Below are 72,089 nucleotides of genomic sequence, written 5' to 3' on the forward strand. Positions count from 1 at the left end.
TTGAAAAGTAAATAGAACGTGTAACACCCCCACTCCAACCTTTTTTTTATTTTTTTTTTTTTTTTTTTACTGGAAGGCTAGGTGCTATTTACATTATAATAATTGAGAAATTCTGTTCAGGAACCAAAAGTGATTGGGTTTTATCAGTAACACTTAAGAAAAAAATTGAATATTTTGCCTTTATACTTAGCCCTATGGAATATCTTATACTCACAATGAGATGCAGGGGAAAAAAAACCCAACAAAACAACAAACAAAAAAAACCCCCAAAAAACAGAGACTGCAACAGGAAGATTGTATCATTATAATGCAGACTGCTTTTGCATTTGTTTTGTTGTTGTTTGGTTTTTTTTTGTTTGGTTTGGCTTATGTACTACTTTTCTTGTAACTTGTCTTACAGCTTGTCTTACCTGAAAATTGAAAATAGTGTTCTTTCAAACTGGAAGTAAAAAGTATTTCTTGCTTTCCCCTTTATGTTTTTTTAGTTTAACAAGCTGCTGGCTTTATATGTGACATTGACAACTAAAAACTCAATTACAACAAAAAGAAAAATTCATGGCAGAGGAGTGAGAGGTTTTTAGCTATCAAATAATGCAAATTATTTTGCAAAATCAGGTGGCATGATCAACCCAAGTCAAAGCTCTCAAGCCCATTTTCCCTCTGTTTCGATAACATGCAAATAGGAAAGCTCTTGGCCACCACAAGCTGTAAAATGAAGTAGTAACCTGTATGTTATACCATAAAAAGTACAGCAGTTTACTTGTACCGCAACTCCATTTTCTTTAAAAACTGAAGAAAAGACACATTTAATAAAATGAATAGATGTATACTATGTCTCATGGAAAAGAGAAGTAATAGGTGCATTTGCAGTTAATTAACACTCTGGATGATGAGGAGGAAGTGGCATTTATCACCTTTGAGACTCTTGCTTTATGGATAGATTCAACGCCTTACTGGGGAAACCAGCAAGGACGTCAATGTCTAGAGACTACTGCATATTGTAGAGGTGATGGCTCTTTAAGCAAGCTTATGGGTGGTACTTGCCACGTTAATCTCCTGCCAAATCTGTGACACAACCTATGCTATTGAAATAAAAATGACCTTAGCTGATGGGCAATGTAAAAGAGTAAATCAAGACAAACCCCCATTAATAAGGGGTTAAAAGAAGCTTCTACAATTTTTCCAACAGCATATGCATAGAGAAGTCCTTTGCAGTCATGCATGCCTTCCTTAAGGTATTTAATGAGAAATTTAATGTCAGAAACTCAGGTTCATCAAATCACAGAATCATGGAATGGTTTGGGTTGGAAGGGATCTTAAAGATCATCGAGTTCAAACCTCCCTGCCATGGGCAGGGACACCTACCACTAGACTGTGTTGTTTAAAGAGCCATCCAACCTATTCTTGAACACTTCAGGTGGGGTGAGGCATCCACAGCTTCTCTGGGCAACAAGTTCCAGTGTCTCACCCCTCTCACAGAATAGAATTTCTTCCTACTATTTAATATAAATCTACCCTCTTTCAGTTTGAAACTGTTCCTCCTCATCTTGTAAAAAGTCCTTCCCCAGCTTTCTTGCAGGGCCCCTTCGGGTACTGAAAGGCTGATAGAAGATGTCCCCAAAGCCTTCTCTTCTCCAAGATGAACAACCCCACTTCCTTCAGCTGTCTTCATAGGAGAGGTGCTCCAGCCTCTGATCATCTTTGTGGCTCTCCTCTGGATTTGCTCCAGCAAGTCCATGTCCTTCTTGCACTGAGGACTCCAGAATTGAACACAGTCTTCCAGGTGGGGTCTAACAAGAGCAGAGTAAAGAGGAAGAAGCACTGCCCTTTATCTGCTGCTGGCCACACTTCTTTTGATGTAGCCCAGGATGCAGTTGGCTTTCTGGGCTGCAAACAAATATTGCTGACTCCTGTTGAGCTTCTCATCAGCCAGCACCCCCAAGTCCTTTTCATGAGGATTGCTCTCAATCCAATTTTCATCCAGCCTGTATTTGTGCTTGGGATTGCCTCGACCCATGTGCAGGACCTCACACTTGGCCTTGTTGAACTTCTTGAGATTGGCATGGGCCCACCTCTCAAGCCTGTAAAGATCATTCTGGATGGCCTCTCTTCCCTCTAGAGTGTCAGCCACATCACACATTTTGGAGTTGTGAGAAAACTTGCTGAAGGTGCACTCAGTTCTACTGTCCATGTTGCTGACAAAGATGGTAAGCAGCACCAGTCCCAGTTGCAGCCCCTGAGCAACACCACTCAAAACTGATCTCCACTTGGACATTGAGCTGTTGACCACAACTCTGAGTATGACCATCCAGCCAATTCCTCATCCACCAAATTGTGCATCTGCCAAGTCCATGTCTCTCCAAAGTAGAAACAAGGAGTCATGCAGATGCGAGTCAAGTGCTTTGCACAAGTCCCGGTAGATGACATCAGATACTCTTCCCTTATCTACCAATGCTGCAGCCCCATCATGGATAGCCACCAACTTTGTCAGGCATGATTTGCCCTCAGTGAAGTCATGTTGGCTGTCACACTTCTTTATTTTCCATGCACCTTTGCATAATATACAGGATGATCTGCTTCATTATCTTGCCAGGCACTGTAGTGACACTGACTGGCTCTGTCTTCTGACAAGCAGAGGACAGAGTTTTCTGCCAGATGGTTACTCCTCTGAAAGGCTGATCACCAACAATTGAACTCACATCTTAAGCTTGTAGGGTGGCTATGTCCTTCTTGTGTACCCTTCCTGCTTGAAACACCCTGTCATGCCATTCCCTGTTTTCCCACACTGTTCACAGTGCTCCTGGTCACTGGTGTTTCCAAGGCAGCTTTCCAAGGCATGGGGATGGTCACTGTAACCCTGGCAATGCCCAGCCCTTGTTAGCTTCTTCTGTGAGAACTGATGGCTCCTGGAGAGTCTCTCTGCTGCCAGAACCTCTCCTTGTCTGAGTAAAAGAGCCTGCATGCTGAGATTTGCCATTTCACTGTGGATTAGGCTGGCTCCTGAGCAGCTTCCCTCGGCAACTTCCCTTGGTTGACTTCACCAGGCACTGAGTGATGGGAAGGTTCGTCTAAATTGTCCTTTCCTTTAGGTATATTTTGTCTTTATCACCGAAAAGGGATTACTTCAAGGACATCGACTGGCATTGGTTGAAAAAATGTGTATCTTTGTATAGGTACATTGGGAAGCAGATGGTGGAACCAATGGAATAAAGAGCCTTATACGCCATCTACATTTTAAAAATGAGTTAAGGAAATTTCAAGTAAGAGTGGACATTTAAGCTAAAAAATTGCAGTGTAAATTACCAGAAACACTAATCAGTGACAGTCTCTAGGGTACTGTTCTGTAAGTAGTAATTTAATTATGTATAGTCAGTATGTTTCTGGAAAAAGGAATTTATAGCTAGTATTTGATTTATTTTTTCTTATAAGAGGTAAAAAAAGCTAGTGAGAGAAAGTCTTAGAAATAATATGTCCGGGTATTAATTTACAACTGACTTTTAAAAGAACTAGACAGACAGACTGTTAGCTAAGCAATTCCCATTAGAGATGGCAAATGAAACCTTATTTCCTGCTTTCAAACTGTGGGTGCAAGAACGCTTTTTGAAATACACTTACAAAGCTGGTGAATACATTACAATGATGACCAACTGGTTTGAAAATCCAAGAAAGAGGAAATGTTTTAGGTAAATGGGCAGAGGGAGTGATGAGCACTAAAGCAATTCTGTTCACTTTGCAGAGCAGTGACCCAGAGGAGGAGATATGCAGTAGAGATATAAAATTTCCAAATACTAAAAATCAGACAGGCATAGTAGTCATTGACAGAAAAAAGAAAGTACAGTACAAAAGTACTTGGATAGACTAATTGCCTAAAGTGATAAAAAGAAGTTCAATACTCAGAAATTTGAACTACTGTACCTAGAGGGAGTTTCATACTAAAAATAAGAAAACATAATTGAAATGACCAAACATAAGGGAGTTCTGAGAAGTTTCTGAGGACAATATAAAGAACAAATGAACACTTTAATGTTTTCTTCCTATACAGACTCACAGTGCTTCAAAGTGTGGTGTGGACTGCTCTCAGTGTACTGAGAATAAAACTGGCTGGTTTGGTGTCCTGGGAGTCTCACTGGCTGTTCTAACTTCACCTGACAGTTTCAGGGATGGTGGCCTAAAATTCACTGCACTCCCAGTCCCGGCCTGCACATTGCTGTTGCGTCCCTAGGGAGTCTCAGTCTGTCTTGTAGGAAAGAAAGCAATGTAGGACAGAAAGCAAATCTCAATGCCAAACTTTACAAGATAGGGTGGTTTTATTTTTTAAGAAAAAAAAAAATTTCATTCACACTCATGCTTTCTTACCCACATATTTATATGCACCAGGATGCTTGCATGCAGGCTGTCTATCCAGGATTACCTTACTGTACTTCTTTTCTTGGTTTGGGTGTCTGGGCTCTTGGTGACCTGTAAATCTAGTGGACATCAATGCTTGACTGTCTTTGTGGTGAAAAAGTTATTCCCATACAAGGTAGATGATAGATATCGCTGGTTGAGTTTTGTGGGAGCAAATTTCAGATTTTCCTGATCAGAAACCATACGGTCTGATCATGTCATGTGGAAGAGAGATTTGTATGAGCAAGGCAAATGACTGTTTGCTTTCATAGGGTATTCACAGGGGTCTGATCGCATTGCACTAATTTCTTACTCTCACAAAGAATTCCAGTCATGTCAGTAGAGCTGTTGCACAAACATTTCAGATTGGCAGCATGGCTCCTAACATTAAGCCCAGGAAAAATAGACACCTGAATTAAATTTCATTAACTCAACATGGGAATGTTCACTTTCTGTTGGAAAAAGAGGAGTAATTGTTCTACAGGGAAAAGTATAGATGGAGCTCCTCAGCTAATGCTGAGATAGATCTCCAGACTGCATGATGCTATGCCAAGTCATATCCTCAGAAGATCTTCTTAAGATAAATCTAAAGGACATTATTCCAATTTCAAAGGCAAATCTGAAGTCACAATCTGAAATGGGTTTAAGGTGCTAAGAGAGGTAAGAGAATCTGTTTCATGGATATGACTGCACTAAAGGTTGCAGAAACATACATAATGATGCACATCAATGTCAGTAGTAACACTGAACAGTGCCATTAGCCCTGGTAGATTATTATATCTAATTTCAGATAATCAGAGCCCCCATGATTGATTCAATCTCCCTAATTTCACAAAATGTTTAGTAATTTTGTGGGTTCCATGATTTCATAGCATGCAAAGAGCTAACAGTGCACATGGTTGATGAGCTGCGAATTCACAGACATTCCTTTGTATGTCTGGCAGTCCTGCCCCATGTTGTTCTTTCAAAGCTTTCTATTTTTTCAACAACTTTTATAAAGCTCTTTAACTGGGAATGATATATGATGAATAATATCTTCAAAGCTATATAAAAGGTCATATAAAGCTACATGTGACCTTGGTACTTGTTTCATTTTTGCAGGATTGCACATCTGAGAGTTCTGCAGCAGTGACATGGGTGTTTCTTACATGCTCCCGCCTTTAGATGTCTAGAGTGAACCATCTGTGGTTAGGCTAGGAAGGTACATTCCTTTTATAGCCAAACAATAAACATCTTCAAAAGGTGAGTAATTTTAAGGTTGATACTTTAGATAACCAGCTTTGGAGGAGATTAATTCTCTTCTAGAAGTGACTGTCTCTTCATTGTATGTTAGAAGAGACAGATTTTACCTTATTCTAATCCAGATTTAGATTTCTAATTTGGATTAGGGCAGATAAATTCTTCCATAGTACTTTTATTATTATTGCATTTTCATGATACTGCTTTCCCTATAAACATGTCTAGCTTTACAAAGGTGATCTGCATTCCTTGTCCTAATATACAAATGGCCTTGCCAAGATATTCAGGTTTGTTTGCCTAGGGAAATGGATAGATTCAACAGAAGATGACCAGAATGCTAAAGACAATACAGAAACTTGGAACTTCAAGAAGAGAGAAGCTGGGTGTATAATGAACGATAAGTAGCAGTGCTTAGCTCCTGGAAGAAATTGCTGAAGCATTATGTGCAACTAAACCAGGGTGTTTACATCATTACCATTCTGTAAAAGAAGTTAGGAGAATTATTTAATACTGTACATAACAAATTGCTACCCAACAGCAAAGATAATAAACAAATGAAAAGGGCAGATAAGAAAGCAAAGCTGAATTGCAAAGGTGATGCTCTTCACTGATCTTTTCCAGTGCTTAAGAACATTTTCTCTTTCTTGTGTCTGTTTTTTAAAAAACTGAGTAATTCCAGTTTATGACTTTTTAATATGTATTTTTTTAACCTCAGGCCTTATCTGTTGCTTTTTCAGCTCACATCTGTGAGAAAGGAAAGCCAGCACTGAAGAATTTTAATTGAGAGTTAGCTGTAGAAAATATTCCCTAGTCCACAAGGAGGGTTGGTCTGTGTCAGCTGGGTTTCACTCTTGACTCAAAATGTCATTAATACTGACATGCTGGAACTGATGCTATGCAGTATAATGCCTCACATACTGCAGTATTTTCTACAGCAGGAGGTGGACACTATGCTTCTACAGTCTACACGGGCTCCCTAGGGCCAAGATGAAACCCTGACTCCATTTCTACTCTACTCCAATTCCCTTACCATCTGCACAACTCTACTTATGCTGCTGTTTCATTTGCTTCTCTAAGAAGGAAGCCGCAAGATTTTTTCAGCCTTATTGCCTAATGCTTTAAGATCTGTTGTTCAAACACGGCAGCCCTAATTTAGCAAGTCGAATAAAATCCTACCTTGGATTGACTGAGTAGCTGAATGGTAAATGACTGTGCGTGAAGGGAAGGCAAAGTTCAATGCCTTTAAGGGCATTCTTGAACTCTGATGAAGTCACAAAAAGAAAAAGTTGGGTCTGCTAGAGCTGTGATAGTCTGATGACAAGAGGAAAGAAAAGTTTGTAGGTGGAGGTAAGAGGCTTTACTTGACCAGCTAACCAAAACAGAAAAATCAAGCTCTAAGGCATACAGAATCTTCTAAAGTAAGTGTATGCACAGAGGATTTACATTTGAAAGAAAGAAAAAAATCCTCCTTGCTGTTTCAAGGTATTGCTGTGTATAAAAGAATGGAAAATTTTCAGGTGGTTGAGAACTGTGGGCATCAGGAATGTGTTTCAACCTTTATTTTTGGACACTCAACTACTAATATGTTTTAGCTGTTATCACAATTTGCAAAGATTTGTTTCACATGCCTTTCTTTTTGAAAACATAATACACACTGTAAAAATATTTACTATTTCAGCCGTCACTCTGGCAGAAAAACAATGGTCTCTGTTTTAGTTCTCTGTCCCCACCTCTACTCTAACAAAGACTCACAGAGTAAAGTGAATCTCCTTTCTCACTTGTATTACTTTCCTTTTTCTGTGGATGCCTCCAGAATACTATTTTGACAACACAACTGTGTCATCTAGAAGATATATATGTAATTAAATAAAATGCTTCACATTTCAATGCCTATTTTCTTTCTTAGATCTGAAAGAGGACTCTAAATAAGCGCAAATATTCCCCTTGTCATTTTATACATGGAGAAAACAAGACACAACCAGCCAGAACTGAGAGCGAAACTATGCGTTCTTATCACTAGACATGAGATTGTAATTTTAGACCAATTATATTGTCTAGTTTCTGTTTTATGGGGGAAAAAACATATATTTGAGGGTGCAGTGTGCAATGTGTAAAATGGCATGTAGTGATGTGTCTCAGTAAGAGTTTCTTCTTTGCAGAAACAGCCCATCTAAAAACTCTTATTACCCTGTACAGTCTGCTTGGAGAGTTTCTACTCAGTGCTCTTCCTGAATAAATAAGAAAAGAGGTTATTTTCAAGTCTTGGTTTCTGACTAAATTGCTGATAGCAGTCAAAAATCTTTCAGGGGGAAAAAAACAATCTTTGCTGAGAAAAGCATAAAGGAAGTTGCTGTCTCCTAGACTAATTCTATAACCTTTTGGGTGTTGATCTGAATATATTTATGAGTGAAGATGTGATTTATGCTTCAAGTGAAAGGGAAGATAAAGATGAATTAGATCATCCAGTCCATTTGATCATCAAGTAAGCTGCAGTGGCAATTCTTTGATAGAGAGCAAAATAATATTAAACTGGTAAGAACAAAATTAACAGGGAACACAGAAAAAAGAAAAAAATTATAAAGGAGATGGTTTCAGGAGGCTAAATAACAACAAAAATACTTGAATTGTGAATAAAGTATAGCTCATTATGAATTAGACATTCCCAATTTGATTTGGGGAACTTAAATATCAAACAGTGCTTTAGAACTACGTCAGAAACAGGATTTCCATAAGCAGGCAATTAACTACAGTTAGGATCAGGAGCAGATAGTCAGGAGACTGTGTATTAAGCTCTTCCTTGACATGAAATCAGAATTTTCATTTAATTATTTACGCAAGTAGAACTACTGCAGGTCACATAAGTGCTTACAGTTATACACATTGTTGTTTCCTGTTTTCATTGACCTGTTCCATCCCGTGCAGAGTGAGACTGATGCTTTTTCAGGAAGCACTGTGTGTTTTGTCAAAGTCATAAAATGTTCTGGTTTTTGTTTATTACAAATCTGTTGTGGCACTGCTCAGAAATGTTTCCCTCTCAGGAAAAAATGACAAAAAGAAAAACTGAAAAAGTTTTGTGTTTAAGGAACAAAATATTTGAGATCTGAAGTACTTCGATTTGCAAAGGAAGGTTAAAGTGAAAATCACATGGACTTTGGATCTCAAAAATACATATCCAAATGTCTGAATATTAAAAAGGTAGAGAATAATGATTTTTCTTAATTCTCTGGAATTTTAAGAGAGTGGGATTTCAAACACTCTTAATAGATGCAACTGAAACAGTTAATTTAAACTCTTGAACAAATAAACTAGGTTATGTTTATTAGTGAACAAAAGAAAGGCTATGAGGAACACTTATTTTTTAATCCAGCATTATTAAATAAGATCTTCCTAATTTTATAATTCTCAGAAAAACAAAAATCCAAACACTACACATCTCACAGGCTACGACTTTCTCAGAGCAACTAAAAAAAATTAGTTCAGTTTTTGGAAAGCACATTTACCCTTCCAAATTAGTGCTGTGCACTCTTGTCTTATGGTTGCCTGACTGTAAAAGTTCCTCCTGGGCAGACTACCCCTGAATCCCTATTAGAACTTCGCTATTCAGAGAAAAAAGAGTGGTTTATGTTGCTGTGTAAGCTGAAAATGCTGATTTTTAGATACAGTATTTGAGAGTTCACAGTGAGAAGCTATTACTAATTAAACAGCCTTGTTTTATGAAGTTTGTGAACTTCATAAAAAGTTTAGAAAATAGTGTCTACATTTAATGCAAACAATGTTAGAGGCTAGGTACTTGTTTATTCAAAAAGCTTTGGGGCTTTCAGGACCTTTTATCTTCATTTTGTTCCCTGCTTGACTCCTTGAGCCTGTTTAAGATTTATTTTATTTTAAATTTTTTGCATTACAAACTTTAAAATTCTCAAGACAAAATTAGTAATCTCTGCATAGTGTTTTTCTTTTAACTCTTGATGTTGATGCTGTGTGACATGAGTTAATATCAAGTCAATGATAAGTTCAAATGCAGTAAATGTCTTAGAAAGGAAATGACTGAACTGCTTTGATGCAGTCTGTTGGTAAAAACATACAAGGAATACACAAGGAAGACAAGGAAAAGGAGGTCAGTGAAAAAACAAATGAGAAACAGCAGAGAAAAGGAGATGGTAGAAGGAGATCAGAGATGCATTTAATGCAGACAGACATCAAAAAGAAAGCAAAGGCCGAAGAATTCTAACTAAAAAGCCGAGCACCTATGACATGTAGCATTTCCAGCTATTTGTTGCAGGACTATTACCCATTAGCCTAGCTTTAGGCAAATGTCATCTTTGAATACTGTGCTTTTGCAGCACCTGTTGCCTTGGTAAATTCTGCCTTGCAAAATCAGTCCTCTAATTCCTGTCTTAGTTATTGAGTTCCTAGCAAAACTCTATTTTTGTGATGCATTTTTAAACTTTTTTTGTGGGGAGGAGAAGTTCAAGGCAGAATGAGAGGGTGAGCAGTTTCATGTGTATCTGCTTGTCTACTGACTTTTACTGATGTTTATTTTTTTGGTAAAATATTTATTGTGTAGCTCAAAACAAGTTGGAAGAATGGTGAGGCAGAGGAGTCTTCTTGTTGCCATACCTAGCAAGCAGACTGATTCTGTTTTCACTTTGAAATTTATTGTTTGTAACGATGGCAGAATGTGGAATTTTCTTTCCTCTGAAAAAGGGGCTGTATAGCACAGAAATACACTTCTAAAATACATTTTAATGCAACTGGGTAATCTTGTCTCCTGGTCTACAAAGCAGAAATCTGAGAATGTTATTAACTTGCAAGTATTTTCGGATTTTTAGCGTGGGTTCCTCAGTGTTCATTCAGAAGTCCTCAGTCACGTGCACAAGCCAGATTGTTCTCTTCAGCAATTGTTTTTTTTTTCTTTTTTTTTTCCTTTATTTTTTTTTTTCCAAATTCAGTGAAGGTTTCTGTATCAATAATTTGCTTACTCTTTTATTTTTCTTATTCAGTATTTTGTACCCTACAAACATATTCACACCTTTGAAATAATAGATACAAATATTGTTCCCTCAAAAACCTTATTCTTGAATTTGGAAGTCAGAGCAGAGTTCGGTCTTTTGCAAATAAGGCATAAGATTTAATTTATTTCCTACCATGACAAAGGTAGCATTTATGAATGAACATAAAGGAGCAGTTCTTCAGTTTGAAACTATTTCTCCTATATAAAAGCAATCTACGTACAAGGCATGCTCTTCAGCTCTGTTCTAAATATGCTTTCAATGTAGTAACTGCTGCTTTTGTATAAGCAGACTTTGCACAAAGCTTTGATGGATAAAATGAAGTCAACACAGAAACTAATGACATTTTTTCATGTCACTATTTATCTGGATCTTGGTTTGAGTAGAAAAAAGGAAGAGAAATCCAGTCAAGTGAGATCTGGCTTATGGCAATGGCTGCTGGAGTCAAGTATTGGATTACTTGTCTCCCATTGCTACTATGATTTTATGTCTTGAACTATGAAAGCTGAGACACATGTTTCCTCTAGGGCTTGGAAGAACTGAAAAGATAATGCAAATGTTTGGCTGGGATGCACACAAACTCAGTAGGCAGGTCATATATTTTGAAGATATACTTAACAATTCTTAGCACTCTGTCAGACATTCTGGGGAGGAAATCTTATCTCCTGTATCATTTGAAGCATGAGTTAGTCACTTTGCTGTTCAGTTGAGCACAACAAAGAAAAACGAAGGGTCGTTGTCATTCAATTTCTTGGCGCAGGGTACAGGGCATAATTCAGTTTCTTGTGGTAGCCAAATGTGAAGTCAGCTCCAGAGGCAGAGGACCTAATAGATTTTCCTTTTGTTCTTACTCTGTAGAATATGGTAGATAATTTCCAAAGAAAATACATCAGTACAGTTATAATGTTGTTGATAACTTGTCTTTCATCTGTGAAATCACTTTTAGACTTGGTACCTGCCTTGAACACGAACACTACATATTTGCTACACTGCTGGATTCATTTGAAAGATACCCTGCTGCTGCAGCTTGGAAGGAGTGCTGTTGAATTTTAAGGGCTTTTTTTATTTGTGCAATGATCACTGAGGACAGGTATCAGTGATAGGATATTTATATAACAGTTTTCAGAAATAGTATTAGAAAGAAAATGTTGTAAAAGTGAGGATAAAAAGAACTTTCTTAGCACTAGCCTGTTTTAAGTACTATTCAGTATTCAGCTGGCTCTCCTCTAGTGTCTGTTCTAATAATACCTTCCATGACTGCAATATTTTTAATAGAAACTTGCTCAGTTAATATCTACAAAGTAAGCAGATATCCATCCCACTTAATACATTAATTTGCAGAGAGGTAGGTGGCAAAACAAGAATTCAGATCTCTGTGCCCCTTGGGTTCATTCTTACCACTTGAAGTAAAAAGCAAGCTCTGTTTTCTCAAGCCAGAAAACATGCTTTCAGATTTTATGTGCTCTTTTTTTTACACTACTTTAGGGTGATGTTTATCTCTAAAGAACCACACAGTTTTAATTCAGAGGCCTACTTACTGCAGCCTTAAACCTATACTGCAATCTCTAATTGATCAATGTTCTTTCCAAGGTGCAAGTGCTGATTAAGGAATTAAAAAAAAAAGAAGAGAGAAATGTCAATAATAGCATGATGATTTTTAACTGGAATATGGGCATTGTCATATTTACATGAGGGATAATGTGCATTCTATAAGAGCTGCAAAATTTTTTCATATTTACTATTATACATATTGAAAAATATTTAATGAGTAATGTCATTGTCTTTTACTTATTTACCCCCATATCTAATAGGCAAAAATATACATTTAAGTGTATTTTGGTTCTTCCAAAACTGAAGTTCGGGTTCCTTGTATGTCTTGCAGTTGATGAGCTAAAAATATCTGAGCTGTACTACACTTGTTTGCGTGTCCCCAGGTTGTCATCAGAACTCCCTGTAGCATTCTCAGATGCCTGAAAGAGGGAGGAGGCATGGAGAGCAGTAAGATTTTAATTACACAAGCCATATTCTCTATTGAGCAGAGAATGGGCTTCCTTTAAAAAAAAAAAAATCTATCTTTTTGGGCAGATAATTAGTCTGAGCTTGAAATAGCAGGAGGTGTAAGTGCATGCTTATTTTTGCATCTGACTGTTCACTTTACTCATGTAATTGTTTGGAGACATGAGGCAGTCTATCATTTCTGGTTACCTGGACATTAACTCATTATAGTTTAAGGAGGGGAATGAGTTCTACAGTTGCATATATAGGACATACAGCAGTTGTCTTTCTGTTTGGGCATGCAGGGATGTGGATACATAAACTCAGTACCTTCCTTAGCCATTTGAATAGTGTGCTCTTCTCATATGACATTTCCCACTGTTTAGAGAAGCTCTGTTTTCCCTTTGGGAGACACTGTAAGCTAAGATACAAATGACTCTGTCTTTTATTTTGGTCTACCTGCAGTATGCTGTTGGTCTAAAACAGGTTACAATTAGTGTGAATGCATTGTGTTCTCTTACTTTGATACCAGATTTTTGTCTGTTCTTTTAATAAATGAAGAAAGCCGTTCTTTGGTGACCAGGTCATATATTCAGGTGAGCAATAATGTCTCACTTTAATGTTTGTTGGGTGGCATGAAGTCTAGGCTTTACCAGTCCAGTATAGGTCAACCAACCAACCAACCAAAACATGTTCAGATATCAAAATATAAACCTAAAGTGTTCAGAAAAAATGGGCTTTTAAAGTAATGAAAATGGCTGCTATGTAAAGAGACTGAAAATGCAGGCACTGAAATGCATTTTTTTAATTTGCCTTCTTAAAAAATGTGTTTAGTCAATATTTTATTGGACTTTTACACTCTGAAGTCTTCAGACTCACAGTGAAAGAGTAGGAATTGATAATGATGTGGGATGGCACTCACATCACCATACTGAACACTTAACCTGTAACCAAAACATGAATATAATGTTCTAAATAACAACTCCAGTGAGACAAGTCTAACATGACAGTCACTGCATCAGATGCCCTGATACCCACTTTTGGTTTGGTTGTTGCATGACTACTATACAGTTCAGTAAAGTGCAATCATCTTCAGTGTAGCATTTTATATACATTACTCGGGCATGAATTATCGCTAATGCAGCATGCCTTTGTTCTGCATCAGTGCTGTTCTGATTATCCTCAGGACTAGTGGTAGTATACCCTATAAGTTTTCATAATGTGTTTTGTGCACTTTTCCTGGTATAAATGTAAATTTGCAAAATGGTGATCTTTATAGGAGAGCTGAAGAGCTGAAATGATGAAATACACTGGTGTAAATGGCAGAGGGCATGTGTTGCTTTCAGCAATGGGAAAACTAAGTGTTTCTCTGAAATTGCCCAGAACAGACATTCTCATGCTGTTTTCCTTCAATCACTATTGCTCTAAAGAATGTTCTTTTTTTTCATATCCATTGATTATTATTTTATGCTGTCTCTCTTTATTTTTGAATCCTAGCAAACTGCATTTAAAAATGGCTGCATTGAGCACTTCTGTAATACCAGCTTACATACTTGGCCACAGGCATGTTATCTCACATTTAACAGGAGAAATAATTCAAATAATTGAAAATGAGAAGGAAGCTGTCCTGCCAGATGTTCTCTGAAAGGTAGTCTACCTTAGGAGGGTGATTAATCTCATCCATAATTCCCCACTGTCACAGTCTGACTCAGGTTCGACAACAATGCTCTCAATCCCCTCCCCCTCCCACCCAGGTAGGGAAGGAGAGAGAGAAAAAGAGAGAGACTTAGCTGGATTGAAAACTAAACTACACAGCTTTAATTAAACACTAATGATATAAGAAAAAATATACAATCACATACAAATATGTTCAGATCTGTGCAAAAGCCTCTCGCCTCCCCCCACCCCCAGCAACTCCCACCACACTCCCCTTGAGCTGGAGCAGTTCCGAGAAATCCCGGAGCTGCTGCTGGAGAAAGCACAGAGTGAGGAGGGTCAGGAGAGCTCGAGCCTGGGGGTCGATGGTGATGGATGGACGGAGTCCTCTCTGGATGCCGGCCATGGATGGGAGAGAAGGGGAGAAGCAGGAGGAAGGAAGTTGTCTTCTGTGATCTCTGACCTTCCTCTGAGCTTACGTAGATATATGGAATGGAATATCTCTGGCCAATTTTGCTGTCTGTCTAACTCAGCCTCCTACGGGGAGGTCATAGATCTCCTGGTAGTGTCTGAGCCAGCAAAGTAAAAATGTGAACTCAGAGTCCCGGCAATAGCATAAACATTCCAGCATTTGTTATCAGTCCACTAACTGGAGCATTTACTGCTAGCTGAAAGAAAGCTTAGTGAAGGAAAAAAAATCAGTAACAGGAAAATTGGCTTCATCCTGGCTTAAACCAGGACACCCACATATAAGGTATGTGTCTAAGTTAGTTGTTTATGTTGTATTTATAAACAATGAGGAGAGATAAGAATCTCTCAGACATATCTGAAGTTGGGCTCTATCTGCTTCCAGAAGTGCTTCTTGATCTACATTGTCTCCAAAGAGGCCTTGATATCTATTTTATCCTATACACCGATTTTTTAAGCAGTTACAATTAGGTGAAATGAAGTCCATCATCAGGTATTAGAATATGTGCAATGAATGTGGTCTGTTGTGACTGGATGTGGCACTTAGTGCCATGGTCTAGCTGATGTGGTGGTGTTACATCATAGGCTGGACTTGATAATCTCAGGTCTTTTCCAGCTTCAATAATTCTGTAATTCTGAGATTCTGTGACATGAATTCACCTTGCCGGTGTGTTGAGTTTGGCCAAATAAAAAGTTTAGGAAGCAGAAGCCACTAAAAAGTCTACCAAAACTAAGGGAATATTTTCAACACTTCTCCTGTGGAACCGTGACTAAGCTCATTTGCATGGCAAGGTCCCTTACACCTTCAGTATGCTTTATTCGTAGGACAGGGTTCATTGCTTGAATTTGCATCTCTAACTTAGTAGAGGTATTCAGAATATCATTATTTGCGTGCTTTAAAAACCATGCTAAAATCCTTTATTACTAAAAGGAGTTCAAAGCAATGAAACTTCAAATACAAATCCCTTGAGCTATTATGTAAGTGTCATGTATCACACAAAATTTAAATTAATAGTAACACTAAAGTGAAGTTAGGCATGGAAATGTTCTATGCTAATTTAAATTTGTTTTCTTGTGTTTAGAACTGCAAAATATCTCCAGAAAAGCAGTCCGTCTCCTTCTTAGTCCAATGTTGACTTAAGAGCTTTAACTTGACTGTCTATGTAAAATTCAGCTTTATGTTCTGGGCTTTCAACATCTTTATATTTGGTACAAGTAACTGCTTTGTTTCTAAAAGACTGTGTAACACTGTAATGGAAGAATACTTTACTAATTTGACACATAAATCAGAGGAGATTTTGGAGTTTTGTATTTTTTATCTCTCTTGTTTCTTGTCTAACAGCTGTAAATGTTCACAGAAGATACAGATGGCAAACATTTAATAAGACAACCTCTTCCTTTTGTTCTCCCTTCACATAAAGTTGTTTTATTTTTGTATACACATCCATGTTATGCATATATATGCATGCATATTTGTTTTATATATGCATTATATGCTATACATATTCTTTCTTATTATATAAACTTTGATGTATAAAAATACATAAACTATTTATGATATATATGAAAATGTGTTACAGTTAGTTGCTCCTTAAATCAAATTCTGGTGAATCCTAGCTTGATGAATGCCATATACTTCTTTATCTGGTTAAGCTTAGAGTATTTTTCTAAGCTTTCTATGACCATGTTTAAAAATTGCTTGATGACATCATTTTGCATAAGTTAGATTTTTAAAGGTTACGAATCTACAGGCAAATCACCATGTACCCTCTTTATGGCCAATGGAGAAGAAATAGATTAAATTAACTGGCTTGTGAATGTACATATTTTATTAAATGTAAAAGATTCTGGTGTTACTAAATGAACTGCATGCCAAATAACTGGGTTGTAGAACCAAGTCTCAGAGGGTTTTTGGCTCCGTAGAACTTGGTTTCTGCCTCTTTACAAGATAATTCTGTCTTTTGCCTCAGGTGGGATGGTCTTTGCAGGCAAGTTTACAAGACAGGATTGATTGAAACATGAATTGACACTACCCCTCCCTACCTTCCTTTCTAAACATGCTTATCCAAAATGTGCATGACTGTATTCCTAGCACAAATTATTATTCATACCATTTAGATACCTGCAGAAGGACCATTTCTGCAATGAAAATGGAAAGTTCAAAAGCAGAGCTATTGAACTCAGGTTTTGGTCACAGATCTTTTATTGCTAGTAATTAGCTTAATTGTATCTTAAAACACATTTTTACTGTATAGAATATGCTTTTGCTGTATTGGTGAATAAATTTAATCAGTAAAATAAAACAGCTTACCTTTATTCTGTATTACCCTTAGAAATACCTTACTGTTTTAGTCATAACTGTTAACTATTATCAATTGGCACATCTGTCAGATACATCGTAATACTTTTTAAAAAATCTTTTAAAATTATTTAATTATTTCTAATTATTATTTCTGAGACATTCTTAGATGAAATCAGGGTTTCATTGCAGAACACTGTTATTCTCAGGAAGTTAATGCAAATTATATTTTCTGTGATTAGGTAATCCCTTATCTTGGGGTATTTTAACACCTGCTTTTTGGATGCTAACAATTTTATTTTTCATAATGAAATATAACTGATTGAAGAGTTCTCCTGCTTTCCGCTTTCTTAATTTACACTACCTAAGCTTAGGTGCTAAAACACACTCAGCCTTGCTTCTTGTTAACGATACTTAGAATTCATGGCACTTTCAGCCATGAAGTAGGAAAGAATTGACAGTATCCGCTTGATTTGAGCACTCATTCATAAAGGCTTTTAGCTTTGATTGGAAAGACAACGGCATCAATTCTTACACTTTACAGAGCTTTCTGTATGCCAAAAATGAAGAAGTTCAGTGAGCTCCTCTACACCAGTGCTGGACCTTGTTCTCACCAACAAGGAGAGGCTGGCGGGTAATGTGAAGTTCAAGGGCAGCTTTGGCTGCAGGGACCATGCAATGGTGGAGTTCAAGATCCTTAGGGCAGAGAGGAGGGCACACAGCAAACTCACTTCCCTGGACGTCAGGAGAGCAGACTTTGGCCTCTACGGGGACCTGACTGGTAGAGAAACATGGGCTAAACCTCTGGAGGGAAAAGGAACCCAAGAAAGCTCAATAATATTCAAGGGTAACCTCCTACAAGCTCAGAAGTCATCGATGCATCCCAACAAAGAGGAAGTCAGGCAAAACTGCCAGGAAGCCTGCATGGATGAAAAAAAAGCTTCTGGACAAACTCAGACATAAAAGCTAAGTCTAAAGAGGTTGGAAGCAAGGACAGGTGTCCTGGAGGAATACAGAGAAATTGTCGGATCAGCCAGGGATCAGGTTAGGAATGCTAAAGCCCTGGTAAAATTAAATGTGGCCGCGGATGTCAAAGGCAACAAGAAGAGTTTCTATAGGTATGTCAGCGATAAATGGAAGAACAGGTGAAATTTAAGTTCCTTCCAACACAAACCATTCTGTGATTATATGGAATTGTAAAGAAGAGATAGAGAATTGTCTGACATTCAGTTTGTTATGGGCATGTGAACCACATTTGGTTGACTTAACTTTATAGAGGAGCTAATAATGAGACTATAGATATTTAACCTACTAACTCATTAGCATACAGACAGAAATATTTAAATCTTAAGCAGACTTGAAATCTCAGCATTATCTACTAATACTCTTACAAGCATTTAATATCTTACATGATAAGAAACATTACTGGGCAACAATTGTTGGGAATGCAAAGTACAGATATCTTAGAAAATGTGTTTTCCCAGTAAGCTCATCCTTATTTTAATAATTTTCCAAATGTTCAGAAGGGGGATTCATAGGTAAGATATCTAAATATATGTGATGGCTGAGGTGCTGTTGGATGTCAATTGTTAACAAACACCTGTGTTTTAGTGCCCAGTGCTATAAATGGAACAGGCTGTCCAGGGAGGTGGTGGAGTCATCATTCCTGGAGGTATTAAAGAAACATATGGATGTAGCACTTCAGGGCATGCTGTAGTGGGCAGAGTGGGGTTTTCTGGGGGGGACTGTGTGTTGTTGATTTTGTGGGGTGTGTGGCTGTGAGGCTTTTTTTTTGTTGTTTTCTGTGTGGGTTGTGTTGTGCCCTTCCCACTCCCCCCCTCCCCAGGTGGAAGATAGAAATATGTAATCTTAGAGGTCTTTTCCAACTGCAACAATTCTATGATTCTGGAATTCTGTGTACTGAATGTAATTACAATTAAATGTTCCTTTCAAGCTGTGCAAAGGGCTTTCAGAATCATAGAATGCTTTGTGTCGGAAGAGAGCTTAATGATCATCTATTTTCAACACCCCTGGATGGTCAAGGACACCTCCTACTAGAGGACACCTCCCACGATATATATATAACTTTATAATATTATTCAATTTTATATAGATATATAAAATAGCTTGGTTTTAAACCTAAAATGGCTGACTGATTGTTGGTTTTTTTTTCATTAATATTCCTTTTATTGTAACTGAGAGTATAATGAATCACTATCCTAAATAGACTAGAAGAAAAATATTGGTTTGGTTTGTTTTTTCAGTTAGGACCTCTGAGTGGTATCCTAGGGAATCCAAAAGAATAATCATTAAGAATCTGATTTTATAGAAACAAAATCTATAGTGTATGCATAAGAATAATAATGGATTTGTGACATTGTGGATCAGATTCAATAATAAATTTATCAGCTGCTTTCTACTAGCACTGAAACAGAAATCTACTTTAAATTTTATTTAACAATGTAGGCTGTTATGTCCTTGCATCATCAGAGTAGTAGACCATAGTAGTGGGAATTGATGAATTTGATCATTGATCTTCATTAGTTCTGAGACATACGAGCTTACTCCAATATTCAAATATAACAGAAAACAAAACACAGAGCTTCCCTCAAAGCAACTGATTAGCATAATACATAAATTCTGCTCTTTCTCTGAGATTAGTGAACCCTTCATTTTCAATAGAAGAGAATACAAGGGATGAACTGGCACATGGCAGATGTGATACATGCATAACTGTCCTGTTTTGAGCTAGGACAGAACCAATTTTCTTTTTAGTAATTTTGCTTTTCAATTACATCTCTTCTAAACCATTGGACTTTCTGAAATCAACAGCATTTCAGTCAGTGTCTGCTTCTAGGACAGATAACACTTGATATTTTTAGTTATTGCAGAAGTTACAGTATGAGTGTCACACAGAAAGGCTTTTGTTTACACTTACTCCTATAGAAACCAAGGTCACTGCTTGGTTTTACTATATTTCTTGTGTGCCATAAGTGAAAGGGCGTAATGAGGTCTCATCTGTGGGCAGAAGTTGACATGACAGGAGACCAAAACATTAGTTTCTCAGAAAGGAGAGGGGTAAATAGACAGCACTGGTCATCCAGTTACTAGGTGGCCCACCCTTAAACTATGGTAATAACAAGTACTAAACTGATTTAACTTTGCTTTGAAAATAAATTATACAGTTTTAGATCACATTTTTATCAGACTTAGTTCCATTCTCTAACCCAGATTTTGTTGCTAGAATATCTACTCTCAGTATGCTCTTTCCTTAACAAGGGACTTACAAACTGATGGAGAATTTTAAAAATTTTAACAGATGTACCTGGCTTGCTGGTGTTTTCATTTCCATAGGGGTCTCTAATTTCTATGCAGGATTTTCTAGGAAAAAAAAAGAAAAAAAGAAAAAAAGTATTTGTGCTATGTGTATGAGCAACACTTGTCCAGATGATACATTGTGTGCTCTGTCATGGTAGATTACTGTGCATATTTGAGCCATATGTATACACTTCAGGTGCAAAACTCTGTAACTTCCTTGCAGCTCATGTACTGTGCAGGTGATATATTCTTCCTTCTGCCATTAAGTGAAAATGGCATGTATCAATGCATTTAACCTCTTCAACCTCCAAGACATTCTGAGACACTGCAACCTTTTCTAATCAACACAAAAAATTGGAAAGGAGACCTGGCAACATCATGTAATGGGTTAAAAAGAATAAAGACATCTTGATTATAAAATTGTTTTACTGTTCCTTTGCTAATTTGCAGTATATTTGCCATCAGAAAAAAATGGCAATCACAGCTTAAAGTTATATTGGAAATAGTAATTATTTAAGATTTGTGTGAGTGCTTTCAGGATGTGTCACGAAATGGTGTATCATTTCTGAGTTAGCTTCCTTATTTACTTATGTTTCTGAATAGAAGGTCTGAGATGCTCTACATCTGTCTAAGAATTTTTACTGATTATTTTTGAGAGCCTGGGGTAGCACTCTAATATAATATTTTTAGGCAAGCTCAGTCTTACCAACTATAAATCTTTAAGATGGAGTGCATAGCAACAATCAGGTAAATTAATGGTTGCTCTGGCAAAACACTTGCTGTTATGTGATCCTATACCTTTAAACATTTATTATGTAATCTTTCCAGTTTCATTGTGTTACTTCTCTGCATCCCATTATTTACAACTACTTCAATGAAGTATCTGCCATGTTAGTGGCAGTGATGTTTCTACTCTTTTTCTCTCCTTTCACCCACCAAACTCCTTCAATTTCATGCCACAATTTTATTACTAATTAGGCTGAAAAATAAAGAGGAAGTTGCCAACAACTGTAAGAGGATTTGAGAATCCAAGTAAAATATTCAGGAACAATTGTCTAAAATCCCTAGCAATAGTGATCTTTTTTGTCTCGATGGGTTCTTTTGCAAAAGAGCTGGTTAAACACTCAATGTGCTATCCCTACAGTTCTCACTCAGAGGGCTTTTTCTCTCCTTTTCCTTCTCTTTTCATGAGGTCACTTCCTCCTCCCTTCTCTTTGTTGTCTCCACCCTGAGAATTCCTTATAGATGCAGTTTTAATGTTTTCACTTGTTTCAGAATCTTAAGTAGAAAACACTGGGGTCAGCCTCAGGCTGCACTCTTTCATGTACAGAAGTTGAGAAACACAGACACGACTGACCTTTTTAGCACTTGCTTCCACATTTTCAAGAGCTATGAAAAGGGAACTGCACAGACCAAGATGACACTTCCCTGCTTAATAGTGATTCTTTGTGAACAAAACAAATGCCTTATTGTCTTCAGCTTCAGAAATCTGCAGATAGTTAGAACAGTAAACTACAGCTGGAGAGGTTAGGTAACTTTTTTCTGTTTAAAGAACTATTTCTGCAGTTCTAAAGTCTTCAAAGATAAGTTATACAATATTTTTGTTAAGTAATAATAATAAAAATAATTCCTAAAAATTAGACTAAGCCAAAATTCACTAACTAAGCACTCCTAAATTGTGTCGGAAGGAAGACTGGAACAAGGAGATTTCAAAATCCTTATAAGAAAATGGGGTTCTATTGTCACCTTAATGACTCAACACCAAGACCTAAATTATCTTTATTTGCTTGTCCTGACTTGATCAGAAAACACACCTGAGTTGGGTTTTCAGCCTTGCAGGGAACTGGCTCAGGCACAAGACAGTAGTGATGCCCTCATTCTTTCCTGTCCATTTTGTTATCTTTGCAGAAAATGTGGCATATTCACTGGAACCAAAACCCCAAAATGTCACCTGCCACAGAAGATGTGGAGGTCCAACAAGCCAGAGGATCACTTCTACATTTGTCAATATATATTTACCTAATTCAGAAAGAGTGACTTTAACAGCAAGGACTGAAAAAATCCTGCCTTAATATATCTCATTTAATTTCTTGTTTGAGACTCTCATCTTCAGACCAAAGCCTGAATTTACTTGGGAACATCTGGAATGCTTATTTTTCTGTTTAAAAAAATGCTTTCTTTGCTTTTAATAGTGAGAGGTCATGTTTATAGGTAAGACAAAAGCTTTTCAGCTGTTTCAAATAGGAGAAGAAAACAAACTCGGATGTCTTGGAATCTGCAAAATAAAAGGGCAACAGCACTACCAAATCATGTAAACAAGTCAATTATTTCCTCATTTGGAGTGTTAAATTTATTTCTTACTGGCCTAAAAAACGATTAAAAAGATTTTCCAGTTTTCTTGTAGAATGAAACATTAGTACTTTCTGTGACAGTGGTCAAAGGAGTTCCTTAGGAAAAGCCCTGCTCAGCACATTTCTGTGGTCCTCTGGAAATAATTTCTGGAACAATTAAAAACTCTACCAATGCAGCTGATGTACTGCTCCAGTCAGTGAGGAGATGCTGTCAGCTCACAAATTCCTGCTAATGCATTTCATTCGTTACATACAGTTTTGTCAGCAAAGTCCAGAGGAGACAGGAACTCATAGTAAAGGAGGGCTGAGTTAGAGATAATTCAGTAAACTGAATTCTCCAGAGGAATTCTCCAGTAACTTGGAAAAATTCAGTGCTCAGTTATTGGGGAGAAGAATGCTCTTTGCATACTGGGCTGCACTGGTAAAGGCAAAAGCTCCGAGAAAGTGATTATTCATCAGCCCTTGGGAGAAGGCTGGTTCGTGTTCTGTGTCCAGACAGGGGCTCCCAGAACAGGGGAGATATCAACAAACTAGGGAGATTTCAGTGGAGGGCTACTGAGGGGACTGGAGCACTTGAAAAGCTAAGGGACTAAGGTGGGTTTAATGGAGCTATGAATTTTTTAAGTAGATACAGAAGTACGTTAAAATTATTGCATGCAATCAAATTTGGTGACACTTGAGAATAATTGTTAGAAGGGCTATAACACATATGTATGCCTTGAAGTATGAAGGTACTATCTAAATAATTGTACAGACAGTGGATTCACTCAGCTCTATCTTAAAAGCCAGAATCTCAAGGCACATCAAGACAATGACAGAATTTCTCAAAATGCTTCTTTTGCAGAAATGTGTGTAGTTGGAGTCTTTCTGCTAAAGAGAATTTCAAGGGTATTTGTTCTTACATCTGCTGCTGCTGTGGATTACTGGATCTGTATATAGTAGAATCTGAACCAAAGGCCGTGTTTACAAAATGAGTGGTATGGGTATGGATAAGATACTTTTAAAATTTTTAATCTCTTAATGTCTATACAGTTGTTGCTGGCATCATAAATAATTGGTTAGTGATTCTGAATCATATTTATCTCTTCCTTTAAACAAACTGTGCAATAGGTAATGAGTCAGTACTAGTTGATATAGATACAGAAAAAGAAAAAACAGTAATTCTGAAGGCTAATTTTTGTCTGACCTTTAAATATTTGGCCAAAGACTATGATTTCCCCCCTACCCCATGAAATTTTCTCCCTTTGTAAGAAGTTTTGTTTTGTCTGTATGGAAAATTCTCTTAGCACTTCAGATAGTAGAAATTGCCCTTGATTTACTGAAATCAATATTCTATCATGGCTTATCCCACTTCATTTTTTTTTCAGTAGTCATATAAAATGTTAGGTAAAGGTAAACCTGAATTCCTTAGAAACCAAACAAATATTTTATCTGAAAGTAGGCACAGTTTCCAATTAGTCCAGCTTCAGTAATTTTTAATCAAGTTGTCTTTTGAGATGTTCAAGAAGCTTAAGCCAAAATTTGGGAGAAATTAATTTTCTTGGCTTCAAACAAAATCATCTGAATCAACATTGCCAAACTCTGCATGACTCTGCAGGTTGTTTTCATCCCTAATGTGTCAGCTATATTTTTAATATGAAGATAATTGTGGGGTTTTTATTTTAATTGTATTTAAAAAATCTCTTTCACACCAATCAGTCAAGATTGACTGGTTAATTTAAAATATGAAAGGTCAGAGTATGCTTTAACATTAAATGTTTCCTTACAACATGAAAAGTCCTTTTGAGAGGCTATTCAGTACAACCTCTTGGGTTAAGGGAATGGAACTAGTCCATGGATGGATTGATTTGCCATGCATTTTAAACAGTCTCTGTATACACCAGAATTTCAGTGCATCCAACTTGCTTAATTTTGATGTTGTTTATAGCTTCTCTTGCTTTCCACTCTAAAGAACATAATCTCTCTCTTTTTTTTTTTTTTTTTTTTTTTTGTAAGCTCAGGTTGTTAATAGAGATGAGAACAGAATGTTTTTCATATATGCTCAGAATATTGCACATACCAGAGCGAGGAAATAATACCCTTTCCCTTCCCTCTTTAAACAGCCTTCTCATTTTTACAGGCAGATATAGAAGCTTATTGGATGCTTTCATGTCCTAATTTCTGTCTAATGGTTTGATCTATTTTCAGATGCATTAATTATCACAAAAATTAGATAATGCTAATGCAGTTTTTTCAAAAGAAAACTGCAATAAAAGAGACAGTAAATATCCACACACACACACCCCCTTTCTTTCCATTTTCTTTTGATTTATACTGTGGAAATAAATGCAGTTGTTTATTTTCTATGAGAAAGGGAAAAAGACTGAACTAATAACAGTCCTATCCCAAAGGTATCCTCATTCATATCTGGTAAACAGACTGCTGACCCAGGAAAGTGGAGCAAGAATGTGAGCACTGTTATAAGCAGTGCAAATATTGGAGATTAAGTGTAATTGAAATTACAGAATTCATGCCACATTTTAACTGTTCATTGCCTCATGGACTAAGCAAACATACACTGGACTTAAGATAAATTTTTACCTTTCTCCATTTTTCCTACTATTGGCACAGTGTCAGCCACAAAATAATTGAAAGTGAGCTGTACTAGAGAGAAGTGTCAGAGGCAGATGAAGAAGACATGGAGTGAGTAGGGGTTGGCAGTATAAGCAGAGACTAGGAGAGCATTGAATGGATGTCCAGACCTCAGGAAACAAAAGTAATTTTCCTGTTACTTGAAAGGACTGCATAAAGTCCGTGCAACCCAGGGAGCCAGTAGGAGTTATTGGAGCAAGGCTGAAGGAAAGATACATTTTACATAAAAACAAGGAAATGGGAGGACTCCTAAAAAAAAAAAAAAAAGTCTTACAAAAAAACCCCCACAACTATTTAAAAGTTCAATCTTTGTTTCCAAGAGTATTAGTAAGCCAAAGCTCCTTTGACGTTCTTAGTATTTTCACTTGAATAAAGAAGTGCAGGCACTTCAAGCTCTCATCTCTGTGAGATACAGTATCTCATCATAAAACACCTTGCATTCCTTACACTCTTGGTAAGCTGAGACAAAGTAAAACATCTTCTTGCCCTGGACATCTGCTTCCATTTGTGCGTGTTTACAATGCACTGTAAAATCATATTAATCTATTTTTGAGAATGAGCAAGTGCTCATACCCACATCATATTATCCGTTGCCGTTACAAGTAAAAGCTAAAACAACAAGGAAAAGGCACTGCAGCCAGTGAACTTGCACAGTGCTCCTACAAAAGTGGAGCACAGTTTATTCCTTTTGTCCATCTTTTTCACATTTTCTTTATGGCTGGGAGATAACACCACTCAGTTTTTAAAAATCATTGCAAATCTCATTTAATGGTTTTGTGATGAACACATTTATGATACCATGCCTGACACTGACATTAAAATATTTTCTGTTTAGATTTTCACAAAGTGAATTTTGTGTCGTGTCAGTCTTTGTAACGTTATTAAAAATGTGTAAAATAGGCCAGACCCTTTTACAGTCTTTGATGGATGCTTGGAACTGGGAAATGAGATATGACCTGGATGATACAGAGTAGAATTCAATAGAGTTAGCAGAGCTAAAGATGTCTTTGAAAGAAAATTAAAGGACTTCCATGTCACATATGACATTTTAAAGAAAAGATTAGTCTTGACTTCGTGTAAGTAGCCTAGATTCATGAACATCAAAAGAGGTCTGGGGAGCTTTGGCTGTTCGTTGAGACCTGTCAATATTAGCAGATTCAACCTTTTGTTTTTGCCTTTCAGATAGAGAGGAGATTTTAAAACAACAAAAAATATCTCTGCATTTTATTTTGTGATTGCACTTCTATTCTAACACACCTTTTTGTATCTTGCTAGAAGTGGAGTTTTGCTATAGTTCTAGATTTTCTCATGAGTAACTACTGCTTGTGCTACTTTAGAATAGCCTCAGTTGCTGTATAAACTGAAAGTGTAGCACCTAACAACACTGGTTTTGATGTCACTAACCACCAAGAGGTATTTTTTGTCTTTTGAAAAAAATGAAAACTATTACTCTTTGATCCTACAAACTGTCCCAAATCAGCTACTCCACAGCTTTAAGTTCTGTAAGAGTAAGTGGGTTGTTACAGGATTAGCATATAGATTTTCTGTGTTCTGAGGCTTATCTTTATTATTACATATTGTTCAGCCAGGGAAAATGCCTGGGTAAGATCCAAGACAGTTAAGACTTAGATACAGGACTTAGATCCTGTGCCAGGACAGAAGAATGACATAAGGATCTTTCAGAGACATGTCAGATACAATGAAAATATCTGTCAGAAGCAGCTTGAGTAGGGCTAGTGTTTACGAGCTTTATTATAATGCTAATTATTTTTAAGTTTTCAAGGGAAAATAAAAATAATCAAAATGCATGCTTAAAATTGCTTTAATCAGTGGAGGGAAGAGTATTGCATCATAAGAAACTCTTGGGGACTGAAGGTCTAGGAAGTATCCATTTTGTGATACATTCTTTAGGGTTTCCTAAAGTTTGGTAGTCTGTTTTATCTATTGTCCTGAATTGTCTTTCTCCCTTTCTCACTGAGATAAATATTTAGGGATTTTATTTAAATATATCTTAAAAGACAGTAAATGTATTTATTTCTGTCTCTTACATTACTGAGTCATAATCACCTGAGGAAAGGTTAGCAGAATCATCAGAAATGTAATCTAATTTGATTTTATTAAAAAAACAATCACATTTAATGAGAAATTATTTTCTTTCCTGCATTCCTTCCTTTCTTAAAAAGCATGTAAAACAAATACCCTGTCTACTCAAATCAGCTGGATACCTGTGTTCATTTTGTATGCCAAAATTTTGTATAAGAATTGTATACATAATTAGTGTCATGCTCCTTTTACTCATATCAGGATCAAAGGACTTGATGCAAAATGAATTTTAATATACTTGTTCAAAGACAGTTAGGGGCTACTAGTTGACATGTAACTTCCTACATCAGTTCGGATTATCTATAGTAAGAGTAGTGAGCAATGACACTGTACTTGTACTCACATTACATCGAGCTGTACCACATTCATACTAGATATGTGGTGAATGAATATGTTGCAGTTTTCCCACTAGCAAATAATTATTACTCCAAAGTCATTACGATTTCAGCCTTTTGCTGACATTTGTAGTAGTCTCAGTGACATGCTATTACCCTTGTCACAATTTGGTGTAAAACATCTCTCATTCAAACACCATTCATTACCCTTGGGCTAGACTGGCATTCAGTACATGTCAGTAAAGGGGCAAGAGGTCAAATCTCAGTGAATTAGCTGTCCTCTGTGAAAAAATAACTCCTCTCAGAAGATAATTTGCCTCTAAGAAGTCATAACATTTCTATTTTTGTAAAGCTAGATTTTATTTGGCTTACATACTGAAAGACCTGCTTACAAAACATGTTTACACTGTCTCATATCTCCTATGTTGCCTCCAAATACCAAATTGTGCATACTGACTACAGACTGACGTTGTCTGAACACACAGTATCTTAGTCTCAGTAGCAGCTCTGAAGCCTTGAACTGCATTTAACTCCTATTCTTCCACCAATTGTACAGTGCAAAATTTTGTTTGGGAAAATACAGGTTCATGTTTTTATTAATCATCTCTTTGTGTACCAAATAAAATTGTTATTTGATTATTATCTTTGAAGCCACCTATCAGTAAAAAAAAAAACAAAAAACCAACAACTTTGAATTTACGTTCTGAAAGTAATTCTGTCCATGTAATTTAACAACTGATTCATGTTGAAATTGCATGCAACTAGTTAAGTAGCCCTCCTGAAATATATAGAATCATAAAATCACAGAATTATAATCATAGAATCATAGAATCATAGAGGTTGGAAGGAACCTCTGAAGAACATGCAGTCCAACCCCCCCTGCGGCAGCAGGAACACCTAGAGCAGATACACAGAAACGTGTCCAGACAGGTCTTGAAGGTCTCCAGAGAAAGAGACTACACAACCTCTCTGTTCCATTGATCCATCACCCTCACAGTAAAGAAGTTTTTCCTCATGATGAGGTTGGGCTTCCTGAGTTGCAACTTTGTGGCATTTTCCCTCATCCTATTTCCAGGCACCACTGAAAGAGACTGGCCCATTCTTGACATCCATCCTTCAGATATTTATAGACATTAATAAGGTCCCCTCTCCGTCTTCTTAAGACTAAACAAGCCCAGGTCCCTTAGTCTTTCCTCATATGACAGTTGTTCCCATCCCTTAATCATCCTTGTAGCTCTCTGTTGGACTCTTCCCAGAATATCCCTATCCGTCTTGAACTGGACAGCCCAGAACTGGACACAATACTCCAGATGTTGTGTTACAAGGGCAGAGTAGAGGGGGAGGAGAACCTCCCTGGACCTGCTGGACACACTGTTCTTAATGTATCCCAAGATACTATTGGCTCTCTTGGCCACCAGGGCACATTGCTGTCCCATGGATAACTTGTTGTCCAGCAACATGGATAACATGTTTTCCATAGGGCTGCTTCCTAGCAGGTCAACCCCTAATCTATATTGGTGCATTTTCTCCCCAGGTGCAGGACTCTACACCTATTCTTGTTGAACCTCATTAGATTCATCTTTGCCCAGCTCTCCATTCTGTCTAGATCTTGCTGAGTGGCTGCAAAGCCTTCAGGTGTGTCAAACAATCCTTCCAGCTTTGTAACATCAGCAAACTTACTGAGGATACACTCCATCCCCTCATCCAGGTCATTGATGATGATGTTGAATAAGACTGGGCCCAGTATTGACCTCTGGGGAACACCACTAGTCACAGGTCACTAACTGGACTCTGCATCATTGATCACAACCCTCTGGGCTCTATTGTTTAGCCAGCTCTCATATAGATATGTCTAAACTGCATGTCACATCCTAACTTGTAAGGCTGATTATATGGTGTGGCCATGGCTAAGCCTCAGGTTCTTTCCCTGAAACACCTGAGTGACATGTCAAAAAAGAGCTCTTTGCTTTCACAGATGCTGAGTATGTGACAGAAATTCTTGCTCAGTGGCATGGCTTAACAATGAGTTGGAGCTCCCTACAATTAGAAAATGCTCCTGGATGGCAAGGTATGTTTGCTTCTATAGGGGGAGAGGCTCACACTGCTTATGTTCAGTGATGACATGATAGCTGGGTCCTGGACCTGGTGCTTCAGTCTCTACCTCATCCCTTCATGCTTTTGCTCATGTTAGGCTGGGAGTGCTCTCAAGAACAGTTCTCCAGAGGCACCTCTCCTCCTGCCCACTTGCGCAGGATCATAGTCAGTGATCCCAGCCACCCTTATGTAAATATGGCATTATGTAAATATAAATGGAGATCAGTTCCTGCCAACTCTCTGCTCTCAGCCTGGTTCCAGCAGATATTGAAAGGAAAACACCACGAGTACTTTGAACTCTCTGAGCAAGCCTGGTCTTCCACTCACTGAACAAGAGGTCTAACTACTGTAGCATTATCTTGTAAAGCATGTTGCCTTACCTCCTTTGGACACATTTTAAAAGAAAGGAGTGTGTTTTGCTATGTTTTCTATAGGGATAGCTAAGGCATCTACTCTTACCACAAGATGCATTCCCTGTGCTTTTGATCTTGGGCTGACATAGACTTCTGGTGACCTCCTAATGACCTGCACTCTGCCTCATCTTGGCCCAAGAGATGGCTAAAGACATACATCTTTGTTCAGAACTCCTGCTAACCTTCAGCTTCCTTTTTCTAGGTTACTCCTTTATATGCCTATCTCTCTCCCAGCCATGAAGAAAAAGGGTAAGTGACCTGCCTGATGAATCTGAGAGCCAGAGCCTTCCTTCGTATGAAACATGACAATAGTTACTTTGTATGTACTTATGTAACTTTTAAAACCTAGCCTTAGAAGTTCTAAATGATTTTTCAAGTTTGACTCAAACACTTAGCTTGCAATATATAATGACCGCTATCAGACTTTTAATAGAGCAGAGTAATTTGGGGGAAAGTTGTTTCATTCCCTTCACACAAAGCACATCCTCCTTTCCTTATGAACTAAATAAGAAAAATCCAAGTTTCTTATAAAAAAACCCTATTTCTCCTCATAAAAAAAAATCAGAACTTTAATTCCAGGTTTCAACACCATGTAAATTATTTTGATATGAAAATAACACAGATGAGTCACAGAGACCAGGAAATCAGGGTTCACAATGGAGCCTGTCAGCTTTTCTATGATGTTTTTAATCAGAGTTAATTGTTGTCAACTGTGTCATCTATGTAGGTCTTAAATTTATGAGGAGATTGTGTGATTATTGTTGTTGTGGCTATTTTGGAGCTGGAAGTGGAAATAATTAAGGATCTGCAGATTTTGTGTTTATTGAAAGGGACTTAGCAGAGATTAATGTGGTGTGACATAATTTTGATCATTAGGACAAGAAACTTTTCTTCTTTTGTTGTAATAACCTCCACATGAAAAAGCTAGATCTTGATCCTGATTGACTGTAGAAACATACATGATCCTGCTGATGAGAACTGAGCCTATTCATTTGTGTATTGCTCTCTAATAACATTATGTTTTCCCACTCCATAGAAGTAGAACACTTTTATTTAAAAAAAACAAGCAAAAAAACCCAAACCAAACCAAAACATAAAACCCACTGTGAAGTTTTTTCTTTAAATTTCAGATCAAAATGTCACATACATAATATATTTTCATATGTAAATATACATACCATATATCTTTGTATCCAGTCAAAGAAATGATTCAAATAAATGATGGCTGAGTGGTTAAGTAATAATAGAATAATATACTCATTTGTAAGCACAAGAGAAATGCTAATGTGAGGTTATATAGATTGATTTTTTGAAAAACATTTGTTAAAAAATAAAGAAGTGTTTTTAAATAAATGAAAACACATGATCCCTGTAAGATCTCATGAGACTGTAGTCTTGACAGCCAAAAAAATTATTTAGATTAGTCAGAAGAAACAAAGCAAAAGAACAGCCACAGTGTTTGAAAGTCAAGAACTTGCCTACTGTTTTTATGTGATTGTCATGTGATAAGAGATGACCAGAGTCACCATCTCCTCCGTCCAGTGAAAAACAAGAGTAAAGAAGGCATACAGATATAGTGGGACCAAACATGCAGGCAGGTAGGCTGTGCCTGCATATCGTTTTCCCTTGCCCCCCAAGCAGAGAGCTGCCTTGGGCAGCTTTCTATTCTGATTAAGCCTTCAGTCATTTCTGACTTTAGGGTACTGCATGCTGAGCATGCTGATTGTCGTTAGCTTACTTCAGAGGGTACTGACTCCTTCAGATCTTTTACTGTGCTGTCTACCTCTTTTTTATAGAGATCCTAGGCAAATTCCTCTGGCAGGTTGAATTGTCTATAAGTTACAGATATAAAACTTCAGATACTTTGATACATAACTTTTAAATACCTAAACTTTTAAGGGAACTGGCCTACTTTTTATACTGACCTTGTTAGGAATTTTTCCTAAAAGTTTTGTACTGTATCCCTGGAAATTCTACCAGGAATATAAGGTATTACTGCTGTAGAAAGTGCATCATTATTTATATGCCAACAGAAAATCAGGGTGTAAATGGTTGATGGCTCCTATTCCTGTCTGATGTCTACTGGTGAGACAGGAAAGAATTACTGAACTGGGAAGCAATACTAGACAAATTGCAGGTTTACAAAGCTTACACGTCTAGTGTTGGCAGTAGTTCTGTTGTGAGTGGGAGATCAGGCAAGAAGATTCCCAGGACCAAACTCCAACCATACATTTCTCCCATTCTAAGGTTTGTTGTTTGGTTGTTTGTTTGCTTTTTACAGGGCTCCTAGAGGGTTTTACTAGTTGTTGGGGTTTTTTGTTTGTTTTTTGTTTTGGGTTTTTTTCTGAAGCACTAGTGAGAGCAGCATAGATGTTAACTAGATTGTATCACTAAGTAACACTATTCTTAGGAAGTACCAATTGCTGAACTGAGCTCCTCCATTCTCACTATGTGCAGAAAATTGAAGAAAAAACATGGTGTCTGAATATACCACAAGATGACTGAAATTTTCCCTTTGGGAGTATTTTTTAATATGGTCTAAACCTGAGAATGAGCTAGTTCTTGATCATGAACAATGACACATCTGAATATGAACAGACCTGTGCTTGACTGACAGTATAAACTTAACTTACAGTGTCTGGAAACCTAAGAGTTCCACTTATTATTATGTGTAATCAAATTGCACTATCTTGATCTTAATGAGGTTAAGGCAGGACAATGAGATAGACTTGTGTACACGCATCAGGGGAAAATCAGTACCCCTTCAAAGTAGGTCCATTAATAAATGAGATGGAGAATTAAATTACTAATGACTTGGAAACAGCTGAGATAAAGAAATCCTGTGCCAAACTTGTCTTTAACAAGAGGAAAAAAAGGTTACGTCAATTAGGAATGCCAGAAAAAAACACAAAACTGTGAACTGACTGTGAAAGTACAGCTAAGGAAACAAATTCTTGAATGTAACTGTCAGCACCCCATAAAATAGGATACTTTCTAGTGTACCTGCAGTACTAAAATACCTCTTGCCCTCTGCAGTGGATAATACTGGGCCTGTAATTCTGAAAAAAACCTAAACTGTTAATTGTATCAAAAGAAATTGCTCAACCTTGTCTTGGCCTCTAGATCACCTCACTCATGCTTTTTCTCTCACCCTGTTCCCCTCCCTGTTTTTACAGAAGTGTTTGCACTGTCTTATAGCTAACTGCATTTTTGTAGTTTTCCATGGGGACAGAGTAATAAAATTTATTAGCCTGAGTGAAGAAAACTCAGTTGTATTATTTCCATTAAACAAACTAGTTTTTCAGCTCAGGTATGTCTTCATGGCACAGCATTCATTGTACTGATTAAATTTATACTACTCAGATGTTAAACTGAAGATTTCTCACTGGCACTGGAGTTAGCACTTCTGTCATCTTTGATCTTACCAGGTTTTCTTGTAGATATTTCCTCCACATGATGCCTTTCCTACTTGGATCATAAATCCCACCTGAGTGATCTTCTCAGTCAGTGTCTTCTACCTTCCGCATACCGCTTTTAACTCTCTCTTATTTTTGAGGAATGTGGTACACTAGGAAGGCTCATCTGGAAATTAAGTGGCCTTTAAAAAAATATTTATCGTAGTCATAACAAATATAAAGTGCATTGGACTAATGTCATCTTGAAACCATCACCCTGAGATGTGTGAAATGTTTCTCTTTATTGAGAGCTTCTTGTTTAAATATCAATTTGATTAATGAGTGTAAGAGTTAGGAATTTACCAGAACCATTTTTGTGATAGGTTATTTCATAATCCTTGATTTTTGGTGCTGAAAGACCAAACTACTATCATTCAAATGCAAATCCAAATTTCAAGTTGCTTTTCTGGCAACTATATTAGTTCTGTTGTTCAGTGTAAACAAAAATAAACTGAATGATAAAAACTAGGAATTTAACGTTAAGGCCAACATAGACAATTATACTTTCCTACAGTGAACCAGAAATGGAACAAACATTAACTTTATTGCAGTATTTATCAGTATGCTGAACTCAAGATTTTTAATTTACTATTCTAATTCTACCGCAGAGATGTTCCAATGAAAGCAGCGAGTCATAAATTAGAAGCAGAGAATGATCTTTCCTAGAAGATTTAAAAGACAAAAATCAAGAAACCAAAAGAACAGCCACAGGGAGCCTCATTTTTCTGCCTCCCAGGTAATTTATTTTGTTTCTAAGACACTTTCTGAGCCATATTCATTAGCCATTTCTCATCTGATATTCCTGTTCCATTTCACCTCCCCCAGAAGCACTATTAGTTCACACCAAGAAGTGGTTGCTGGATAGGGAGGAAAAATCAGATGAGAGACTGCAAACATCACCTTGATGCTCCCAGGTATGGGGAGAGGGTGCCAGATGTTAAGGTGTCCTTTCCTTGAAAACTCAGTGATGGATAAAAGGACAAACACAGTATCAAATACTGAAGGTTATCTGGGACCAGAATGGGAAAAGAAATGTTTTTCCAGCTACTTTAGAACTAATAGTATGATGTTCTGCATAGAATTTTCAGTAACTCTCTTGTAAATTCAAGTTATTTTGTGCTGCATACTTTGTTGAATATTCAGACAACCTATGAAAAAATTACTCGAATATCCCAAATCATGCACAGCACCTAGATATGTCATTAATCAAACATTTTGCATCTGATGCAAGACCTAGTAAAATCTAACAACTGATAGAGAATGATCAATGAAAGGTCAAACAAAAACTTGGCAAATGTTAAGCACAATATTTTGGCTTCTCATTTTCATTAAGAGTTCTGTGAATTTACATTGTTATTGGCAATTGCTCTACATTAAAGTGTAATGTAGATGTATAAATTAAAAAAAATGCATATACTGTATAACTTACTGTCAAAAATATTGTTAATATAATTATGCCAGGGAAGGAAATCTAAGGAAAATGAAAAATGGATCTTTAGTGGATCTGAAAGAAATCTAAAAAACCTGTGGATTAATAAAAATGCAACTCCTGAATTTAACAAAAGCACTTTGATATTCTTCTTGAAGAAGTGAAGAAGAGTAAAATATTTCTACGAAAAATCCCTAAATACCAGAACTCAGGTCAGCACTGAAATTTGTACTCCATATCTGACTCTTCAGTCAAATATACATTGTCAGAAGAACCACATATGGTATGCATCACCTGATTAAGATTATAGCAAGTTTGGAACAAGTCTATTAATAATAATATTTGGTATTATGTAAATGTTTTCTTCACTGAAGCAAGAGCAAATCATGTTAACACACAGTGAAAGCTGTCTTGCTAGATCTTAATTTACCTTGTAACTCCCATTCCGAAGGAAGGGAACACTCAGAAGTTTCCTTCTATTATATATTAAAATATTTGTCAAAAATTTCAATTATATGCATGTTATTAAAAATGCATGGGTTTTATTTCTTTAGCTCTTTGATAGCAGGACCAGGTAGAAAAAAAGTTTTGTCTCAGGTTTCAAAAGTCATACAAGACCTTTTCGTTTTATGTTTATTTAGTCTTCAAAGACAAGAGAATGGTAGGAATACACTCATACAAATCAAATGTACTCATTCGCATTCATACTAATGATATATATTACTAAACCCATGTTTTTTCTGTAAAAGTATCTATGCCTGTTAAGGCTCTTTGGCATTATTTCATACACACTGAGATTTCTACTAAACAATCATCCTCCCTTGTGTCTCTTTGGCTGTTTAAGATATACTAACTTTAAATGCTTGGTGAGACTCCACCTGGAGTACTGTGTACAGGTCTGGAGCCCTCACCACAGGAAAAACATGGAGCTGTTAGAGAGAGTCCAAAGAAGATGATTAGAGGGCTGGAGCACCTCTGCTATGAAGACAGGCTGAGAGAGTTGGGGCTGTTCAGCCTGGAGAAGAGAAGGCTCTTATAGCAGCCTTCCAGTACCTGAAGGGGGCCTACAGGAAAGCTGGGGAGGGGCTTTTCACCAGACAGGGTAGTGACAGGACAAGGGGTAAAGGTTTTAAACTGAAAGAGGGGAGATATAGGTTAGATATTAGGAAGAAATTCTTCACCATGAAGGTAGTAAGGTGCTGGAATGGGTTGCCTAGGGAGGTTGTGGAAGCCTCCTCTCTGGAGGTGTTTAAGGCCAGGTTGGATGAGGCTTTGTGCAGCCTGGTCTAGTGTGAGGTGTCCCTGCTCACAGCAGGGAGGTTGGAACCTGATGATCCTTAAGGTTTCTTCCAACCTTAACCATTCTACGATTCTATGATTCTATGAAATGTAAGAAGAATCTCATGCAAAGTAATTTATTTATGTTGATATACATCCAGTCATAAGAAAAAAAATATGAAAGACCAAACTACTCTCAAATGCAAATCCATGCAAAATATTATTTTTTTTCTTAGTCAACAAATTCAAGCTCTAGAATGTAACTTTGATCCTGCACACCACATGATAAAAAGGTAAATAACATTAGAATCTCTGGGGTGCAGTAGTACAGACAAATAGCTTTTGAAATTACAGTAGACTCACTAAATTTTTTTTTTTACTATCTAGCTTATTTATTGTCACAATATCACATGCATGATACCAGCATATTGCAATACCACAATCCAGAACCAAATTAATACTGTCACTTCCTTTTTATTCTTTTTGGTTTTTACACCAAATTTTAAGTCTTGCTCTTTTTAGCAGTTTCACTGGAGTTCCTGATCATTCACACCATGTACCACTGCAAGTCTGACTTCTGAAATCCATCCAATAGTGATTGAAAAATAACTTTAGAAAGACTGTAATTGATTGCAATCATAAAGTGCAGATGTGTACAGGAAAAAACAAACAAAGAATAGTCTCTTACAAAATGTTATTTCAAATTTAATCAACAACTGGGGCAATTCTAATTACATTAGAATTTCTCCACCTGTTTAGCTAATATAAAACAAGACAAACATTTGTTTGTAACTCAAACGCACTAATATTGTGATTCAAACTATGAAGCAATATTAAGTATTATACAACGCAGGATAGAGTTAACAGTTTGAGGCAGCTGGATATACTTGTCTGCATGTGAATACTTGTATGTTTAACTGGGTCAAGTGTACCAGTCCTGTGAATATGTTACGTGTACTGCTGACTACTGCAGCTAGTGACTCTATCTTAGCACCTGAAGCTCAACCATGTCCAGTTCAATTAAAGCATCCTGTACAGTCACCAGACATCTGTTTCAGGATGAGATTATTAGCACTATGGGTCTCAATTCAGATGACTGAAGATAGGTGTCTAGTGGCATCTGGAGGTCATAGTCTGATACACCATGCTAGAGCTATAGATATACTGGTAAAGCTTCAGCTAGAACATGGTGATCAAGTAAACCAAATTCAGACTGAGATCAATACAAAGTGTTACTCCACAGTCAGGGAAAGGAAGAGCTCTTTTAGATGGGAGCCACTGAAAGGGGTTGGCTTGGTTGGTCTGGGAAGGGTCTTGCCTGAAGGACTGCTTATGCTAGAAGCAATGCTAGAAATCACAGAATCACAGAATCACAGAGTTATTTAGGCCAGAAAAGACCTCTGAGATCATCAAGTTCAATCTATGACCTAACACCACCACATCAGCTAGACCATGGCACTAAGTGCCACATCCATTTTTTAAATGAAGTGTCCTGTAATGAGCTCAGGTTCAGTTATTACAATGATGATAAAACAGTCTGACAACTTTAGGGAAAGTGTATTGTGGGTATGCTGGAGGTAAAAAGCATTGGAAAAGGCTGCCCAGGGAACTGGTGGAGTCACCATACCTGGAGGTGTTCAAAAAATGTGTGGATGTGGCACTTTGGGACATGGTATAGTGGGCATGGTGGTGCTGGATTGATGTTTGGGCTTGATTTTAGAAGTCTTTTCCACCCTTAATGATTATACGATATACCATAGGGCATACAGGAGACTGTGTGGACAGTTGGAATACCTTAAGACATCTCAAATGACACCAGATGCTTACATCTGGGCACTTCATTCAAGCATCAGGCTACATCGACTGTATTGAGAAGAGACTCAATTTAGTTGCCCACACATAGGGAATTTAGAGGTGGAACACACTTGCCTAAACATAGGTGATTGGTATTATGAGATGCCTCCAGACTTCTGGATGCTGCTCTACAAGAGTATGGCTTCAGAGTCGTCACCAGGCACATCACCTCTAAGGCACATGAAGGCATCTCAAGGAACACTAGATGTTTTGTTGAGGTAATTTAATTGAAACGTTAAAGTAATTTGAGACATCATAAGCATCCTACATCCATAGGCTGGGAAATATGACAGGAGAAGCAGGCAGGCTCATGATCTTAGTAAACAGCAGCTAGAGGTCAACTGGGATGGTTTTTCACTAGTGCTAGAAATGTTGCTTCAGATCACTGATAAAGCCCCCAGACATTCACTGGTTATGTGCACTTACTTAATTCTTAGGTAAAAACTTATATGTAGATGCCTAAACACAGGTGTCTTAACCTTGTGATCTGAATTCTATCAAAAAGCAAGTATAAAAATGTTCATAATAAAAATGGCTGAAGGATTATTAATATTTTCAAACAGAGAAAATGATTCTCTGTATCCTACAACAGTAGCTCAGGGTGACAGCTTGTAGGTATTAAGAGTTAATTTAAAAATTAGCTAATAAAATATCATGTTAATTTATTTTAAAATTGCTTCCATCCAGTTTGTAGTCTTTCTATAGTTTTGTCTCTATTTAAGTCTTTTACTGTAGCATTACTTGTAATTTCTTTGTCTTCAAAATAAAGCCAAAATCTCTCCTCCTTTGAAATGTATTTTGGCTATATCTGAAAGTTAACCCTAAATGAATACATCTCTCTGGCTCCCTTCATCCCAGTCACTATGTTTGCTAAGATTCTGTAGGTTCAACTCATCCAGCTCACCCCTAAGGGAATTGTGGGTCCCCTTGTGATGCTCTTTGCAAGGAGCAAAGCTGAAAGAAGCATAAAATGGTATCGTTGGTTTCTTACTGCATGTTCATATATATTATAATTTTCAGTAATCTTGGCACTTCCTCAACTATCTCTTGCTTACACTTAGTCCAGGTTTATGGTTTTGTCCTCTTTGCATTGAAGTTCACAGTCAGGCCTGATGTGGTAGACATATTTCTATAATGATATTCCGATCATGTCCAAACTGCAGACTCTGACATAGGGCCCTGATTTGGCCTATATGTGTGTGTGTTAGCCCACTCAGAAGATCAGTTTTGGTCTCTTTCTACTAGCCTTCTCCAAAATAAGTGTGCTTGTAAAGGGAACGAGCCCTAAGCAGTATAAACGTATGCCAGTTGGTGTTGCTGACAGAGTTTAATTTATGGCCCTCTTATTTTTAACAGTGTAGTGTATAAGCACAGTGATATAAGTTTTTTAAAAATACTCTCATTTTACCCAAGAGAGTCTTTGTAAGCTTTTCTACAACTCATAATAGTAATTCCTTTCTTTCCAGTGCAGCTGTCAGAGTAACATTTTTGGTGGGAGTAAGAGTACTACAGCATCTGCAGTCTACCTACATTCTACATCATGAAATGGGGTGTGGTTCACAGACTGCAGTTATATGAAGATGATATCCTGACAGTTGGCTATTTTGTAAATTTACCTGCATATATATGTAATTGGACCTGAGACAGTTTATATGTCCCCAGCTGGGATATGTCTGCTCTGTGTTACCTTACCAGTGTTGGATATGCTCTTCAGTTATGTGCCCACAATCTCATTTTGCAATCTCTAATGTAGCTGCAGCACAGGGTTGTATTAATGGCAGAGTTTAGCTCCATAGTCTAAATCCCTCCAAGCAAATCCATATTCCCTTGGGTTTGGAGATAAGGTAGATGGGATCAGTTTAGATTAATCTGCAACTGCTGAAGTACGTGGCTTAAAAGAGTAAGTATAAAAAATTGCCTGTGGTGGAGAAAGAAGCTCTTATAATTACTATTTTGTCTAAGCCATTGAGCAGCAACCAAAAAATTCTGTGTCATTGCATCCCTTGAAATGGTTACCCTGACACTTGATTGAGAAAGGACGGCACCTTTCTCTGTTAAATTATCTGATGCAGAGCCTGGTTACTTGTGAAATTTAAAAATATTATTTCATATGTTTAAAAACACTTGCAGGCCTAGATTTTATTTAGTTTTGTTTGGGAACCAAGACAATTAACTCTGGAATCAATCTATTTTAGAGAAAATGTTTTCAGCTGCAGCTGCAGGCTGTTTTTTCTGTTTTAGATAAAATAGCTGTAGTTACTTGTCCAGTCAACAATAATTTTATTTAGTCTGGGGAAAAAAAAAAATCTGGTTTTGATTTTCAAGCTTTAATTCAGCAGATACTGGAACTTAATCAGTGGTTGTCTAATGAGAAATTAAGCATAAAGAATAATGTCCTTAGAAAACAGATTTCAATCCTGTTTCTCAGAACTAAAATTTAGGTTTAAAGTTGCTTTAAGAAAAAAATAAATTATATTTTTAGTAGGTACAAGATAAGTGATATGAGTCTAGGCTGGGAAAGGTCATGCATTATAAACCATGACACTTGACATGGAAACACCTTGAGAGATTTCGGTTGGAAAAGCAGACACAAAACAGAAGGACACCAGTCTGTTTCATCACAAATATAATCTAATGGAAATTCACTGCTAGTTGTGAAACATCTAGTAACAGTGGACCTCTAACACAAGAATCAAGTCTCAGACAACAGGAACAGAATAAAGCTACAATATAGTAAGATCCTCAGGGCAGCAAGGAGTGCTCAAAGTAAGCTTACTACCCTTGACTTCAGGAGTGCAAACTTAAGCCTCTTCAGTGATCTGCTCTAGAGAGTGTCATGGTATAACATCCTGGAGGGAAGAGGGGCCCATGAAAGCTGGCTGATATTTAAGGATCACCTTCTCCAGGCCCAGGAGTGATGAATCCCAACTAAGAGAAAGTCAGGTAAAAACTCCAGGAGGCCAGCATGGATGAGCAAGCAGCTCCTAGAAAAGCTCAGTCTTAAGAAAGAAGCTTACAGGGGGTGGAAGCTAGGGCAGGTATCCTGGGAGGATTACAGAGAGGTTATATGAGCAGCTAGGGATCAGGCCAGGAGACCCAAATCCCAGACGGAATTAAATCTCACCAGGGATGTAAAGAGCAATAAGAAAAGCTTCTACAGGGACTCTGGGAAAAAAAGAAAAAATAAGGAATATGTAGGTCCTCTTCTGAGGGAAACAGGAGACCTAGCTGTGCAAGATACTGAGAAGGCCGAGGTCCCCAATGACTTCTTTGTGTCAGTCTTCTCTTGCATGTGCTTCAGCCTCATTGCAAAGGCCACAGCAGGTGAAAGCAGGGCCTGGGAGAACAAAGAACCTCCCACAGTGGGAGAACAGGTTTGTGACCATCTGAAGAACCTGAAGGTGCACAAGTCTATGGGAACTAATGGAGTCCATCCACGGGTCCTGAGGGAGCTGGCAGGTGCAGTTGCTAAGTATCTGTCCATCATATATGAGAGATCATGGCAGTCTGGTGAGCTTCCTGCTGATAGGAAAAAAATGAATATAGCCCCTGTTGTAAAAAAGGGCCAAAAGGAAGACCTGGAGAACTACAGACCAGTCAGTCTCTGTGCCTGGCAAGATCATGGAACAGATCCTTCTGGAAAATCTTGTAAGGCACATGGAAAATAAGGAGGTGATTGGTGACAGTCAATGTGGCTTCGCTGACGGCAAATTATGCCTGACCAATTTGGTGGCCTTCTATGACAAGGCTACAGACATGGTGGATTGTGGAAGAGGAGCTGACATAATCTACCTGGATTTTTGCAAGGCATTTGACACTGTCCCATATGACATCCTGGTCTCCAAACTGACAAGACATTGATTTGACAGATGGACCTCTTGGTGAATAAGTAATTGGGTGGATGACTGCACCTAGAGAGTTGTGGTCAGTGGTTCAGTGTCCAAGTGGAGGCAAGAGACGAGTGGCATTCCTCAGGAGTCAGTACTGGGACCAGTGCTCTTCAACGTTTTTGATGGACGCATGGACAGAGGGATTGAGTGTATCCTCAGCAAGTTTGCTGATGACACCAAGTTGTGTGGAGTAGTTGACACCCTACAGGGAAGGGACGCCATCCAGAGGGACCTTGACAGGCTGGAGAGGTGGGCCAGTGCCAACCTCATGAAGTTCAACAAGGCCAAGTGCAAGGTCCTGCACCTGGGTAGGCACAACCCCAGGCACAACTACATGCTGGGGGGGGAATGTCTGGAAAGCAGCCCTGGAGGAGAAGGACTTGGGGATGACAGTAGATGAGAAGTTCAACATGAGTTGCCAGTGTGCGCTCACAGCCCAGAGAGCCAACTGCATCCTGGGCTGCATCAAAAGTGTGGCCAGCAGGGCCAGGGAGGTGATTCTGCCCCTCTACTCTGCTCTGGTAAGGCCACACCTGGAGTGTGTACAGGTTTGGAGTCCTCATTATGGAAAAGACAAGGAGATGTTGAAGAGGGTCCAGATAAGGGCCACGACAATGATCAAAGGGCTGGGGTACTTCTGCTATGAAGACAGGCTGAGAGAGTTGGGGCTGTTCAGCCTGGAGAAGAGAAGGCTCCAGGGAGACCTTATAGCAGCCTTCTAGTACCTGAAGGGGGCCTACAGGAAAGCTGGGGAGGAGCTTTTCACCAGACAGGGTAGTGACAGGACAAGGGGTAAAGGTTTTAAACTGAAAGAGGGGAGATATAGGTTAGATATTAGGAAGAAATTCTTCACCATGAAGGTAGTAAGGTGCTGGAATGGGTTGCCTAGGGAGGTTGTGGAAGCCTCCTCTCTGGAGGTGTTTAAGGCCAGGTTGGATGAGGCTTTGTGCAGCCTGGTCTAGTGTGAGGTGTCCCTGCTCACAGCAGGGAGGTTGGAACCTGATGATCCTTAAGGTTTCTTCCAACCTTAACCAGTCTGTGATTCTATTATTTTAATTTGGTTGGTTCCTGCCTGCTGGAGGAAGGTGTAATTAAGCAAAGACTGTTCATGCCCAACTAGAAGGAGTGAACCTGTGGAAGGCACGGAGTTCCTGCCACCTCTGTGAGTACCTACATCTCCTAGCAATCTAATGAAGCTGAAGATATCCTGAGACTAGTGCTGTTCTTGCCTGGTATAGTTAAGTCATTAGTATCTTGCATGCTTCTTCAATTTGATAACCTTTTTCTCCAATTACATCTTTATGTCTACTGCATTGTAAGGATGCTGCATTTGGCTCCTTTCTGGAGGAAAGGAGGGAGATGGGACTTATAAACCTCTGGTAAGAGGATCCCTACCCATCTACAGTCACATTTAGTTTCCATTATTCCCAGCTCCTCTGTGTTATTCAATATGACTTTCTTTCACTACCTAAGTAATTTGTAAAGTTTCTTCTCCATTTTCCTAACATACAGTCCAACTTTATATGCATTTGCTGCCTTTGCCTTTCAAGAGTGTAAAAGTCTTCATTTTCTTCTGCAGCCATCGGAAAAGATATGTGTTAAGAGACCTTATTCAAAGTGTGGCCTCCTGAAGCTGTCTTGGTCATTTGTGACATGTGGCCAATTACGAATTCATTTAAGAGCAGCTTCTCAACTACAGGATGAGGTCTAACAATGTTTCACAACAAGCATTTTGTCTATGTATTTCACTGTGTTTCATGAACTCTTTCTTGAGGAGATGATACAATCAGTAAGACAGAAACTGAAGGTCATGATCTTAACCTATATTTAATTCATGGAAATGGAGTCATCAGAGTCTACGGACTTCCTTTCTGTAGGGTAATCTTGAAAGCTCTGGGAAAAGTTGAAAAAAGAACCACATGATTAGTATATCTGTTAGAAACAAAGACATTTGTAAAAGTTGGTGATTCTTAATAATTTTTAACTGCATTGTTTCTCAGGTGTAATGAAATTATGTGAGCCAGGTGGCCATAGAACCAACATTTATGTCCAAAATTTTGGGAAAAAAAACTTACAAGAAGAGTTACCTAAAGTAAAGTATTATTTTTGTAATACTAGAAAATTGTCAGTAGATATTTGCTCTGGTTTAGACTTTATTTTAGACTGACAGAGGCTATTTTCACCTACATAGCTGACATTTCAGAACATGTTCTTATTCTTCAGCCATTCATGTGTATTAGTGCTAATTAGAATTGTTCCAGTAAAAATGTTACCTTGTTTGGTTTGTGGACTTTTTGGATTAGTACATCTTAAAAGCAGCAGGCGGATAGAAATATTAGTGGGTAATTTGGATTAGTGCTGAATCATTTCAATAAAATGAAATAGTCCATTTAGCTTAAAGAAATAAAATTACAGATATATGCTAACTATTTTCTGAAAGCATTTTTAAATATACATACCTGCTGTGCGTATACTGATACATAAATTAAGGTGATTATATGCTCTATTTTTTTTTTTTTTTAATACAGTGTCTATTGACCAAGTGGATAGTAATATCTTTAAGTACAAAAAAAGTTGCAGTTTACTGTGTCAATGATCTGTGGATTAAAGACTCCCAAAGTACATATTCATAGGATAAAGCAAATTACTCCTATGGAATCAGACTAGGCTATCATGACAATGAACTGTAGATTAAAGATCACTTGGACCAGTTACAATTGCAGTGGAGCAAGCATAATGGGTTTGCTATTGCAAAAGTATTCTCAATTACAGTTTTTATTTCCTGTTTATTCAAAAAATAGTAAAATAAATGGAAGGTGAGTGTAAAAACTTTCTCAGCTTGGATGAAGATATTGAGGTGACATGGAAGATTTGAGTCAGGTCAAAATCACTTTCAGTCTAGTTACTGCACGTATAAAAAGATTGGAGAGAATGAGAGAGTATTTCAGGTGTGCTGGGATTCGTCTGTCTGTGTTAACAAAGTAAGTACTTTAGTCAGGTGGGAGAAAAGAATGACATTCAGAGACTACTTATTTAGTAAAAGGAAAAAGAGTTACCTCCACCCTTGAAAGGCTTTGGTTCTCAGTTTTACAATGTGAATTCCCCAGGAAACGTCCCAGCATGAAGACAGAGCAGAAGAAGAGGCCAACAGCAGCAGGAAAAGCCTGATAATGAGCCTACACAGTACATAAGAAAGAATGGGCACACAAGTAAAAGAGTAGATCAAACTTCCACTCAGTAATGAAGAAAAAGCCATCTGCATGTACTAGAAGAAGTGATGAATAATATTGCATAGCAGTGAACTGGACTATTGGAAATATAAAGAGTAGCTGATCTAATCTATGTCAAAATGCAGAGGCAGTTTCTTCTGGTAAATTAAATATTTTATGTAAAAATTACATTGACAAATTTCAAAACTTCAATGTAATTAATTTAAAATCAGATGTACATCCTATAGAAAATAATAACAATCATAACATTTTTTGTTGTTGTTTAGTAGTAATTATAACATCAGAATGAACATGTGAGATGTTATGTTTCAATACCCAATATAGTAAAAATCCCCCAGACATTCACATTTGGGATCTTTGCTGTCTGTTTACCTTCCATTCTGTAGACCCATATAACAACAGCGCAGATACAGAATTTTTAGATTTAAGGGAACAACTCACACAGGCTTAGATTAGGCACCAGTGATCTGTCTTAAAATTTGTCACACTGAAATATTTGAATCTGTGTGTAACTGCAAGCATCTATTTAAATCCCACTGAAATCAGAGATGCTTACACTCATCTGTGTTTGCATGATCCAAGACCTTGCATTCATTGCAGTGTGATGGAGCATGTCCAATAGAAAATCTTTTTCAATAGTCATGGAAGTAGACTAACTAATATCTATAATGGAGTATTTTCTAGAGAGAACTAGCAAAAGGTCCTTGAGAACTGATTGTCCCATTGAGTACAGTAAACATTAGTTCATGCAACTAAAGTGCAGTATATGAAGTGTATTAGGAAAAAAAAAATACTCTAGATATAGCACACAGACTGGTAGACTTTGCAAAGATCTCTCATAAAATTAGAAGTCTGCCTGAGATTTCTAAAATTTTTGAAGTGATTTGCTGCTGCAAGAGAAAAAAAAAAAATATCCAAAGCCATGATTTATTTTTCCTTCAGGCTAGTTAAGGAAAATGAGAGCATAAGTTTTGTAATTTGTGCATATCGGCTTGCATGGTCAATACAGGGAAAGAAAGCTGAGATTTAGTAAAAAACAGGCCATCTGTCTTCTATGCAGAGATAATTATGTATAGCATAACCTGTGGCAAAATAACAAAAGTATAGGTATTTAGTATGGGGATATTAAGAAAATCTGATGGATAAGTTAGTACTTGGTTAGTAATTCTTTTTCATACAACATTCTGATCATATTTATTTTCAGTTGAAATGTATTGCCCAAGGCTATACTATTACATGGAAGGTAGAATTCAAAATAGATTATTTTGATTTGCCTACAACTGAACTCCTATGAAAATCTTCCACCATGTAAAATAAAAAAAAGACAATTAAAAAACTTTTCATAGTTTAAGACGAGTGTGAGAAAACTATAGTTTTCACAGGTAATTAGCAACAGAAGAAGAAGGAATGGATTCAAGCTGCAACAGGACAGGTTTAGACTGGACATTAGGAAAAAAAAATTCACAGAAAAAAGTGGTCAGACACTGGAATAGGCTGCCCAGGGAGGTGGCTGAGTCACCATCTCTGGATGTGTTTAAGGGTCTTTTGGATGTGGTGTTAGTGGACATGGTTTAGGGGAGAACTTTGTAGAGCAGGGATGGTGGCTGGACTCGGTGATCCCAAGGTTTTCCAACCTGAATAGTTCTATGATTCTATGATTCTATAAGACAATTAAAAAATAAGGAGGTTTTCTATAGCTAGTAATATGAAATACTCTTCAAAACTGACTGATGTGGAAAGACCCTTTCAGAATGGAGAGAATCTTGACTATGTTAGTTCCTAGTAACTAGTAGTTTCTAGTCAGCTGAAAGACACTAAGGCTTGTCCTAAACACATTACTGGAAATACTGTGAAATATTTGAAGATTTTTAAAGTTTTGGACCACTGTTCTTCTACTTTTCAGTATTTTTTTTTTAATACATATTTTATTTTACTTATGTTACCCCTGTGAGTTCATTAATGTGTAGTGATGTTGATCCTCAGGTATTGGGTGCTTCAGCCCAGGATGCATCAAGACCCAAATTTATTTGATCATATTGTCCTCTGTGGGATGTTTGAAGAGTAAATGAATGTGCTCAAACTGTTTTCTATTTAGTGAAAGCTCAGGCGCCTTACACAGTTCTGCTGCCTTCATTGTAAGAAACATTAGAGTCATCCCAGGTCACCATGAGAGGGTTTTCTCAGATCACTCCTGCTAATGAACTTTTAACTCTGTATATGTTTTAGAACTTACTATCACACACTAATAATATACCGAGAACCAGCTAAAACTCCCAGATAATCACTAAAATGACCAATGAGTAATTCAGTTGAAGCTGAATATGTGAAGGACAGGCAGAAAAGTAACTAAAGTAGAAATCTGGATCCACAGAAACTGGCTACACTAAATGTGCCTAAGTCTTTGACATATGAATCATAACAATAATGCATAAAGCATAAAGGAAATGAAATTAAATTTGAAGTGGAAAAGTTGGGTATATGCTCAGTCAGAATTTACAGTCAATTAGTTTTTCTCAATGTGACTGCAGTATCCCTTGAAAGCATTTTATTTGCTACTTAAACATCACAAAGAAAAAGCATTAGAGGGTGACTTGGCTGGTTGACCTTCATCAGTCATTGATGAAATACTTTCTAGGCATTGGTTAGTGACTTACATTTTTCTACAGAGCTCTGTTGGCTTAGCCATCATATTTTCGTACCATTGCATCCCAATTCAACACTTGATTGCTTCTTGAACACTATGCAAGTCTTAGTTTACATTATATAAAATATATATATTGCAGTAGCAACTCCTAAAAATCTTGTATTTTTCTCCCTTTCATCTAATAAAATACAGCCAAATCTTTGGAGTTCATAATCACTATCATTTATAAGGTCTGTTTTGTTGTGCTTGCAAATAAATAATGTCTTGTTTCTAAAGTAAATAGAATGAAATTGCCTTGGTCTGGGCCATGGTGAAGATAATTTTCTTTTTACTGGCTTTATTTATTTATTTATCTATTTATTATCTCATTATTTTATTATTTTTATTTTTTAATATTTTTAAAAATTATTATTATTCAGTGAACTCTCTTTTAAGCAACACATTTGCTGAAACTAGCAACAAAGTTTTCCAGCTAGTGAGCTAGTGGACTGATAACACCCAAATGTTTATAGTTATTGCTGAGAGACGAAGTACACTTTGCTCTGCCTGTCAGATCTGCAGCTTCCAACACTAAAGGAGCAGAAGAGTCATATCTGCAATTCTCCCATAGGGGAGACTAGAGAGATAGCAAAATTGGCCAGACAGAATATTCTATTCCCATATGTGTCACACTGAGTATAAATTCTGGGATCATGGAAGTGAAGCTCTCTTTCTCCTTTCTTCTTCATGGCTGGCATCCAGGGAGGACTCTGTCTGTCCATCTCCTTCGATCCCTAGGCCCATGTGTTCTGGACCCTCATAACTCTCCCTTCAGCTCCTGTCTGCTCTACTGCTCTCTCCAGCAGTGCTTTGGGACATTTTGGAACTGCTCACAGCTAAGGAGACTGCCCTGGGATGAGGGAAGACAACAGGGCTTTTTGCACTGTCCTGCAACATATTTGTATATATTTGTGCATAGCTTCTTTTATCACTACTACTTAATTAAAGCTGTCTAGTTTAGTTTTCATTCTGAAAGCCTTTCTCTTTATTCCCTCCTTCCTTTCCCTATCTGGGGAGAAAGGGGAGGGGATTGAGAGCATTGTTATCATTGGTTTAATTGCCTATCCTGAGTTAAACTGTGACAAAAATAAAACCCAGTGTTTCCCCTAACCACATCCTTTCAAAGCTCTGAGAAAACCTAAAATCAATTGTCTCTGGCTTTTAGCAGCAAAGTGAAGTTTATGCAATTGTAATAGGCGTTTTATTGGGAATCTCTTGCAAATGACACAGGCAATGAGAAGTTCCTCTGGGTGTGTGAAGACATACAGAATTAACTTTTCAACTGCTTTTCAGACTGATGTCAGCTACTGCAGTTCTGTGTAGATGCCAAAAGCAGCCAAAATACAGAACAATAATAAATTTGCTTTTTTTTTTCTGCAGTACTATAAATCACAAACTTAGCACATATATGATGATGGTGTGCATATATTGTGTTCTCTCATCTTGTACTGCCATGTGTGACTGAGCTCTTCTTTACTTCTGTTAATTAATATACTCTTATCGATTAATATATTCTGTTATCTATTCAGAAAATATGTGTGGCTATTGAAGTTCTGAACATAGGAAGAGAATCTTCTGACAAGACAGTGATTCTTCTAGAAAAGTATCATGGCTCTGAGGGTAGCACTACCTACCTGATATGGATGAACCTGTAAAATCACACATAGTGACAACTATGGAATATTTTTTCTGCAAGAAAAGGTACTTTGCACTGTTAGTATCTAGTCTGTGGTATTTAATATATTGCTATGTAGCTTTGAGATGGAAACCAGGCTGGTAAGCTTTTGTGGGTTCTACCACCACTACATTCATATCATGTTTAATTTAAAGGGTAACACTCATCCATTTTAGATATCTTCCATTTGGGAAATAGTTGGACAGTCAGACAGTGCAATTCTCTTCCAGAAATCCTTACAGAGTCTGCTAAATCTGCAGTTCTCTCAAGTATACCTTATTGAAGGCTTATATAGGAAGATTCCTATACATGGGGAGGAGATCACTAGCTCCCATACTAACTAGGGAGTTAATCACACAGCATGCTTAAGGATTAGCACACTCAGGCCAAATAATCTGTCTTTTAAAATAATATATATAATCACTGACTTATTAAAGTTTTGTCTGTTGGCCTGAATACTCTTTGACTGACTCAGACAATCCTTTGTACTTTCCCAGCATGAAATTATAATAAAGGTTTGAGTCTTAAAGATATCTAAAATGTCCTTGAAATGGAAAAGGAAAATGTCTCAGGTTACATTTAAAAACTGAATAGATATCACTCATCAATGTATACATTAGATGATCTCTGAAATAATCTTCAATTAAATGGACAATGGGTAATGGGTATCTAGTTCCTACTAAAATACAACTTAATTTCACATGGAATTTTTTTTCTTCCTTTTTTCCAGATGCCAAAATTGTGTCTAGTATACACTCCTTCAGAAAGTGTTGTTGTTAATATAGGGAACAGAAAATAATAGAAAAGCACCCACAACAGAGCTCTCAGAAACTGCATGATCACTGACACAGTTTCACATCTGTTTCACTCTCAGAAGCAAGGCAACATTATTTGGGCAGGTAGTCTAACATAACCCCATAGATACAAAATTTCCCATTTATGGCACCTTTCCCATTTATGGAACCTTCAATGCACACATGTAGGAAGAAGGATGGCAGCATTTATGGTTTTATTTGCCTCCAAACTTTTGAGTTAAAAAAAGATTAGCGAGATTTCTCTTCAGATTTAATGTGTACAGTAAATTAATTAGAGAATGTGTACTATAACATATACTATATTTGAATTATGGAAGTGCCAGTGGGCTCAGCCAGGAATAAGATCTTTTTATTAGATACCATGTAAATACATAAGAGGACTTTATCTCAAAAAATTTGCACAAGAAGGCATTGATGGATTTATGTTGCAGCCCAATACTGTTGTCCTGAAAGCGGGGTCCGTTACATATTGTGCAAGAAGCCAATCCACACACAGAGTAGAAGTATTTGTTTTGATATCCAGTACTGCAGAGAAAAGGGAGCAAAGCTCAGTTTCCTGAAACACCAGTGCAACTTTGATACACAAAAATGTGAGAAAACACTTTAACTTTATTCTATCACTCACACACATAATTTGTCAACTAGTTCCTCGCTTCTGTTTCAAGTGGCAATGCTCAGGAATTTCAGTACTCATGCTCAAAGAGTAAGGGGCTTGTTGTCAGCAGGGGTCACTCTAGCCTGTGGGTGTGAATTTTAGTATGCTAATGACTCATTAATATATTTATATGGTGATTTCAATTACTCAATGTGTTTTTCCCCAGTGCTCAAGGCTGTAACTAAGATAAGCTGCGGAGACTGCTCCTTTCCAACCCTTTCCTCTGTCTTGCAGATGTCCAGCAGGCCTGTCTCACGGCCGGGCTCTTGACTACTTGGGGAGTGTTTTTCTCTAGTTGGAATCTGGTTTTGTCTAATTCTTACTGTTTCACTGTTACCTAGGCTTTGTTTTTATTCTGTGTGTCCGTTATTTTTTCTTTTATATGATATTTTCCCAAATGCGATTCCCCCCCGCAGTTATACTTACTTCAGTTGATAACTGACAACAATACTGTGAGGTGCAGGGGAAAACAAAGCACAGAACATCACCAAGTACAGATCAGAGTTTGAAGGTATCGGACATATTCAAAACTCACTAAAATGTGAAATTACTACCTCATGGGATAAGATGAAAATGATTCTGTGGGACTGGCATTAAACTACTGATTTTTCCGAAGGGTACAACCAAAGACAAATGATGTTTATTTTGGAAAACTGAAGGTGGAGTGGCTGGTTTTTTTTCCTCAGAGATGTGAAGTAGAAGATTTAGTTCAAAAATAGAGGAAAAAACAGGGAGTACAGCTTTTGCACAAGAAACATGCCCTAAATTCAAGCACTGTCCTTCAGGATATTTTAGACTGAAATTGAAATATATCTGTGCATGTAGGCCATGCTTCCTTATACAAAGATGCTATGGAAACTTTTCTTGCTTCTCAACTTCCCTAGGCTTCTTTCCCAAAGTGCTCCCTCTGCAATCTGACAGGGAGAAAGAGAGAAGCAGTCCCATGCCCTGGGAGCTCAGTCATTACCCTCCTATAACTAGACCAAAATGAATAGTAAACATTAATGATACTTATATTCACATAATGCCTCTAAGCTTATTAGCAGTACTTTGTGTACTCAGGCATCCCCATTCTGTAGTTGCTGTAGAGTCATTACTGCATTAGCACAAATAATCATAGTGTTTAGTGGAACAGGAACTCAGTTTCCATTAGAAAATATCAATCCTGTAGTTCTTGTATTACGCCCTTCTCAGCTGGTAGCTTTTATTCTCCAACATAGTATTTGCCCAAGATGTTGTGCAGAAGCAATGACTGAAAAGAAAACTCTCACCTTAATACTATGCTTTTACTCAGCATAAAAGTTTAAGGCAGTTGTCTGCCCAGTGTGCAGATTACTTTTCTGAGACTAGATGTGTTCTGTATCTGCCTGACAAGGTGCAAACTTCATTTTGACTGTAAAGACAATCACTGCTTTCCTGCAGTAGTTTAGCCTGAACCTTAACTAAAATTCATAGAGAGTTCAGTCTGATCCAGGGCTAAAAGTAGTATTACTGGCTTAAAATGTATTGCTCAGACATAATTGCTCTGACAATAAGGTAACTCCCATGGAGGAGAATTGTTTTGTCACCTTGGCAATAAAGTCATTTGGAAAGGATCAGAGAACATCTTGTAGGGCTGATCAGGGATTCACCAGCCAGAACAGCTGGGAAGGTATAAAAAGAAAAGCAAGTAAGTTGTTTGATCTGCTTTGGTCTTCTTCAGCAGCTAAAGATGTAGGAAAGCTGTTCGTCCCAGGAGCATAATGAAGAGAAGGCCAGAGCATAAGTAGGTTCTAAAGGGTTTCCAAGGAAGTAGTGAGCCAGAATAAAAGACCTCACCTTTGGAAAGTATGTTGAACAGTATATATGCATTTTTTATTTTTTTTATTTGTTTGTTTTGCTTTATTCTTTAATTAAAAGCAATAGTATGCTTAGAAACTCCAGACCAAATATACAAATATAGATCTAGGTTGGCTGGTTGGTTTAGGTTTGGGGTGGGGTTTTTTTGTTGTTTTGGTTTTGTTTTTTCTTTTTTTTTTCTTTTTTTTTTCTTAATGGGCAAGTTACTTTCAAATTACTTTCATATTAATGAAAGTGTGTTGAAAGTATGGGGGGAAACAGCAGTCTCCTCAAAAAGAAAATTTGGATTTTAAAAAAAAAATCTTTTAAAGGATAACAACAAAAAAAATATTTTAAAATATGTCTCCTGGACATGACAGAAGAAAAGGCCAAGGAGAAAGTGACACAATGTAAAGCATTATTTCTAGTTTTCCTTTTATGCCCCAAATGAAGAACCCTTGTTTTGTTGTTTTTTGTTTTTTTTTTTACACTGAGTTAAGTTAATATTTGTGCTGACGTATTTTTCTCTCCAGAAAAAAAAAAAATGCACCAAGTAATATTTTTGTTGCTGTAGAGCCATTTTAAGTTTCTCTAAGACACCAAAAATGACATTTTTCTTCCTCTTTCTAACATCATGGGCTCATTCATCTATTTTTTAATAAGCTTTAAATGACACAACAAAGTTTTGTGTAATTTGAATCAAGTCTTTCCAAACCTTAGATTATTTCTTCAGACTCTTTGCTTCCCATGTTTTCCTGAATATTTGCAAGCACATCCAAACCAATTTTGTGCTGTTGAAACACGACTCAGCAATATGATACACTTAATAACTCTAATAACTTAATAACTCTAGTCACTAACGCTGAGTCAACAGCACCTGATCTTCTTCCAATGCTGATACTGATTACTCCAGCTAAAACTTGACTTAGAATAATTTTGGAAAAGAGAGAGCCAGAACTTCATTTTCTATCAGTTAGATTTATGCTGCTCTTCAGATTGGGTAAGTGTATATGTCTTCACAAATTTTTATGGAGCTGAAAATGATTGCTTAAGGAGACAGACCATAAGAACTTCAGGGTGTTTACCATTTTTTTTTTCTTCCGCTTCCATTTCTTTACTCCATTCTAAATATTTCTATTTATACTTAACTACATTTCCCTTTGACTGATGTACTATCATGTTATTTTTCTCTTTTGACATCTTTACCAAAACATTTTGGGTAACCATGAAAATATCTTTTTCAAAAGCTGATTTAAAAAAATCACCAATCAAGCTATGAAATGCACACTTTAGAGGCAGCAATATAGAAAGCAAGTCACAGCCCAAACCAAGCAGCCAGCTCTGAGGATAATTAGGTCATTCTTTTCAAGGACTTTTTAAAAGTTGCCCTCACTGTGTTTCAAACAGTTCAAAAGTTCAGCATCAATCCTAAATCTTTGCACATGCCTCAGCCCTCTCAAATCACTTTCCATGAGATATATATGACCTTATCATGTTAATAGTAAAAGAAACGTAGGCAATTAGTAGGACTTTCTGTAACACACTGTTGGAACTTGGTCTTAAAGGATGGGGAATAATTATCCTTCATTCCTTCTGTTTTGAATTACCTAACTCATTTTGGACATCACAATCAGAAGATACAAGCCTTAGAGTTACTGTACATTTACTTTAAGAGGAGCCTAGAGTACCCAGCCTTTAATGTACAGCCGTGGGAGATGCATTTATATATGTGAAACAAAAGCAACACCTGAGCTATCACAGACTGAGGTAGGAGTCTATACTTTCAAGAGACAGTAGAAATAACATGGGTCACAGATGGAGCACTATGTTACATACCGTTTATATTGTTGTTTTGGAGATCTTCACACTTAATTAATTTTACCTTTTAATTTTTTTTCCAATGTTTTTGTTAGTTTGTTGCTTTGTTGGGTTTATTTCATATGAAGGTATGGTTTTAGTTTGTGGTTTTTTTCAGTAATTCACTTTTATATACTTAGAAATAACTTAGATCACCTTAGAAACACCAGAGACCTTTTAATAAAGAGGTACATAAAACCACAGATGCAAATGGAACACAAGCCTTAGGCTCCTTTTTGTTATTTCAGTGCTGTCATTTCATTCCAGTTACAGGGTGAATTGTTCATCTTAACAGACTGATATGACTTTCAGAAAACAAATTAAGTAGTCCATTACCTGCATTAGTACATTTAATTGCAGTTACTTGCTTTCATTCAGGACAACTACAGAAGCAATTTTTCACTCATGCCAAAAGCCTAGACTTCAAATAAATTTTGTAATGCCCTGAGCAATATGATGCAGAACTCTGGCACTATACATGCAGTACAGTGCAAGGGAGGCCAGGAGGAAGAGCACGGAGTTAGGATCATTGAACTATAGGATCAATTATCTGTCTTTGTCAGCTTTATGTCTTTTCAATTAGCTGATTAAATAAATCACTCAGAAGATCTTGGACGCTGACGCATATTTTATTCCTATTGGCAAGCTGGCTGTCGGAAATCCTCCTTTCATTCCACAGTAATTAATATTTTTTTTCCTACTTAAGAAGATTTCAGCCCTTGGAGATGTAGTCTTTGGCTGAAAGTACTGCCAAACTTCAGACAGTGCTAAACAAAAGTTACTGTGTTGGTTTTTTTTGGAGGGTAGCTACATCAAATATTTAGCTTATTATTATTATTAGAAATATATATACTTATGTTAATAGAATTCCCCATGAATTTATAGAATCATAGAATCATCAAGGTTGGAAATACCTTCAAGATCATCAAGTACAACCACCCATCCTACAACACCTAACCACTAAACCATCTCCTGAAACACCATGTCCACCCATTTTTTTAACACCTCCAGGGACAATGCCTCCACCACCTCCCTGGGCAGCTTGTTCCAATGCCTCACTACTCTTTCTGTGAAGAAATATTTCCTAATACGCAATCTGAATCTCCAAAGATCTTCAGAACCCTCAGAGGGAGTTTTAATCACCGTTTACCTTGCAGATGATGGCCACTGAAGGAAGATGGACTTGTGCATTTATGAGGACTAGGGAAACATCCAAGATATAGAAGCTTGGGTTTTGTGCCTGCTTAGGCAGAGAGGATGTGACACTGTGAGTCTAACTGCATGTACCTCTTTTTAGTACTACTTGTAAGCTCCTTTTTTAGAGGATAGGCTACTTTTCAAGAAAGAGTACAGAACCTGTGGGGCTTGGAAGACACCAGAAAAAAGCCATAGCTAAGTAAAGATGCCATTTGCTGCAGCAAATATCATCCTGAGCTTTGAACCTTGCATATTAACTTTATATTAAACAGCCACTGGCTAAAAGGCAAAAATAATCCTGAGAGCAGGGATCTGGACAATGCTTCCCTACTCTCAGCTAAATGCTGTACCCAAGTAGCTAAAAAGTCTATTGTTCTATTTTCCATCTTGTAAAAGTTAAAGAATGTCTATTTTTTTCCCCATAGTATTATGAATATACCTATCTATCCTGATATATAATGGCTCATAAAATTATTTATTTATTAGTTAAGTACCTGCAAGTCCTGCTATGAAAGAGCTCATCTTTCAGTGGCATATGCCTTCGTTGTTTGATTACATGAAGTGAGCAATGCCAAGAAGCAAGTTCTCTGATCAAGCAGCAAACCCACTTAGTATTGGTATGCTTAGTCGATACCTGGTAAAATATTGAATGAAAAACTGAATAGCAAAGGGAATTTTCCAGAAAGAATGCACTAAACCCATCTGAAGTATACTCCTCAAAAATCTATTACTGGAAACTGAAATAAGTATGTAATAGTTGCATAGAGATTTTTCTTTGTGCCTATACATTTTTGCACACACAGGTAATTGCACACACACATACACATGCAATAACTTCTAATATTTTCTCACCAAGGCTTATAGATTTCATTTGTTTGGATCCAAAGAATACACCTGAGTGCTTACAGAAGATAGTTTTTGATTTTCTTTCTTGTGAGAAAAATAACAAGGAGCTAAAATTACATAAAAATAGTATTTTTGTTTCTCACTTGGGTGCTTTGCCACTTTTTTCCTTTTGCCAATTTCTACTATATTTGTACAAGTATATAACAATGATTGTGTTGGCTTCATCTCATTTAGCCTTAAAGCCTGCATCTAACAATGACTGATCGATACTTAGGAAAACAGTACAAGAATAAGGCAATTCTCTGTCTTCTGGCAACCTACTGTACAGGGACTTCATTGGCTGGAGGTTATGCCCAATTTTTTTCCTTCAGAATTCTAATAACTTTAAAATCACTTTTAAACTTTTAGTATCTACAAATTTTCTGGCAAACTTTCCACAACTGAACATTTCATCTTGTAGAAGACATTACGTTTTGTTAGTTTTAAAGCTTCTGTCTGAAATTTCAGCAGCATGACCCCTACTTCTCATATTATGAAAACCAGTAAATAATAGCTGCTTCTTCATTTTTACTTTATCATCCATAAATGTGTCTTCAAGGTATTTGAACCTCTCTAATATTCTTTGGTACAGAGGCTGTTCAATTCCTTTGATAGTCCTCTCAATTCCTTTGATATTCCTCACTGCACTTCTTGATATCTTTTCGTAACTTAATCTACCTTGCTTGAGATGGAGCAGCATTAGGAAAGCACATTGTTGTGGTTTGGGCCTAACATGACAACAAAGAACAAGCCAAGTGGCTGATTATTCAACTCCTCCCACCTCGCCTTCCCCCCAGCACACATGTACGCACTGGGATGGGGAAGACAAAGGCCAACTAGTAGTTTGCTGGTAGAGACAAGGACAAGGAGGGTTCACTCACCATTTACAGTCCTGGGCAAAACAGACTCAACTTGGGGAAAAAATAACAATTTAATTTAATACTAATTACATGCACACAGGACACAGGAAAAAACAAAAAGTAGTGCTTAAATACATTGCCCTCACCCCTCCCTTTTTCTCAGGGCCAAATTACTTTGTTCCTGATTTCTCTACCTCCTTTCCACCAGTAGCAGAGGGGGACAGGGAATGGGGTTTAGAGACAGTTCACAGTCAGTTGTTTCCTGCTGCTTCTTCCTCCTCAAGGACAAGGATTCCTTACAGTCCTCCATTGCTTCCCCATGGGGTCCCTCCCATGGGAGAGAGTCCTTCATGAACCCCTCCATCAGTCCTTGTCATGAGGTCAGGAGCAAGCTGCTCCAGCATGGGCTTCCACCGAGTCACAGTCTGCTTCAGAAACAGTCACCTCCCGTGGCATGGGGTCCTCCGTGGCTGCAGATCGAAGTCCATGGGCTGCAAGTCCACAATCACCCCTCCTGATGCCTTCAGGGAATGTTCCACCATTTTCCTCCAATGCTGGGGAACAGCTTGCCATCTCCCGATGAGCTGCCCTGAGTTGAGCAAAGTGCTTCAGTGAAAGTTCTTTTGGTGGGACTCTGAAGGGGCAGCTTTGCAAAGCTGTCTCAGTGAAAGTCCTCTTTGGTACTCTGAGACAGGCAAACATTGCCCTTTTTATGCGACAGTAAAATTGGTGTCATGGACAGGGTAGTCATGGACAAACTGCTGCAACAATATGTGTGCACCATCTCAAACTGGAATTGAATGGACCCAAAAATACTGGAAAGACAAAGATAAAGCAGTGGAGCATATACCACAGTGCAGGACTGAATAAAAACTCAAAAAGGGTAAAGGCAAAGGAATCATTTGTGCCATACTTGTGGCTTGCTTGTCTGCGGCACAAAAAGAAATTAAACAGGTCCCTCCCCCCAAAAAAAAGCAGATGTAGAGTACACCGTTATAAAATTGGAAAATGGTGTATTTAAGTCACCATTGACTCTGGAGAGTCAAGAGAAATTTGGGGCACAAATAAATACCGTCATGACTGAAAATCACAATCTAAAGATGGACAATAGAGAACTTAAAATGCTGTCGTCCTCAGCTAAAAAGTGAGAAAACTATTGCAAGCAAAATTATATCTCTTATTAAACCAAATGCTGTCCTCAATTTCGGCTAAGCAGATTCGTGAATTAATATACTGTGTAGATCCTTACACATGGGATGGAAACCTCAGGTGTGACAATGAAAATTATGAATCTGTGGAATATTTTGGTTACGATTGTGCCCCAGACCCTGTATCTACTGGGCCTTTGATCAAAACTGAAACTGCTAATGGGGGAGAGGAGGTGCTCATACTACTGTACAAACTGTCCTGTGGTCTCTTGCTCAATTGCCAAAATAGCAGGAAAAGTATTCCAGGTGTCTGGAGGAATCCAAGATGGAATATATGTGCTGAGTCTCCCTTAGAGGGGGTAACCGCATCCTCTTATGTGAGGAAGAAGCCAGAGGCTTTTGGGGTCCTGGAGTGTCTTAACCACTACTCCAGGAGATCACAATTACTCACTAACTGAACAAATGGCTTATTTGGCTGGTGGTATAGACCCACAAGAGTGAGATGACCCTCTCATTATCACAGCTTGAGGGTTTTCAGACCTTGCTGCCCCTGTGCAGAAAGCAGCTTGCATTCAAGCAATGTGTGAAAGAAATTTGAAGCAGAGGTCTCCAATGTTAGCCCCTGTTAATTCAGCCAGACTATCTCCCCTTATCCAGCCAGACTATTCCCAGACAGTTTAAAAACCTGTCTGGCTTGTGCTCAAGATCACTTACAAACTACCCATTCAATGAATGTAGCCGCGGCTGCCGTGCAAACCCCATGGGAGCAGGTCCATATGACGACCTGGGGAAAATTTGTTCAAGATATACTTAATTATGGGCGCCACATGGGTTGGGTTGGATCAGCCACCAGTTTAAACCAAAATTTGACAGGGAACATAAGGATCTAGCTGGCAGTGCCACAATGGTTACTAAATGACTGGGTTACTGCTAATATCCAAGTTCTGGTCTCTAAACCAAAGAAACAATTCAGCAGAAAACAAATTAACTCCTGTTGAACCGGAGCCCTCAGCCCCACCACAGTAGTAAATTGACTTAACTTCACCAGAAAAAGTTCCAGGGCAGTGAGCTACCCTACTAGGCTAGTGCTAAAGTTACAAAGTTCACAGATAAGCTCAATGAGCCCATCATTAGCACCCTAATAGGGCCAAACAAGATTTGTGTAAACTTCCTTATTGACATGGGGTGCAAATGTTGGCAGTTACAAGGAAAATGGCAGAGATCTTAAACATAGAACCCAGGGGCAGAAAAGTGAGCTGCATGGGAATTTATGGGGTTATAAAACAATGACTAACAGCAAAAATTACTTTATGGCTGCTGAGTGAGCAGAGACTGACCCATGCTGAAGTATTGGTGGGTGCTGCTAATACCAATATCTTAGGGTTTGATTTGCCGTGTGGCAGGACATGCGAACTCCCCCATGGTACAATCTGGAGTTTTTCCCAGAAGGGTAAATGATTCTGGGCAAACTTGATGGTGATGTGGGCTGATAAGACTGAAATTTAAATGATAGATTTGCTAATGTTATCTATGCTTCTACCCCTGTCTAAACTTACAAAATGTAAAACAGTACCTTCTGCCATTGCTTCAAGATCAGGTATTGACAGGGTGGTAGCTGATTTATAGGAAAGGTATTATCACTGTTTGCACTCTCCCTATAACTCTCCTGTTAGGCTTTTTTATCAGGTCAAACAGACAATGGTGGCTTACGATTGATTACAGGCAACCGAATGCCAACACTGCACCTTTAACTGTTGCAGTGCCAAATATCTCGTAACTGGTAACCCAAACTCAGGGAGTATCACACTCATGCTTGGCACCCTTCAATATAAAAGACTAGTCAAGTGCAGCAGCAAGTGAAGAGAAAGAACAAAGAAATCTGTAACTGACTGTAATCAATTAATTATAAATACCATTGCCGTCAGAGCTTTTTAGTAGCTTCTTACAGGATCCACCTCTAGGGCCCCCCCTCACTACTGAAACCATACCAGAACCAAACGAGCACACATATCTTCATGAAACAACTGCATCCTGGATTAATACACTGGCATAATGCTATTTTGATCTCTATTTTCTATTATATTAGCCTTTTTACCAATGGTAAGTATTAAGATGATGTTTTAATTAAAAAATCCACAGTGTATCTGTGTGTGCATCAGTAATCTCAACCCCTTTTTGTCTTTACAAAGACATTCAAGATCTATGTCACCATGGGGGAATCATGGACGCTATAATTAATTCTCATAATGTTTTGTTCATCTGGAACACAGGAGACTTTGGTAGGGTTTCCTTTCCAAATAAAGAGCAACATTTGGAGCAGAAAGGGATGCTAGAGTTCTTTATGGTTTTCCTCATGCTTACCACTGTGTGTCATCCACTTGCAATTTAACCTCATGGACATTTCACCAAGGCCCCCAGCAGGGTTTCGGCTGAATGTGTTTCAACTTAACCTTTGCCATAAACTGGAGAACATGTAAGCTTGATAACATCACTTTAGCTTGGTTTGTGTTACACAGTCTACACAGTGGTCTGCACAGATGGGTAGCTGAAAGACAGAGCTCCTACTTTTCATTACAGACATGTGTGCTTGGTAACAATGGAAAAGGAGGATGAAAGGACAATTTCATCTGTGCAAATGCAGCTCAGGATTGTAGGAGTGATGTATGTGTTGTATGTGCATGTTTAAAACAGTTTTATGCTTCTCTGAAGAGAGTAACTGAAGTTGAAAGCCTCAAAAATGTGCTACACCATCCTTTGGAAAGCCATTGGCTGTGTTAAGGCAGGGAACAACTGAGAGTTTTCAGGGTGCTGGCACGCAATTGAGCAACATCACATATTGTAGCTGATGTAGAGAAACAGAAAGATTCAGTTGTGTAAATGTATCCCCTTAGGGGTAAGGCATTCCCAGCTATCTGCCATTTCAGAAGAGCATGATTTTCCAGTACCTCCTGTGTTCTATGCACCACCACTAGCAGAACACTTCAGATGGCTTGGTGCATCAGAGATGATCCAACACCACTGGACACCTATGTTTAGGTAGCTAACGTGAATTCAGAGGACCAGATTTGTTTTGCTATTGCAGACAGCTAAATTTAGATAACAAGCTGTCAAGATGGTATTACCTTAGCTGCAGTCATAGTCAACAGACACTTAGGACACTAGCCAAGTTAATTGTGTAGATGCATCCAATGGGAAGGAATAATTTCCAACATGATTCATGGAGATTGAGTCTTATACATGGGTTTTACTGAAGTACATTAATGGAACTTCTAATCCCAGAGGGAAGAAAGGCAGTATGGACTTGCTCAAAATTAAATGCGTAATTATATATTGAATGATCAGCATAAAAATCTTCTGTCTTTGCATTTTTGCACTATTTGTGGACTATCACTACTGCAAGTGATTAAATGGTACCCATACATTTAAGACAGACTGTTTGGTAAACAGCTAAATATTACTAGATACAGAGATCAAGTCTCACTTTTCTCAGCTCTGCTGGTAGGAAGGTATGATTCTGTTCAAAAACATCCATGTAAAGCTGATACAATCTGTCCTTTCTTAGCATCTTCTCCAGGAACGAATGAAGATGTGCTGATAATTCTTGAAACTCATTGTCTATTGGGATATTCGATTTATTTCTGTGCTATTATATTACTGTTTTCTGAAGTAGGCAGTGAGATATTTTCTGCAACTTTCCTATTCTCGGTTGCTTTCACACTTCAATCAAATTTCTTCAAAGTCTAAGAAGCCAGTGTGTAGCTTTCAATCACACTTTAGTTAACCCCTGGAGCATGGCTGGTAAAAGGAAATACTGATTTTTTTGTTGTTTTTTTTTGCTTTGTCGGGGGTTTTTTGGGTTTTTTTTTTTTCCTCCTTCAGTGTAAACGTAAAATGATGGTTAGATTTGTTTTCCTTAGTAAGGTAATTTTAAAGCTAGACGTAGACCTTAAATGAGATGTTATTTCAACTATTTACTTGTATTCTTAAAGTCACACTGGTGGCTGTCTTAAGAAAATGAGACAAGCTCTCAGACATTTATTTTTCCTGTTTTACTGTAATTTTTTCTAGTCATCACATTAAGTGGTTTACCAGTCATATACTTAGAAGTGTCTATTGCATATTTACATAACGATGATCAAGCTGCTGATGCAAATACACTTGGCATTCTAGATATTTCACATTAATCAAGACAAATCAAACACTAGCTACACTAGAGATGTTATCAATATAAATGTTTATAATATGTATCAAAATAGTATTAATTTTATACATTTACATAGTCACATCTCAAATTTTTAAGAGTTTAATTTGAACATCTTCCCCAGAGAAAAATGTCAACTTTCTTTTGCCCCATGAACAGCAAACTCAAAGCTAAATAAGAGGATTAGAATTAAAGAGATCTCAATAACCACGTAAGTTTGTGTATCCCAACAGAACCTTTTCATAATTTTATGTCTGAAATTTTACTTCATATTTTAAGTTATCCATATTTACAGAGCAGTACCATGGCAAGACTGAACAGCATTTCTTGAAGCATTCTGCTGAGCAGACACACAACTGAGCAAGGAGTAGGCATTTTTCTCTCTTTTTTTCCCCTGTTGGATTTTGTTAACAAACAATGTTTTAATTTTAAGCAGGGGATTTATTTTTGCTTAGTTGAGCATTATTTGCTAAAATATTCCTAGGGTATTCAAGTTTTGAATATACGTGTCTTATATAACAGTAAATAAGGTAACAGCTTATTTACTTTCAGATCCACCTACATAACTAATATTGCTTTCTTGCTTGTGTATGGAGTTAGTTTTAAGAACTCATATGGCTTTCTGTACTAAGGAATAAATTACTTTCTGAAGACGGCATCTTTGATTACTACAAATGTTAGTTTTAAGTGAAAGGAAAGAAGTAAAGACTCAGCAAAAGGGATGCATGGAATAAAAACTGCAGGAGAGAGAGATCTCAATGATCATGGAACAAATTGTTAGAAGGCTTATTGGGTGTACAGTTTTAACCAATAACCAGGTGACAGACACCCTCTGTTACCTCTCCACTACCCTCCTAGAGGAAGGTAAAAGTGGAATAAGGGAAATATGTAATGAATTGTAACTAACACTTGTACAATTCAGCCTTTCTCTTCTGAAGTGTGGAATAAATACATTTTTACAAAAGAACTGGCAGATTTTCTTTTTAAAGGTGAGGAAGGCCAGACAGTCTTTTGAAATGTTAGCACTCATCCTGGCTATAAAAAAATTTCAATTGTTTAAAGGCAGATACAAAGCGAATAACAACAAACAAATATGTTAATGGAAATACATCCATTTATTTAAATGAATTTAAAAAAGAGTTTTCACTGAAGTTTTTTCCTGACCATGATTACCCACGTTAATTAAATAGATAGGACATGCACAAACAGTAAGTATTTAATTCTAACATTTAAATTAATTAGGTTCAGCCACTATAAGCTGTCACAGTGTCTGTCATAAGCTCTTTGTGGCTTTAATAACTGCTTTAAAGTTGCATTAAACTTAACTATAGCTACGTGTTTCACCACTAACTTGGTTTAAAAATAAATAAATAAATAAATGTTTGTGTTACAAACCTTTCTGAAACATATTAAGAACTGTGCCCATTTAATAACATCTCTTGTTATTTCTATATCAGTGAGTACAAGATTGATTTCTTCTGCAGCAACTGAGGCCCCTCTTTTGTAATTTTTTTGATACCATTTTGTGAAATATGCCTTAATCTCCAGTTTTTTTGCTTTGATTTGAATTTTCTTCAGCTGAAAAAATAAAATATTTTGCCTAATGGTGACTTAACATTTATTGGCCTTTTAATTTTTTTAATTTTTTTTCTTCTCTGCATTGTGATTGGTCTTTAACCTTAATGCAATTGAGTGGAAAAAAAAACAACAAAACAACACAACAAAACAAATAAGGTGGAGCATAGTATGTGTTTCCTTCTTCCTTGACAGTTGCTCTTTTAATGCGAGTAGTGAAGAATAAAAACTTACAGAAGCATTCCTGTATCAGGGACTAGAAATAACTCATTCTTGCCAGAGCTGAACTTTAACATTTACAAATAATATTTGTTTGGGAAATATATCAAGGTATTTGTAAATGTTTTCTGAGAAGTTATGCTATTACTTACAGTCAGTCTTTTCTGCAAATTTTAGGTCAGTTACAGATTTAGGTTCACAGCTTTTCCAATATCCTAAATTAAAAAATACAAATGTAGCAGCTATGGATGCATTAAATCTCAGGGATTCCACTGCAGAAACAGTCACATGTCCAGTCTTGGTAAATCCTTATTTAGAATTGTAGAATGATTTGGATTAGAAGGAACCTTAAAGATCATTTAGTGGCAACCCCTTTTGTTTTTTTTGCCTAGCCTCCACCTGTTGTTTTGGATTTCACAGTATTCAAAATGGCCATAAGATGAGACCTGGAGACTGGAAAAGTAGTTGTGTTATTTTGAATACTTAAGGATGAAAAGGCTCATCAACAACTTAACACACTATGTACAGCATCTGGGATACAGGGATTTCAGTCATTTAATTACAGCTATCACTTAGCAAATCTGTTTGTAGAGGATACTTGAGCCTGCAAGACTGAGATATAACTCTTTGTGTTTAACCTTTGCTGTATGAAAAGTTGATGTCTTGGGTGGAAGGTTAGTTGAATACTAATTGCTCCATGGTGTTTTTAAGGCAGGCCAGCTGATATTTTGGCTTTGATTTGGGCATGATTTACCTGTATTATTAGACTGCCAACTCACATACTCTGTTACACCCATGCACATAAGAGGAAATACATGAGGGAAATAGATGAGCTCTTATCTCCAGGTGTTCACTGCTGTTTTCAACAGAGATTCCAAACTTTAAAAACTTGTATCTTGACAGAAGTTCAAAATTCTGGACACTATTTGCACACAGTGAAGCAAATGGCAGGTATGCTCATTATTTATGTAGAGGTTTACTTTCTGAAGACTACAGCTCCCAGCTTAAAATATTCCATCTTGGTGTTAGGTCTTTGAAATAACTCCCTTTTTGTCTACCACTAAAAGACTATTTGTTTTGGTACAACTTATTTCAAGAATAGCAACAAAATACATGGTTGCTTTCAAAGTTTGCTATTCTTGATCTAAATGTAAATGACTGAACATCATCTTCATTTTATTTAAAAACTACTATTTTTTTTCCATATTGTTGCAAATTGATTTTGAGCAGAAATGGATTGCATATGTACCAGGTAAGCAATCACTCATAATTTACACTTCGGGCTAGATTAAACTTTGCCATTGGCTATAAGAATGAGAGCATTAGAGCAAAACAGTAGCTCAGATAGAATAAAGTATCTTCTGTAAAATGTAATATTTTGGAGAGGCATGATGAAATCTATAACACATTTAGCTGATTATACATTAAGCAGTTTGTTATCAAAGTACACTCCTGATGGCTGCTAGAGTTACCTTAAATACTCCATTTAAAGTCCTAAATAACATGATTGATTTTTTTTTTTTTTTGTAGCCTCACTAGCAGTATTTATCACTGAAAGGAAGAAAAAAAATATTTCTTTTTTTAGTCTTCCTTTTGATTTTTTTTTCCTGTGTCTGCCTTCTATATTTTAGTGTATTACAATTAATTCATTACACAAAAGACACAAAGATTATGTCGTTAACAAACTTTGTCAATGCAGATATTTGCAGCAGTAAAACATTAAGATTATAACCTTAAATGTAGTTTCTTACTCATCAGATTTATTGGAGAAGGTGATTTCCCACTTTGACTTTGTTGCTGTAATATTGAAGAGCACACACACACACACACATATGTTCAGGTTTTTTGCATACTTTCACCATAAAGAATCTGGCTCTAATATTATAAAACAAAATTACTAAACTTCTTGGTAATAGCAATGTTATTGTTTATATAGATAGTTATGTGCCAATTTTTCTTTTCTTAAGCAGCCGCCAAAAAGAAAAATCACCGAGATTTCAGGTTCACAACATGTGGGGCACCTCCGTTTTATCTTTAAGTCCAAAATGTACCATTGTTATTTGCTTGAACTTTATGAACATAAAACAGGCAATAACATTTCTCTGAGTGGTTCTACATTGATTTTTGGATGCTTTTTTTTTTAACTGAAGCATAATGGCTCACCCACCAACATTAATAAGAGGATTTGGCAGATACAATATATGTACTGAAAGTGTTTTGATCAGGGGCTGATATTTTTATTTGTTATAATTATTAATTACGACTTGATTCTGTGTGCGTTTGTTGATGTGGGGTTTTTTAAGTGCTTTAATATATATTCAAGATGCTGACATTGAAGGACACTGCACGTTAGTATTGCATTAGTCATCTCTAAGAGCACAGGCACGAAGGATGAGCACAAGAATGAAAATCTTCAAATAACCTTTAGTTTCTATGGTACATAAATCTCTATAAACAGAAATCATTCCAGTTATGAATTTTATGGTTTTATTCCTTTCAGTTAAGCAATCAAATAAATAGCCATAAAGTCTGAAACTATGAAGACAAAAATATGTCTTGATGTGAAGAGCCAGACACCATTCTAATAAGGCAATCAAATGCAATCATTCAGTCAATAAAAATACCGTAACATTTTGGAACACAATTTGCAAAATCATGAAAATGGAACCGTTTTCCCAGTACATGAGAAGGAGCTACTAAGGTTCAATATGACAGGAATTTCAGTATTTTTAAAATATCTTGCTTTTTCCTTGTTATTATATCCAAAGATAATGTACAAAAACCCTCTGCACCAGTAAAGGGGACACCATAATTATCCTCCATTTACTCGCTTCCCTTATGATTTTCAATAGCTTTTCCCAATTAACCTTCCCTTATTGCAACAGAGTTTCACTTTAGATGTTGCATGTTCCATTCATTAGACGTTCCATTCATCTTCATCTTTTCAAAAGACAATTGAAAGAGGTATGCACCCCCGAAGACTAGCAATTAGTCCCTGAGACTTCTATTGGACGAACATATGAATTATCTCCTACAGGTGCCTTCAACTACAGATAGAAGCCTGTAAAAGTATGTGGAAGGAGAATATCTGCTCCTTTAGTAGTGTCAGATCAAACAAGCCATAAACAAGATCATACAGAGACAAACCTGACCAACACTAGGTATGAACCAACCTGGTCAGTCACACTAATTGATGGGCTACCAAAAAACTGCACGCAAACCATGACTTTGCAGCTGATAAGGATGCAAATCTGGGGGTCCAGAACATTGGAAGAAGGTCAGTGGGGCTGTGCCAACTTGTGAGGCCATGTACAGAAGAAGGAGGAGCCAAGAGGCAGACAGACAGGGTTATAAAAGGGGCTGATAGCATGTAAAACGCAGCTGGTCAGTACTCTTGTCTGGCTGAGCCCTGCTCCTGATCACACCAGTCTGTCCTGCCTTATTAAATCCTATAATCTGTCTGTGTAATATCACTTCCCATCCTATGTGTATCAGTGCTGCAAGGGCCCAGTGCCAGTTACTGGAGGGGAAGAACAGGCAAGAGTGAGGTGAGGGACTTGGTGCTGGTGACTGGACTGAGACTGCAAGTCACAGTGTGTGTCCTGTGTCATCTGGCAGGTGCAAGTATCTGTATCTACCCTAAACCAGGTGTGCATGAAGTGTGCATGTGGATTCAGCGGAAAATTCCAAGTCAGACGAGTCCCAGGTCCTGGCAGGAGTATTAGGCGGATGGAGAGTCTGTACTAGGTATCTGGGGAGACACATGAGTGTGGGATGAGTGTGTGAGTGCTGCATGTTTGCAGCGAGCACCCAGCTGGACCAGCCATCAAGTTGGGGACCTGTGAAGTGGGTAAGGGGGGCCAGGATCTGAGCAGGTGTGTTGGGTGGGCAGAAGGGCTATGCTGGTGCCTGGGGTATCTGTGAATGTGCATGTGCTTGTGAACAGGGACAGTGTGGTGTGTGTGCTGCACTAGTGGTCTTCTGCCTCTGCCAACCCAAGAGGAGGAGGGAACGTGTCTGTTTGTGCCTGTGTCTGGTGTGAGTCCTCAAAGTGGGTGCTGCTGGGGGCAGCCCCTTGTCTGTAGTTGTTTGTGTGACCAGCCCTGTCCATGTCTTCTCTGTTCGTCTGTGACCCTTTGTGTGTGTGCGTTTGGGATACAGGCTCAGCTTCACTAGTGGTTGAACCTACAAATGAGAAAGTGGCAGCTGTGTCTTTTATCCTGGTCCTGGCCTCCAAGCACCTGCCTAGGCTCCAGAGGATGGGTGGTAAGGTCCAGAGCTGATACTGCTTAAGGAGGTGGCTGCTTGTAACATCTCTTAGGAAAGCCTAGGTGTATTTTTCATTCTGAATCATGAAACAAGAGAAAAAAATGAAATGCTACATCTGAATTTCAACACACGTTTCTTAACTGTCCACTAAGGAATTAAAGATCAAACCTGGACCTACACAATTGCAGGTAGTTGTCATCTTCAGGAAGATTACTTAAATTTTTTTACTCAACTTACTGACTTTCCTATCCCCTTACTTTCTGCTACACTTCAGTGCCAGTACTTAAGATGACCTTACAGATTTGTTATTTCTCCTAGATTGAGAGTAACTTCTGTACCAGTAGCCATTTCAGTCCAAGGCTGTTTCCCATGCAGTCATCCTGGCACAAAATTTGAGTTTGCTAAGAAATTAATCCAGTGTAACCATCCTCAATAGGAAACTACAATTTTATCTTTGGGCTGAGAAGGATTACTTGTTAAAAGCAAGGGGGAAAAAAAGCAATATTGTGGCTCCTTCATGTAGCATTGGCACGGTAGGATATCATAGGTGTAAACTAGCAGATGCATTTTGCAGACATAGCAAAAGAGTGCTCTTCCCTGTAAGGGCTTAAGGGGAGGAAGTCAGGTGTAGAAGTCAGATGGACTAGACAGAGTTTCGGAGTAAACAGAGTGAATATACCAGTCAGTGTAGCCTATGTAATTGAAGGTAATGAAATGTTTAATATATATTACCACTCAAAAATAAAAGATACAAAAGGAAGCACCTTCTGAAAATATTACTGTCTTATTAGGATATTAGTGATAAATTAGAGCTTTAGCTCACTTTACTCCTCTTGGCAGAAAGGGAACTGGAGATCTTGATGGATAAAAAAGTTGCCCATGAGTGAGCAATATCAGCTTGAGACAAATTAAATCCAACAGCTTCCTGGCTGCATTAAGAGGAGTATTAGAGGACATCAAGGGTGGGGAACCTTCTTCTCTGTTCTGTACTAGTGACACAAATCTGAAGTACTGAGTCTGGTTCTGGACTCATTGAACTTACAAGTTTAAGAAAAGCATGGACTTACTCGAGTGTGGTCCCATTGGAAACCCATGAAAATCATTACTGTTTTGGAACATATTTCATATGAGGAAAGCCTGAGAGAGACCTAAGGCTTTTCAGGCTGGAGAAGAGAAGGCTCAAGCAGATCTTAGCAATGTATATATATAAGTACTGAGGGGGAAAGTAAAGAAGGTAGAGCCAGGCTCTTTTCACCAGTGCTCAGTGAAAGCACAACAGGCAATTGGCACAAATTGTCATACAAAAAAGTCCATGTAAACATTAAAAAAAAAAAACAAACCAAACCAAAAAAAACCAACAAACAAAGCCCCAACTTTTTCTCCTGTGGAGATGGTCCAATATTGAAAGATATGCAGTCTCCACCCTTTGAGATACTCAAAACCCAGCCTGAAAGAGCCCTGAGCAATTTGCTTCAGATGACCCTGCTTTGAGCAGTCAGGCTAGACTAGGTGATCTCCAGAGGTTCTCTCCAAGCTTGACTATTATGCTATTCTGTGAAACTGCAATGGCTGCATGGCAGCTGTCACCGTGGTGGAGACTTTTTTTTTGTAATATGTGATCACTTTCAAATGGTGATACCCAGCTTCTTGGGAAGAAGTGAGTGATGTTTAATTTTTTTTTGCCCAACTATTGGTTTTTAAGAGTGTGTACTGATTTCACAGTCCAAAAATTCATGCTGAACCAAGTGTCGGATAGAGTAGGTTGCAGCTGAAGAGGTGGTTACATAATACTCTATGAAATATTAATTAAGCTTTTTAAGACTATGTCATACAGCTTTGTCATTTGGAAGCTAACAAGGTATGGACTGTTGGATGGAGTGGAATTTCACTTGACCATTGATCTTAAAGGATAGTGATTAATGTCGTAAGATCCAGCTGGCAGCTAACAACAGATTATCTTAGGTATCAGTACCGGGACCTGTAATTTGAAAGATCCTCAGCAAAGCTACCACTGCCAACAGTAACCACCATAGTCAATTGCCTGGTTTACCTATACCTGGAATTAACATCTAGACTCTGAAGTACTAAACAATTACTCCTTGCCCTACAGTAGATTCATTTATAGCACTGCAGGCAGTTCAAAGACATAACACAGATTTTAAGAACTCAAATCTGAGTAAGATAAATGTTCCATTGGTAAGGAAAATAAAACAATTTAAGTTTTTACCTCTGGTGCAGTATTCTTTGGTTGAAAGTGCAAAATCTCAACAAAACAGTTGAGTTTACTAAACAGAGAAACAAAACTGGAGTTTTCACTGTCATCACAGTGCCTGTGAGTAATGTTTCCTGTCATCTCCAGCTGTCTAGAGGAATCTGTCCTGCCATAGCTGGCAATAGCCTGGTCTCAGTTATTCATGCTTTTTTCACATTTTAACCTGACTGCAGCAGTATAATATATATTCCCATGAAGCTCTTAGCATTTAGTAAACCCTATAGTATACCTCCTTAGCAACAATGGCTATTGTATCAGACAAGACTTCTGATCCTCTCTCTTTCTCTCCTTGTTCAGTATCGTAATAATTTGAAGTCTCCTTCCTAACTAGGAGGCTTACTAGGAGCTCAAGGCAGTGAACAGAAGTAACTACAGGATTAAAAAATGCTCTGTTCAACAGATTCATTGCAGTTGTGATTTTCTAATACAAATCAATTTTCCATAGAAAAAATATACAGCTTGTCTCTCCTGAGAGTGCTCTGAGCATCCATCTCAGGATGATGGTGCCAACATCTCCAGAAGTTTGG

Source organism: Apus apus, chromosome 1 (genome assembly GCF_020740795.1).
Source record: "Apus apus isolate bApuApu2 chromosome 1, bApuApu2.pri.cur, whole genome shotgun sequence".
NCBI classification, from domain to species: Eukaryota; Metazoa; Chordata; class Aves; order Apodiformes; family Apodidae; genus Apus; species Apus apus.